At 38.3% G+C, this 72089-nt stretch overlaps 2 protein-coding genes across 2 annotated transcripts; one reads left to right on the top strand and one right to left on the bottom strand.

Annotated features, from left to right (window-relative positions):
- Positions 1 to 3226: 3226 nt before the first annotated feature.
- LOC121733743 (cuticle protein 64) lies at positions 3227 to 4826 on the top strand. The gene is made up of 3 exons (XM_042124093.1): positions 3227 to 3252; positions 3815 to 3902; positions 4492 to 4826. Exons 1-3 carry the CDS (start codon positions 3235 to 3237, stop codon positions 4764 to 4766), a joined length of 381 nt encoding a protein of 126 aa, XP_041980027.1. The 5' UTR covers positions 3227 to 3234; the 3' UTR covers positions 4767 to 4826.
- Positions 4827 to 17308: 12482 nt separating this feature from the next.
- On the bottom strand, positions 17309 to 64980 carry LOC121733680 (muscarinic acetylcholine receptor DM1). The gene is made up of 4 exons (XM_042124014.1): positions 64200 to 64980; positions 36260 to 36365; positions 20291 to 20463; positions 17309 to 19175 (listed from the first exon to the last, which is right to left on the bottom strand). The coding sequence occupies exons 1-4, from the start codon at positions 64925 to 64927 to the stop codon at positions 18395 to 18397; spliced, it is 1788 nt and encodes a 595-aa protein (XP_041979948.1). The 5' UTR covers positions 64928 to 64980; the 3' UTR covers positions 17309 to 18394.
- Between the last annotated feature and the right edge of the window lie 7109 nt (positions 64981 to 72089).

The following is a 72089-nucleotide window of genomic DNA, read 5'->3' as shown; positions in this document are numbered from 1 at the left end:
TGTGGTTTCCATTTACTCTTTCATGTAGTAAATTATTTAAGGCCCCTAAGTTTCTTTTAATAAATTATTTAAGATCCCTTCTATGGATTTTTTTTCGATTTTCTAGTAATTTAATTTGGATATGTTAAAATTATATACTGTAGCAAGAGGTATAAGTAGGTAAAAAAATACAGTTTTGTATCTGTGAGTTTCTAAGAGTTCTATTTTGGCCTAGGCCCTAGCACAGAGCACGATAATATTGTACTAATATATATAAACTGTAGGCAGTATTATCCTATTGACTGTCGTGCAGCAATATATTTCATGTAATCGTTAACATTTTTAATTATGAAGGAAATTTGGGAATAAATAGTCAATATTATAATGTTACCCTTTTGGCCGAGAAAAAATTCTAGTAATATGGCAAATACAAGCTAATTCTCGACATACCACACCAGTTATAGGTACAATGTTTTGTAGTTGTTTCTTAAATTATTTTTCTAACACATTACACAAGGACAAAACATTGTATAACTATAGCATCTCTAAAAAATAATGTGAATCTTATCCATACTAGTCCATACTTAAAGGTACCTATATAAATAGTATGTTTGTCTGTCTGTTACCTCTTCGCGCCCAAACCGCTAAACCGATTATGATAGGTATACTTTGCTTTTTGCTACTTTGAGAAAAGAGAGGACATAGGATACTTTTTATCCCGGAAAAATGTACGGTTCCGCCGCGATAAACTAATTTTGACGCAACGGAGTTGCGGGCGTCATCTAGTCTATATCTTCTTCTTATATATAAAAATGGATTTTCAAATGTGTTAGTCGCGCTAAAACTCGAAAACGGCTGAACGGATTGCGCTGATTTTAGTCTTAAAATATTCGTAGAAGTCCTGGGAAGGTTTTAAAGTGACACGAAGTTCACCGGGACAACTAGTCTTATATATAAAAATGGTTTTTCAAATGTGTTAGTCGCGCTAAAACTCGAAAACGGCTGAACGGATTGGGCTGATTTTAGTCTTAAAATATTTGTAGAAGTCCAGGGAAGGTTTTAAAGTAACACGAAGTTCACCGGGACAGCTAGTAATATTATAAATGCGAAAGAGTGTCCGTCTGTCTGACTTCGTCACGCCCAAACCACTGAACCGATTTTGCTGAAATTTGGTATGAGATGAGTTGAGATGACTTGAGTCCCGGGAAAGAACATAGGCTACTTCTTCCCGCGGAAAAATGTACGGTTCCCACGTGATAAACGAATTTTGTCGCAACGGAAGGCGGGCGTCATCTACCTATTAATAAGGAGGTAAATCATAACACTTTTCATTACATTTTTTCAACCCCCATCGGCAAGATCTACAGTTCCCAGTGGGTTGATACAAACAAAAAACAAAGGTATCAAACAATGAATATTAATTAGCGAACCCGTTTCCTGCGCGGTGCTGACTACTGAATGAGTTTTCACGCGCCAACACACACGGAATCACTACAGTGTAATACAGTAGTGTAACACATACGTGCTCTGGGAATCCTGTAATACAGTGACTAGTTTTAAGCATGGGCGACGTCGATTGTTTTTTGCAACATTTCAGATTTCGTAAAACGGCTACTATTAGTCGGATAAAAATTAGGAACATCCATTTTTTCAGCCTTCTATGATAGCTTTTATAATAATCTATACTCTATAAATTGATAATCTATTGTTAGTTAGGAGTAACTTTTTTAAAATGCTTTTAAATAAATGTATATTTCACTCAATATCGCCATTTTGCCTGTAACTCTCTAATTTATGTAAAATCACACTTACAGATCGACAAGGCTTTATATGAACGTCGCGAAAAAAGGAACTAAACGCTGCTATCATACAAAAACGTCATTTTTGACATGTGTTTGACAGTTCCCCTTTACCAGCAGTGCTCCCGTCAATGTCACCCACGTTCAAATAAAGCCTTGTCAAACTGTACGTGTGACGTATGTGCACGCCAATTCGGCTGGTCTAGTATGATATAAAGTGATCTACTGTATACAATTTGTACTATGTAATTACAGAACTTGGCCTAGTAGCCTTACTGATTTCATATAAGGAAAATAATTATGTTTCGTAAACATAGTTTCATGTTTTGGGAATGTTTTGTATGACGTTTCAGATGTTTTACAGGCTTGCTGAAATATTGGGTAAGTTCCGAAATACAAACCATCACAACAATCGACGTCATTACTGTTGATCACTTCCATAATATTCTGGCAGTGCATTGACGTCTAATATGCCTTTGTCAGGACATCATTATTGCAAATATGACATAAACTACTAAAACGTGACACTTGTCTTAATACAATAATATGACGTCAGATACAAGAGCCACAGACCTGTACACTGGGTTAAGTTTCGGAACTTTGACAAAATAATGAGATGGTGGCTCCATTGTATACTGAATTTCCTTTAATTTTGAAACAGAATAACAAAACAAGCTGTTTCCAGGTTTGGATAAAATAAAGCAAGCAAAGCCAATTATTTTCTGGTGAAAATTTTCTTGCGATCGATGGATTGAGAGATGCTATTCCGTATGTAATATGCACTTGGATATTTTTAAAACGTAGCTGATCAAACCCCTAGCCAAAATTCATTCGCCAGTTTCGATAGCCAAGTTAGATGTCAAAAATGTATGGGATTTGACATATCGCATCGCAAGCGCCTTTACATTTTGCCATCTAGCTTGAACATTTTGACTAGGGGGCCTGATTTCAACGGAAATCATCTTCAAAATGATTCAACGTCATTTCGAAGGTAGGGTATGTTTAATAAACAGGTTATAAGTCAAATCCAGCCAATTAATTAAGTTTGATGAATGGCTACCAGATAATTATTATTAGGTTGATCCTGCCAGTTTTAGGTAATTTGCAATTATTGCTAATAATTACTATATTATTGTTTACAATGAAATTACTGTATGATTCAATACTATTGTTCAATTTCATCATTACCTAATGTTCCGTACTAACGAATTCAGATGAAGATTGAAGAAGATCACGCCCAGAAATATTTAAATCTTCACAACTACCGCAAGGAACAATAAATCATATTGTAATCATAATAGGAGCGATATTAGAAACTACAGCGGCGCCCTTAGCACGGTTTTCTATGTAAATTCAGTGAGGTTGCTGGCGGGTTGCGGGTCGTGCAGGATGTTGCTGCAGTATATAAGCCCCGTTGGCGATTGTTTCAGCACACTTCGTCTGAATAACAATCAATATGAACACCTACGTCACCGTGAGTATAGCGTTTCTTCATTCAACCACTTTTTTCGTAAATTCAGCAACTTTCATCGGTCGAAATTTCATTCAGCAACTTTTTTTCATAAACATTTTTGAGTGTTTCAATTTCTCCCGTTTTCAAAAATCATTATATTTGATTTTTATCAATTGTGTGTTTATAAAATATATTTTGTTCATCATCATTAAATTCAATTACCTACTTAAATTTTTAAATTAAATTTTGTTATAAATAATTGTGTATTTATCTTCTTCTTTACGAAATAGAATGAATTTTCTTGATAAGAATTTAACACAATAAGTAGCCACTAAAATATTTGAACTATTAGATATTATGAACATCATGGTTCATCATCATTTTTTATTAAGTTAATATGGTTCATATGTTAACGTGCTAATAGGGTAAATCCTATTCTTGATTCTATTCCTAGTCGCTTTTACCTTAATCTACTTTGATGTTTTCTTAAAATCTCCTACATCATCATCATCATCATCATTATCTCGTGTATCAATAAGAAGTGATGTGCCTCGTTTCACGTTTCCCGCCTCGTCTCTTCCAGCTCGCTTGCCTCCTGGCTGTAGCCTGCGCCGTGCAGGCCGATCCTTCCGGTCTCGGACTCGGATACGGAGGATATGGATTAGGATACGGTAATTATATTGTTTCATCGTTAATGGGCTAGCAAATAAAAGTAATACTTCCTGAGCTAGTGGAAATGTGTAATAGAAAATAGAATCCATTCGTTTGTATTGCTTACTAGCTGTCCCAGTGAACTTCGTGTCACTTTAAAACCTTCCCTGGACTTCTACGAATATTTTAAGACTAAAATTAGCCCAATCCGTTCAGCCGTTTTCGAGTTTGAGCGTTACTAACACAATTGAAAATCCATTTATATATATATAGATTAACAACTTTCTACTAACTTAGTACCTTAGTTGTAACGTTAGCTGAAAATGTGACTGCTAAAACAGACTATTGAAAGTAGTGAAATATCACCTTCTTAGTCAGTACTATCAATAATCATTTATGTCTAATTTTTCTCGTTCAGAATAAAAATATCTGATACCTGAATCTAGACAATAATATAATATTTTAATGCCAACTCAAATCCTAGTTTCCATTTTTGAACAAACACTAGTCCAAAACAACATTTTCTAAGTAATTCAAGTCTAAGCTAGAAGTCTACCATGAATTTGTTTTATGAATAGAATTATATTTTACCATCAAAATTGTCCCCAGGTCTAGGAGCGCCGATCATCAAGGCCCCCATATTATATGGCCCCGCGATCTCCACCGCTAACCTCTACAAGGCGGCCCCCATCCCCATCGTGAAGAGCGTAGCAGTCGCCCCCATCATCAGCGCCCCCATCCTCAAGACCGTGCCCATCGTGTCCTCCGTCCCCATCGGCCTGGGCGGCCTCTACGGTAAGGGCCTCGGCCTCGGAGGCTACGGGCTGTACGGCAAGGGCCTCGGCCTTGGAGGCTACGGGCTGTACGGCAAGGGCCTCCTGTAAATTCAGACGAAGTTTCCCCTATAAACGCTGATGCACTAAAATAAAGCATTCACAACCTTATGATATCTTTTATTTTGTTAAATGTTATTTCTGATTAGCACGTATTATATAGACTTTACCACTTCCTGATAAAGTGGCGAATAGGCTATTCACAACTTTTTTGACAGATTCTCCATACTTTATCTGTCAAGATAAGTGGTGGATAGCCAATTCGTCACTTATCAGGAAGTGGTGAAGCAGGGCCTAAATATATGACACACGCAACTCTGTTGTGCCAAAATTTTTTATCGCGCGGGAACCGTACATTTTCCGGGATAGAAAGTATCCTAAAAATAAAAAAAAAAAATATCCTATGTACATTTTTTTGCGGCCCTATAGTAAGTAAGTTTTGCTATACCTAACTACTTAACTAGTAATCGATAAAGACTAGCATAGATTATATTTGGGGGTGGATGCAAAGCAGTCAATAAAAATACCAACGTAAAATTTTCGGGCAAATGCAAAATGACACTTAGATAACATTGACAGGAGTGAGAATAAATCAGCTGTCACTCAAGTGCCAATCTTTAAAAGGTTTTGTGCCACGCGCCAAAACAGCCTTTCGTGTGTTATACAAAGTCTCAATCATCTTTATTGTGTTTCATAATAATCAACCTTATTTCGCAATAAACACCGATATTTTTAATATATTCTCAGTATAAACATATTTATTTAACTGGAGTGCCTTCTTATATTTACCTAACAGTAACATAAGTAATATTATTGCTATTCAGGATAGCTTCTCCTGAGCTTCACCTTTGCCTCTTCTGAGTTATAGGTAGAAAATGAGAAGGTATATAAGAATAAGTAATATTACACTGATGCAAGGTCTGGGATTTGAGGCAAAGAGTAGATATCGCGTAGAGGATCACATTCGAAGCACGTATGCCCCCGTTCCACGGTATTCCCTCATGTAAACCTGATGATAAAATTTTATTGATCCTATCGCAAAAATCTTACGTGAATTAAATGAATGAAGTACTAAGAACATTTTCATGGGGTGTAAATTTTCCTTGATTGCACAGTGCTTTAATCCTAATACTTACAAAATGTTTTTCTCTAAAAAGTTTTTTAAAGAAATATATATCTCCTTTGCACTTGAAATCATGGTTCACGGACGACATTTAAAACGAATTTATTGTATAGTTAAAAATGGTAACTACCATATCCTTTTGAGATTTGTTTATTAGGTACAAAGTGTGTTAATTACAAAGAGCGTTTGCATGAACCGTTTATGTGTTACACAGAGGAAACGAGCAATCGGACATGTTTATCGAACGTGCCTACTAACTGCCGATTTCTAACGGATATTGGATATAAATAATGTTCTAGTGTCATAATTTACTAGTCATAAGTATATTGTGCAACATTATTCTAGGATATACCTACGATAAATCGAAAATAACAGTATATTTCTATCGATATTTTACTTTTAAATAACTTTTTCAAGGCCGGTTCACGCTGTTTCGCTAGTTTTACAGGAATTCATATTTTCAGCGCATTTTTCATAAAAAATATTATGGTTTTACAGTATTTTTTTACGTTGCACATTGTTTAAATTAATAATTTAAACAATGTGCAACGTAAAAAAATACTTTGAAACTACTGAATTGATCTTAGTGAGCACAGAATATATAAAGTAGATCACGGTGAAAAAATAAACTCCCTTTGAGTACCGGAAAATGTACAGTTCCCACAATAATTTTTGCGAAACGCCTTCAACATAATCGCATTCGGTCCGGATTTCATTCCAGAAGCGAGTTGATAGTATTAGAACGAGCGGCGGATCGCCTGATAATCGAGTCTCGGGCCTTGTTTGTGCGTACTGTCGCATTGAGCGTCTGCACCAAATGACATTACCGGTTGTGCCGCCGAGATGCCATAGAGTAAGTTGCAGATACGACGATTATAATCACGGGCGTTTAAGTAGCTTTGATAAGGGGGGGGGGGGGTCCAAAGAGGCCAAGTGCGAGTTGGACTCGCCCATGAAGGGTTCTGCAGCAGCCTAAATACCTATTCTGCCTACGGACACGCTCCAAAATATAATAATTATTATTAAATCTATATATATAAAAGAAAGTCGTGTTTGTTACAACACTTATAACTCGAGAACGGCTGGACCGATTACCATGGTTTTTGATTTGTTGGATTTGTTTCCGTCCCGAATAGCAGAATACATCTTAAAAACAATGAAAACTCGATATGTGTAATGATTAATGAATACTTTATCATTTCAATAGATGCTGATTTGTTTATTACATGTCAAACATTTGTTGTCCAATCCTGTCAAATAGTGTAACAACTATTTTTTTTTGGAGCTGGCCTGGTTGCTGAGACCTTTAGCCCGGCCGCACATTGTCCGAAATTTCTGATACGAAACATTTGAACGTCGGCCGGACCGCCACACCGCACACTACGTCGGAAGCTGGCTGAACCGGCAAGACTAGACGATAAAGTACGAGACGTCATCTTGCAGGAGTCAAAGGGCGAAGAAGGTCATGACAAATTTACCGGCGAAAATTACCAGCAGAGTCACGGGAATTTTTATAATTTTGTAATTTAGAAGACAAGACTTATTTTATTACTTATTGATTATGTTTATTTTTATGAAGCATTTTTAAAATAGGTTTTGATGATTATTGCGCACATGTTGCCTCCCCCGGGAGTGTATTTATTTTTTGTAAAATGTCTACAAAGTTCAGGTACTGTTATATTTGTTTGTTTTAGACATTAATTTTCGAATTTTTTTATTAACCGAAAATAATACCTAAGATTGCCATTATTGGTTCCGCCACCAGAGCCATTGTGCTCCCTGCTTTATGGCGAAACACTAGAATCACGACATTTTCCTTCGGTTTTCCTTCCTGGCGCTATGACTCCAGAACGCACGAACCGACTTCCACGGTTTTGCATTCGTTGGAAAGGTCTCGGGCTCTGTGAGGTCTATAGAAAAAAATCAGAAAAACCTTCAAGAGAAAAGCAGGAAAATAGGGAAAATAATTTTATGGCAAAACAACGTTTGCCGGGACAGCTAGTTGTAAATAGAAAGAAAATACATGTACCTTGGCGATGAAAATCGGTGGGTACATAATATATTGTCTGGACCCCCAGGACCCCCGCCCTTATATACGCCCATAATTATAATGCTTTTTTAAATAGTAGCATAGAACTGCTTCGAGTAAAGTCCGCATAACCGAATCTTGCTACACCTTTTTAACATAAGCGGCACTGTATTATAGATGTCTAGACGGACCATTATTTATTATTATTTTTGCACATAAAACATGTAATAAAAATGTACTAATGTATTAAAAACCTTCATAAAATGCAACGTTTTTCAATCAACCGAATTGCAATTAACTGAAACTGTTAAAAATTGGTGTTGTAATTCGTGTGTACATAAAAACCAAGCATCTACAACCATTTCAAAGTTATAACATAAACAAATTTTGAGTAATCATTAAATGTCTCTGAGATGAGGCTCGCCAATAGGTATAAAATATTCCCAAAACCGCACGTAGAAAACCGCCACCATAATCTATGCACGGTCCATTACGATGCGAACTAAAGGATCGTTGAAGCGTTAATTGAAAAAGCAATTTGACCCCCCTATACCCCCTCTAGCGGGGGGTGCTAGGGGGGTTAAATTGTACACCCCTACTCCCAGGGGGACAGTCGATATATCAAACTGTAATTGCACTTGTTAGATGAAACTATGCGTGTAGTACTTCAATTGGTTTGACATTATACTATATAGTATAATTATGTCTGTTTTACTATGCCAGTACTATGTTGCCTACGGCTTTGTAAGCAACAGGACATCCCTCGGGAACTGTACTTTTTAACCATATACAATTAATATCAGACAATAGAGCTAAGGCATAATTACTAGATCCCTTATCCTCTCTCAATGCCTTATCAAAATATTAGTCGAGACGGAGCTGTTTAATACATATTATGTTACGCTCAAAGACCGAATACGCTCAGTGAGCGGAAAAATAGCTCACAACGCGTTGTGGTCACAGTGAAACAGCCACGACGCGAAATTCGCGTTATGGCTCTAATGAAAACGACCACGCTGCCTTCTGACAAATACAAAAAGACCACGAAATTGGTGTCGTAGCTGATATGCTATTCATTTTTCATCATTTTTTTATGATTGATTAATTGTCCATAGGTATGGAAGATTATATTTGAATTACCACGCGTACTACAAAATATGTTTTCTTTTACTAAATCACACCGCCATTATGAGCTATTTTTCGCTCACTGAGCGTTTTCGGTCTTTGAGCGTAACATAATATATATAAAATGGTTAATCTATATTATCGATATCTTCTTATTTATAAAAATAGATTTTCAAATGTGTTAGTCGCGCTAAAACTCGAAAATGGCTGAACGGATTAGGCTGATTTTAGTCTTAAAATATTCGTAGAAGTCCAGGGAAGGTTTTAAAGTGACACGAAGGTCACCGGGACAGCTAGTAATATTATAAAAATGGATATCCAATTATGTTAGTAACACTATAACTCGATAACGGCTGAACCGATTCTGCAAATTTTAGTCTTAAAATAATCCTTGAAGTCCAGAGAAAGTTTTTAAGTGACTCGAAGTTCACCGGGACAGCTAGTATTTCAATAAGTTTTTTAAGCATGAGTTTTAAGTATTAGTGTTAGAAATATATTTCTTTACTAAATCTACAAAAGCTCTTCTCTTTTCACACGACGTAGGTATCGCAAGTAACAGCTTAAGTAAATCCTTGTTAATAAAAACTTCGGCTTTAAAAGTCCTAAAAAGTTCACAAGTCACTCTTATAAGGTAATAACTATAAATTTATACGGATGGATGTTTACGGTCTAAGTTACGGGTAAGTTAGGGTAAACCGTTAGGGTAAATTACCCATTACCCAATTATTGGTGTATGGCGTTGAGTAAAATAGTTTCGGTTTCGGATAAGTGACATCGATGTTAAAAGTTTTGGGTGATAGATTCGGATGCGAGTACGGTTAAGAGGCTTTTTAGCCCACGAGTGAAAAGAGGAGTGTTCTAACTTAAGATGCTCCCCCTACGGAGATGCCGTAATTTACCGTTTTTAGAGCCTTATTTACTCATAATTTGAAGGCTACAAAATTATAATAATACAGCACTAATCTTCACTATATGAACGTTTCTTTCATAGTTATTAATTTCCTATTTTTGTTTTTATACTCATGTTATCAGCTTCCAAAGTAATACCAATTTATTATCATCAGCTCGTTCACTGCTGGAAAATTTCGGAAGTTTTTTTTAACTTTTTCGTTTCTAGTTATTCCATTGTCTATTTATTTGCGTCAAGCTCAAGAACTCTCGGGAGGCGTAAAAAGTTACGATCTGTCTCGAAAGATTAACTTTATCCCACGTCTTTACCACTAGAAAATAACACAATTTAGTTAAATTTTTATTGTCTTTGGTTATATAAAAACATGGAGTGATCTTTAAAATAATTTACAAAAACACATTTATTTATTTCGATAAATACACCGTGAAATACTAAACTTGTACACTGATTATAATAAAAACTACCTAATTTAATTATATCTAGTAACTATTTGACACTTCGTTTGAATATCCTTTAAAAATTATTACTCGTAAAACTTTAAATACAATATGGCAGACTAGGATGTCTTGTCCGCCCTTTAGCCACGACCTTTTTTTTATCGTTTCTTTATAGAATCGCCGATCAAAATGTATAGAATTGACATAAGCGTTCGTTAAAATGACGTTGACGTTCGACTCGCCTAATGTCAATTCCATACATTTTGCTCACCGATTCTATATGGAAGTGATAAAGAAAACGTATTAGGCCCCTGAGTAAAAACGCATTCGCTAGTTTCGATAGCGAAGTTCAATGTCGAAAATGCGCATGGCGCTTGCGATGCGATAACGCATCGCAAGCGCCATGACACAATGCGATGCGTTATGTCAAATTTCATACATTTTTACATTCAACTTCGCTATCAAAACTAGCGAATGTATTTTGAGTATGGGGCCATGTTTTATTTCATATAATTCGACTGAAACATCCTTAAGTCTGCTTACAAAATATATAATACATAGATATCATATTGATAATTTCAAAATAATATTGCAGGCCTATCAAATAAAGGAATCATTTTCTCACAAAAACCGGCCAAAAATACCTCGGAAAAGTCGGCCATTTTTGGAAGCTTTACTTTTACACTATCCATCACCTACTAGTCGACTCGACAGGTTGAGACTTCTAAATTGGCAGTAAACTATTGTTATTATTTTTTCTAGACAATACCACAGAAAATTGTGGAATTATCTACAAAGTCACAACAGTAATATATTAAACATTATACCCTTCGTTAATCGAGGGAAAAGATAAAAACTGTGACTCTCAAACATTGAAATATACTTAATATGAAATAAACACTTAGATTGAGTAAAATACAATATAACTACAATGTAAATATATACAGTAGTTTAGCTTTACACAGACTGAATCTGTTCACACTAGCCTCATTTCAGATAGCTAAGGAGAGCCATAAATGCAATAATTAAAGTCAAACTCTTTGAACATGGAGAAAAGTAATACTAGGCGTTTTAAGTCTTTATTTCTTTTATTTTTCTTGAGTCAATAATTTTATAATTTTAAGAGGATTCCACACCACCCTTTTTTCCATACAAAAGTTGTCCCCTGTTTCCTCCCTGGATAATGCTGGTAGAGTTATAATTTTTTTCCTGAATATCTACGGCCACTAATACAATGTCCCTATGTTTTCTTTTTTTTCATAATTTAATTATTAAATAAGATATGAACGTTCAAAAACCCAAAAAAAATGGTCAGATTTTCCGCTGTGTTCAAACGTCCAGAAAACAGATTTGGCTAGATTATACAAAAAAAGCAAAACATAGGAACACAGCTCAAGCCTTTTTTTAATCTTTAATGAAAAAAGTACTTAAATCGGTTCAGTTTTGGAGAAGGAATCAGGGGACAACGAATCGTTGATTTTCTGGATTTTCTGCAGTTGTCTCTATCGCGTTCTGCGGTATAGGCTTGAGGTAAGGGAGACGGCTATAGATATTACTCGTACTTTTTTTTCATTTCTCTAGCCCCTGGTGTATCCTCTTAATAGCGAAGTTAATAATATCAAGCTTATGAGATTTGACAAAACGCTTTGCTAAGTGACATGTCGTTTGCGCTTTGATTTGTGACTTTGCTGTTAAAATTATCGACTAAAAATTTTAAAACAAAGTTGAAGTATGAATTTCAGATTCGATTTAAGGACTGAGTTACATCTACTGTATACATTCATATTGTGGTATAACCTTATAATGTACAAGACACATTATTATATATGTCTTCGGATTCGCTAACTACATAAAGCGTATATTCTTTGTCGGTTCATTATAATGCTAAGGAAGGAGCACCAAGATCAAAAGCAAGAATCGCCGCTAAAATAAAGCAGCTCTTAAATCACTTGTAAGTGCACACAAGGCCATGTTATAGCCGTTTTAAGGTTTCAGCTCATATTCCTAGTAGTACTGAAAAAGTGTGCGTGAAAAAGTTGGATGACACTGCTATGGGGCGTGAATTCGAAACAGCTGTCACTAAAAAGACACCAGCGATAATGCATTACACTTGTCTGACATAACATTCACACCCTGTGAATGTAAAACTGATGTATTTGTGTTCTTGTAAAGCCGGGTCCAGACGAGTGTAACGTGTAATGTAAGATTACGTGTAATTCAGCGTCAACAGTGTGGACGGCACACGAACTCAAAGCGAATTGTCCAAACGAGCCGTGCTCGCGCGAAAACCAACAGCCGATGGATAAACCCCGAGCGTTACATGTAATGCTCGTAGTGCCGTCCACACGTAGAATTCGTGTTACATTACACGGTGAAGGTGAGTTACATTTCACGTTACACTCGTCTGGACCCAGCTTAAAATGAAAATGTTCTTTTGTTCTTATTATTAAAAGCATTATTATTGCAATTTTTTTAATTTGTATTGTAATTAAAATAACGAGACACAAAATGTCATACGAATAACATTTCATAGTACAAAGTCTCTCGTGTTTCAACAATTCGCCGTTTAGACTGTAGGTCATTAGATTTTTTTGTAATGATTTTTTTGTCTGGAATTTCTGTAATATTTTTATGCGTCCAAATAACGAACATGATGGAATTTTAAGTCCCTTAGTGCTCCCTCCCTTCACAAACTACTGAATCTAACTCCTTAATACATAACACTCACTTCACAGTCGGGTAGTTAAATATAAAATGTAATAAATACTTCAACATTCGTCTGTCGGACATACATTTTACATATAAATTCACAAAATAACTTTAATATAATATAAAATGTACGGGCATTACAAAAAAATGTATAAAAATAAAAGTATGGAATGGTATCACAGCCGCAACGCAAAAAAACACAAAAGTAACAAAATATCGTGTATTTTGGGTTTTTTTCTTTGGTGGTAAATGGTTTTTGTGACTTTTGTGATTATTATTTACATTTTTAATCTACTAAGTTGTAGCTGTAAAGGTATCTCATTCTTTCCGCTTCAAAATTTTAAGGGACCTATCAGACAGAGAGCGGTCACGCGTTCAAGCGTTCTGCGTTCACATTCTACGTTCGAGTGGTCAATCACACAAGAACAATAATTCTGACGCGGTCAGAACGCCCCCTGTGTGAGTATATTCTATGTAACTACGGACGTAAATTTACGTCCGTGTATGTAACGTAATAACAACCAAATAATGCAAAACTGGCCGCTTGAACGCTTGACCGCGTGACCGCTCTCTGTCTGATAGGCCCCTTAAATAAAAAAATCTACATTCAATATTTTTTTAATTAAAAATGTGATTTATAATTCAGACTGTTCTATTTATTTATTTTTGCTTTTCAGCTTCAATAATTTGAAAATGTGTGGTTAGATTTTTTATATACTTAAGACAAGACGAGGAAGACATTTTGACAAATAAAAAAGAAAGTTTAAATAACCTTTACGTCTACAACAAAATATAAACGATTCACTGAGGATATAACTTCATAAATAAAATAAATGTATATAAAAATAAAACATTGAACTCTGAATATAATGTGTGCGCATTTACAATACTAATAGGACTCTATATTTTCGTATTATTACAAATTTTTTATTCACCGATTGTTAAAAGCGAAAAGGTTCACTGATTTATAATCCAAAATATCTGACACATGCATTTCGTCAGATATTTTAAGTTTTATAATTAGCCTGATGTTACGTACAAGCTTGTATTTTTAGACAATAAATTCATGTAAATACCAACTGTTTAAATGGATTTAATTTTTTTTTTGTCAAAAAATAAGACACATTAGGTACTTATAATGTTTTCTTTCTTTTATATTACATTATGCAATATAGGGCTCCGAAGACGATCAAACGGTTTGATTCAAACCTTACGTGTTTGATGCAACCGTTTGATGTCGGTTTGAATGGTTTGTCAAACGACACTGCGCAGTTTCATTCAATACGCGCTGACGAGTACACGTCTTGTGATGCAGAAGATGATCTAGAGTCTAGACTCTAGAGTCTAGATTTTAGAACGAGGATCGCGATTTTCTTATCTTATGTTTATAACGTTAATGTCCTGCGTCAGAAGAGAAAAAAACAAGAAAACGACTTTGGTCCAAATTAATGGTATGGCGGTATGGCCTATCGACTAAAATAATATCGTTTTACCCACGAGCATCTACAGAAAGTGCTAGAAACTACAGCTTCTTTTTTTTCTTCTTCATAATCCAGCACTAAACTAAGCGGGTTTGATCAAATGCGTCGGAACACGATCAAACGGCGCGTCAAACACAACGAAAATATGAAATTTCATCAAACAAGCTTCAAACACGTAAATGTTTGACAAACCGTCAAAACTAGCTATGTAAACGATCAAATCGGTTTGAATCAAACCAAAATTTACGTGTTTGAGTCAAACCGTTTGATCGTCTTCGGGGCCCTTAAAGAGCCCCCGAGACGATCAAACGGTTTGATTCAAACCTTACGTGTTTGATGCAACCGTTTGATGTCGGTTTGAACGGTTTGTCAAACGACACTGCGCAGTTTCATTTAATACGCGCTGTCGAGTACACGTCTTGTGATGCAGAAGATGCTCTAGAGTCTAGACTCTAGAGTCTAGATTTTAGAACGAGGATCGCGATTTTCTTATCTTATGTTTATAACGTTAACGTCCTGCGTCAGAAGAGAAAAAAAAGAAAACGACTTTCTTCTTCGGGGCCCTTTAAGGTTGCTCCTTGTTTTTTTTTAATTAAAAATTATTAAAAGTGAAAGGTTATTGATAAAATTTGTAATAACACAAATAGGTAGGTACTGGTTTCGATTATTATTAAACAACGTATTATATCCATTTAAATAAAAAGAAGAAAAAAGATTTAAACCTTTTATGACAAGTTTTGTTAAAAATGTTGGGCAACAATCTTTATTTGAAAAAGTCGGATTTTCACGAAATACTTTGTGTTTTACTCAAAATTCACGTCACGAAGGGATAAAATCACTTTCTTTTTTTATTCTTCACAAAAATATGAAAATATCAAATGGAATATAATACGTTATTCTTTTCTGGATATTTTTTTAAATATAAAATAGTCTAACAACTATATGTCTAATGTCTACACACAGAATATAACCCCACTCGTAATTGAGGAACATCACGACATAGAATGTACATTATATATTACGTTTGTATATATGTTAAATACTTTATATGTCGATACAAATAACACACTTATCAAATATTTTATTTACAATCTTTCATTAAATTACATTATCTTTTAGAATTCTTTCATTGAAACTATACTTAACTAGTCGAGTTAATTTGTATTAGGGCTGGTCACACCAATGACAAAAACAATCATTCGATAAGGGAATAAACATCTTCAGCTATTTAAAAAATATACTAAAGAAGAACCTAAAAATTATCAAGTTGTGGATGAAAATAAAAATCCTAAATACTTTTTGAGCTTATATAAAAAAAAATACGCTCTAGACTTTTCTCTCCAAGGAGTAAAGAAGGTAAGAGAATAATTTTACCATTTATGTCACCAGCCGAAATAACTTTAATATTTACCTCACATTGAATTCGTTACTTGTATTTTATCACAAAAATTACAAAATCTGACCATTTTGATAGTCAGTATACAGATTCATCTGACTCTGAACTCGATCTAAACTAACCACCTCATATTGTGAAAACTATAACAGAAAGTTATAATTGAAACATATATATGGATATAATATTAATTATTTTATAATAATTTTATATTCATATAATATGTTTCATTATACGGGTTTTATTATTAATACTTTATTTGACATCTTAAAAAGAATAAATTGAAATATCTAACCTAAAGAATAATTTTTAAGCAATTAGAGCAGAAATCCAGAAATATGACTGACCCTCAAAATTGTCAGATTAAAATATATTATTTATTTGATAAATGGGTACCCACAAATCGTTTACATAGGAGATGATGACATATTATATTGTCACACATAATACTTCATTTTAATGTCTTCATTTTATTTAATATTGATATTCGAAACAATAATATTTTCCTAATTTTTGCTAACGTCTTTTTATTTGCTTCGAGCATTACGTTTTACTTATATATTATGCTTTATTTTTGTAAGTTTTTTTATATCGTTATATTTGTTGTCATATTTAATAAAATAGCAATGGTAACAACTAACTTAAGTATTTTGGCACAATATAAGTTACATATTTTATGTTTTTTTTATGAAATAAGGGGGCAAACGAGCAAACGGGTCACCTGATGGAAAGCAACTTCCGTCGCCCATGGACACTCGCAACATCAGAAGAGCTGCAGGTGCGTTGCCGGCCTTTTACAAGGGAATAGGGGAGGGTAGGGAAGGAAATAGGGGAGGGTAGGGAAGGAAATAGGGGAGGGTAGAGAAGGAAAAAGGGTAGGGTAGGGGATTGGGCCTCCGTTAAACTCACTGACTCGGCGAAACACAGCGCAAGCGCTGTTTCACGCCGGTTTTCTGTGAGAACGTGCCGAAGCATGGCTCTCCCACGTATATAATAAGTGCATCATCTCCTATGTAAAATAGTCTCAATGCGTCGTTGTATGAAGACTAAGGAACAACAACACAAAGACAGAAATCAGAATCGACGATTTATCCAAACATTCACTTATACCAAGAAATTTGTTCAAATATTGCTTAGATTTTCTATAATTATAAAACTTATTAAAATCTAACAATAAGATAATCGAATGCCAAAATATCAGATCGGTAAAGCATTCAATATTCACATACATTATAAGCACTTTGGTCTTAAGGATATATCTATACATTGAACCTAGACGAGATCTCTTAGCACAAACAGTGGCACAGCGAGAGATTAACCTAAAAGTAAATACATTCGTGATAAAAAATATCTACAAAAATATTTCATTTACATCCATGATGATAAAAACAACGAAAACATTAAAACAAAACGGCTTCCAGAAATTAAAACGAAACATCCTTAAGTACACTCCGAGGATGGTAGTTTCGAAAATAAAAGCGTACAAAAGACATCGTCGATGTACATTAACGGAAATGTAAGGAGACTGGCAGTTAAACGCGATACTGGGGAGGAAGTGCATGCTGAGCATTGCGAAGCGCTCTCTGAATCCATTAACATCGTTAAACTTCAGATCCGTGTTTCTAGAGGTTTCCACGGACATTCCCTGAGCGAGACTTTTTTGTCTACGCTGTTTTAGTGAGTTTAGACATGCAAAATGAGTATGGAAGAATTATTTTGTTTGTCTCATGAGACGTGCAAATTACAACGGGTCTTTTAACAAATTGGATGCTAAATTAGTGGTACCTTCCCGCTCCCATAAACACAAGTTCATCTGATAACAGATTACAAAAAGGAGAAATAAAGAAGGTAAGAAATATTAAACTCCTACTTATAAACATCCATTTGTACTAAAATATCTCAAGATATCCATCTTATCGATAGTCAATAAAACATCTTACAAGATGAAACTTTACGGATCCAGCTTTGTTATCCTACAAGCTCACATTTAAACGATACGAATGAAGACTTAAGAGTATAGAATACGGGTACACCACTACGACTCTACTCGTTCTTTACACTGGCTACTGTCTCGGCACTGATCTTCTTAAAACAGAAGACGAAATAAAAGCTACGATATAAAACATAATTAAACAAATGGACGGGGTTGAAACTCACAAAGTATAACTACTGAACTACCGCAGTACGAGAGAGGTACAATTAAAAATGAAGATTGCGCTTTAGGAAATTGAGCAGTGGGTCCTTTATATAAACCGTCACGCGACAAACCCGTTTGCGACCGACCGCATCCTCACATCACAAAGAGAATAAAACTTCTTAATCGCTAGTATTAATAAAAAATTAATTACAATATTATAAACGTGGTATAATATAAATAGTTGTCTTTGTTCAAACCGTACGCTCGGGTACCGAAACCGGGCAATCGGGTCACGGTACCGTCCCCGTCTTAGCCTACTAAACATGACTACGATACTAGTTATACACTCCCCTTGTCATCGCCTCCCTATTCCTGTTATGCCACTTACAAGACAGAATCCTTATGTACGTTCGTCGAAAACTCGCGTTGCAGAGCGCGTAGCAGACGGGGTTGATGGTGGAGTTGATGTAACACAGGTAGTAGAAAAAGGACCAAAGTTCGTCGGGGATACACTTGGTACATGCAGTCAAGGGTTTCAGTAGCACTAGGATATTGTAAGGAGTCCACGTTATGATGAACGATAGGAGGATGGCGGAGAGAGTTTTGGCGGCTTTCGTCTCCTGCTTCTTCTCCTGCGTCTTCTTCTTCTTGGGCTGCTTCGACGTGATCCCCTTCCCGGCCAGCTGCTTGGGGATGATTTTGGCGTTTAGCGGGATTCGCACGTCCTGTATATGGGACGTTCGTCTCGTTAACGCCGGATGTCCGGCCGGGTGAAGGTTCAATTCCGAGTCGCCTCGGGCCGGGGGCCTATAGTGCGTCCGCGCGTTGGGCGGGGACTCCTCCGAGATCATCTTGATGCTGGGCCTCTCGGCGTCAGTGTCCGGGAGCCGGATGAGGATGGTGTAGACGGAGTCGGCCGAGGCGGACTTTATTGCTGGTGAGGTAGCGGTGTTGATCTTGGTGTTGGGTGGCAGGGAGCGGCTGTCCCTGGCGGCGGGGACTGCGGGGGGCTCGTAGGTGCGTCTCAGGGGCGACGTGCCCCCGTCCGCCACGCTCGAGCCCCCGGACCCGCCCCGCCCCGCGTACGGGTCCCTGATCACGTTCAGAGATGTACACCTGTACAAAAATTATGTTATAATCACAAATTTTCTAGAAAGTTTGGATAACTATGGAATTTTCTTGTCCTTGCTTTGTGATGTACATTAATGAATTATTTACAAAACTAACAGTTTCTTTAAAAAGCTGTAAGGGCGTGTTCATATGACTACGCTCACAATCCGCGTACACGCAGCAACCGTCTTTTCACCGCGTACACGCAGCGACCGCGCAGCAACCGCGCAGAAACCACGCAGCGTCCACTCGGTTGCCAGGGTATCCATAAATTCAAGTATTTCTGTACTCAATGTTCATAATTTTGAAGTCGGTGTCAGTTCCAAAAGTTTCAAATGTAACCTATTTTGTCAGAGAACCATAAAGTTAATATACCTTGCGGAATAGAGCAGCAATCTCGAGCTGTCAAACGAAACCGAAATATGTTTACATCTGTGTGTAAAAATATGTGTACACAAGCATGATTGAACATCAAATCAAAAGAAATTGACCTTGTTTATTTTTTTCTGCATCTGGCATTGTCTCAAAGCCTTCTATTAATATAGTACATATTTCATGCCTCGCTTGCAAAGTTTTACGTTTGTCTTTGTATATTTCGAGAGTCTTGTCCACAAGACATCCCTTTCTTCTATTAACGAAATTAATAACTCTGACGACGTCTCAAAGGGAATGAGTAATGACAGACACACTAGCCGCGCGGGCGGTGATCGTAGACTGCTCTGTCGCTGCGCGTAGGCTGTGCGGTGGCTGAGCGTACGCTGCGCGGTCGCTGCACGTTCGCTGCGCGTACGCTTTATGTAATTAGCATAGAACCTCAAACTGCTTCAACGTTTGGGAAAACACACGACGCGCGCTAAATCCGCGCGCGCAGAAAACGCGCACGTGTGAATACAGCCTAATCATGCAAAGATAATATCTAGGGAGGTTTTTAGCCACCCTCAAAAATAGTAAATCTACTACATTCAACGCTGATCCATGAAGACGTATACTTCTTTTACACTATTTAGTTATGTCCGCAGTGCTAACAGGATATGATTTCTGCTTAGTGGGAATTACCCCCTGGTATTAATCCAGGTGAGACCTGGAGGGTTCCAAGTCTCACCTGGATTAACACTACTCGCCTGGACACGGAGCTCTGCAGCGGCGTCTCCACGGAGACGGGCGTGGCGTAACCCGGATCAGAGGGCTCCTCTTCGGGTTCCGTATCCTCCAGGTCTTCCCTGCCGGAGTGCCACCACGCCACACACCACGCGCGGATCGCTGCCCAGCCGCGCTTCTGCCGCCGAGAGGAACCCTGATGACGAGACGGTGTAAGAGCAAATGATTAGTAATTAAGGTTATTTAAGGTGATATATAAGGTGAAGCACATTCATCAGCACGCACGCGCCAAACGCGCCGCATTTTAAAATTCATTGTATGATGTGAAACCCCGCACTTTCGTTCGCACCGTACGCGCCGCATTTCGTGTACTTGTATGTTCTACGCGCATGGTGCTGACAAATGTGCGATCAGCTTTTAAATAATTAGTGAGTATGAGTAAGACTTTTCATTCATTAGGACCACATAATATGATACGACATTTGAGGTAATTGTTAATAGTTGTGGTATGCAAAATATCATGATTTTCCATTGTTAATGGATTACATTGCATGATCTGCGGCTAACTGGGGTATTACCCCATAAGCTCTTTAAGTACCCCATGGGGTACTTAAAGAGCCATTAGGCTCTTTAAGTTTTTCTATAACGCGATTACAAACCTGTAGAGAGGCTATCGACACTTACGATTTTTTTCGACATTTTTTTCGCGGTCACACATTTTTCGAGGTCGTGTTTATTCATCATTCTCCAACTTGAAGACTTTTAGCATAGCTAACCGAAAAGCATACTCATTTCAAATTAGTTCACACCACACCTAATATAATAGTAATTTCAAGTTTCAACAACCAACACTGCTAGCTCAATAATTGATGTTGTATATATGGAACTGTTAACACGTGGTGGATGAGGTCTGGCGTAATTACATCCAGCCGATCTGTTACATTACACGGTGACAGCTCTAATCGACCACAACTACATAGTGTACTTGCTGTTTACTATTATAAGCAATAGTAAGAGCTGGCGCGCACTACGACTTTGTGTCGCGCGATTATTTTACCGACCGACAAAAATTCAAATAATATGTTACTTTATGAAATAGGCTACAAATTTCATTTTCTACCGACATTTGTCTAGCGACCCATGCTGCCACTGCTTTTCAATGGCGTAGAGCAAAATGAAATCTATAGCCTCTGTCATAAAGTGGCATTTTATTTGAATTTGTGTAGATCGATAAAATAATCGCGCGACTAAAAGTCGTAGTGCGCGCCAGCTCTAAGGGAGATAGAGAACTATTAGAGCATCTTATCTTAATAGATAGGAGGATCTTCCTTACTAAACTTCAAATAATGAATCGAAACACAAAACTTCACATAATGTGTTAATTTTTATGAAATTCTGTGTCTCGTTTTTTAGGGTTCCGTAGCCAAATGGCAAAAAACGGAACCCTTATAGATTCGTCATTTTTATTATCCAAACCCTGAATGGATAATGGATATTGACCACTGCGTATCTCAATTCGTTACCGGCCATGGCAATTTTAAAGTCAAACTTTACGGATCTAAGTCACTAGCATCAGTCGAGCACATAGGTAGAAGTGGTAGAATATGTACGACCGAAGGTAGTATGTTTGAATTAACCTCTCATCATGTTCTCTGGGAGAGTTTTTTCTGCCAAGACGAAATAACTACAATGCTAGACAACCTACAGTGTAAATCTGATGTCGCATACTACGGTGATATCGTGGACAGAGCTATAAGAACTCAATCCGTGCCTTCAAGCGATTTTGTCACAATAATTATTTTTGGCAAATACAGTCCACAACAAATTCCAATATTAATTTAGCTATACCTACTGTGGCCCTCATCCCCTGTCCACGCCAAGCGGTCTTCAAAGAAAGGATTTTTCATATATATATATATATAGTGAGGGCCTTTTATACCTCAGATACTTATCGTTTTGAAAAATCCTTAATATACATTTATTTTATGAAATAAGGGGGCAAGCGAGTAAACGGGTCACCTGATGGAAAGCAACTTCCGTCGCCCATGGACACTCGCAGCATCAGAAGAGCTGCATGTGCGTTGCCGGTCTTTTAAGAGGGAATAGGGTAATAGGGGAGGGTAGGGAAGGGAAGGGAATAGGGGAGGGTAGGAAACGGAATAGGGTAGGGGATTGGGCCTCCGGTAATCTCACTCACTCGGCGAAACACAGCGCAAGCGCTGTTTCACGCCGGTTTTCTGTGAGAACGTGGTATTTATCCGGTCGAGCCGGCCCATTCGTGCCGAAGCATGGCTCTCCCACGTATAAGACGTACAAGGATTGCTCGTTTAAAGATATAAGATATGGAGTTAAATAATAAAAGGCCCTCAATAAACGAAACTATAAGTTTTTTCTAAACAATAATAATAATATGTTGTGTAAATATTCCAAATAATAATTTTTTAAGTCATATAAAGTATATAATAACGTCCGAAAATATAGCTTGATCTATCACGTTCCACAAAATATTCCACCTTGATATAAATAAAGCCCATACTCCCTTTGGTAATACTTTTAAGAGAAACACGTTGGCTAGCAAAGCCGGCTTTTACATGAAATGTAATACGACGTAGAGTTTTAATAAATTTTGATACTCGTAGCAAGTGCCGGCATCGTTGCTACGCGCCTTATCGCTACGTGCGAATTACCAAATCGAATCTTCTGGAAAATATAAGAAAATACTACATGCGTGTTGAGGGTTCTCTACCCGAAAGGATATGTTATAAGTGTCTGTTGATCAGTCTGTCATCAGGCTGTGTCTCAAAGACCGGGAAAGTTAATAATAATAATAAATATTTATTTTTCTCACCACAAAATTACACCACACAAGTTAGATAGCCGTTCACAATGGGTGTTTTCCAATAAGAGCATTATAGCGCATTATGCGGCATAATGCTTAACGTTTAATGTTTCAACAACAACAACGCTTCGCACAATCGAGCACTATCAAGTAGTGCATTAGCTTGATGCGTGCAATGGATACCAACTCTGACAGAAAAGTAGTTTCAGCATAATTCGACATTAAGCGCCACTGAGTCGCATTATGGTCTCTAATTGGAAAACTAGGATTATCATAAGGATTTAAATTTACTGCTGTGCAATAAAGCGTGGTTACTTGTGCTCATTTTGAGGTTACTGCATGATATTAACAGAGTAAACAGAACTAACCTGACCAGACAGAACCTTCGGGCCATGCCACAATACTGCGTTGCGGCGTCGCATCGTATAAATCTACGACGCCGCAGACCGCATCGTGAAAATTGCGACATTGAATAAGAATAAGAATGGATTTATTTTTTAACTTCACACAATACATCATAATATAAGTATACAATTCGACTATAATCAATGATATTAAATAAAAAACTCAAAGCAGATATGTTACTACCGCGCGCGTTGTGAGGACTCAAATACGACCCAATTGGGTCGTCTTTTATTTAGTCTGTCCTACGAATAATAAAAACTAAGGAAAAGTAACTCCGTCAAAAAACATGTTCCACAATACTTGTCAAAAAAGTGTACCTTAGGTACACATTTCAATACATTTGCAATATTTAGTTGACCTTGAGCGGTACTAGGCTGACGTTACATGACAGATTAAAAGGAACCAAATTTAAAACGGTAATTGTATGGAGTTATAATTCCTTAGTTTTTATTATTCGTAGAGTGTCTCTAAATCATTTCATCATTGCACATTGCATCGCATTTCTGCGCGATGTTGTTTTTGCGATACAACGCCGCCACTCAGTTTTGTGGCCAGCAGGGCTAAAATGGTCACTTTGAACAATCATGATATGAATCATAATATGATTCATTTTTCTAAAATCGCAAAATGCAACTGCTTGCAATTCATTTCTGTATTTTTGTACTGATTTGACACTTGTCAGTTTGACAGTTTTGCCAATTCATTTGCTGAATTGATTGAGAGGAATTGCTAAATGTGACCATTTTAGCCCCGCTGGCCCTTAGTTCTGTCTACTCTGACATCATAATATTAATACGCAAACGAAAAACTTTGTAACCCTTTTTACGAAAAATGGGGAAACGTAGGTGCATGAAATTTTGCACGGTTATAGTTTATATGGTGAAGGAGTACATTGAACTAATATTATTTTGAAATTATGCTTTTATCATACATTTTTTGAACAAATAAAACATTACACACACTACAACACACACACATGAGAAATGACAGATTTTTGAGTGACAAGCCTATACATACGAATTATACTCTTTTATTTATGGTTGAAGTCTGTTGACAACAAGTTGACAAATTGAAAATAGATTATAGTTTTTTTTTTTTATTGAATCTAAGATACTATTAGACAATGCTTACACGGCCAGGCTGAGATCAGCTAAGTCCCAGAGACAAGAGTTGAAAAAAAATGATAGGTAGTCAATATTTTTTACGAAATATAGGTAGTAGTCCTAAAATAGATAATGTGTAGTTGTTAAATTATATAAACTTAACAACCATACATTATCACGAATTTACGGCGACGTGACGCGCGCTTCATTCCGGAGTCTCCCCCGGAACCTTCGGTAAACCACATCAGTCGGCCAGAATTCCTCCGCTTCAAATGTCGGGAGAAGATGCGTCGGTACTCTCACCACAAAGGAACTGAAGTTGACCTTGTGGCGAGACTGCAGACGCTCGACCCTCAAGTGGAGGGATGTCTTCTTACTGATGTAGTCCACGACGTCTTCGACCTCCATGGACCAGTGCAGGCGGGATATGTACAGGGGCGTCGCGGGGATCTCGCTTTGCAGACGTAGCTCAGGTACATATGGCGCGTTGCCGCGATGGTTGCGGGCGGCGGGCTTCTTCTTCCTTCTCTCCACCCGTATGAAGCCCTCCTCATCGCACCTCCTGCTCTCGTCGTTGCCAGGTCGAGAAGACTTAGCCTTGCGGCTCTCCGTAGTCTTGCGACTCTCCGAAGCCTTACGGCTCTCATTTTCCCCATTTTTATGCGCCCGCGGGGGAGGCGCGGGGTGACCAACAACAGTCGCGTAGTTTTGCTGAGTCGCCTGTGGACTCGGCGTCGGCGCAACCGGGAGGGGAGCGCGGGCGGGGGTGGCAGCGACGGCGTTCGTTGACCCGTCCGATAATGCTGACGGGCTAAACGTGATCGCTTGTGCGCCTCGGCGATGAGTGACGAATGCGGCGTCAGCTGGTGACCTACATAATGAATTATTACTTTTTAGTTGTGATAATTCATTACATAGATCACTAATGATAGCTTCTGACGCCTGCAATCTACCCCGAACTCCGGTCAGCTCCTCCTTCAGGAACCTGATGTCCTTCAGTAGGCTGACGACGTCGACGTGGTCCAACGTGATGGGCGGCAGCTTTTGCAGCTCTTTAGCCACAAAAGCCGGTACCTCATCTGGATCAGTCTGCTTCAGCAGGGAGATGATGTCCTGCACGCTCCTTTCGGTTCCGTCTCTTCGTCGCGACGGCATGTTCGCGCTCTGGCCGAGCGTCTCATACAGCAGCTGCTTTCTCTTGCAAATCTCCTCACTGGTGAAGGAGGACTTGCAGATCTGCATGATGCTGACCTCGTCCATGGTGTCGATGGCGTGCTGGATAAACGTCAGCAACTCGTTGGCTACGAGCGCCATGGTCACGTGCAGCGGCAACGTGCCGCGCGATTACGAAAATATTAATTAAATAATATTTGCAGCGTGTGTAACGTGGAGCACGACCGTTCGCTAGCTCGACACATTATACATTTATATCAGGAAATTGGTACATAAGGTGTTAAGACTATTGTGTAGTGTGCGAGTGTAGAAAAATAGGTATTTGGAAAACCATTCTCTGTCGCCACAGCGCTCGGCCCCCGCGCAAACGTACGATAGAGAGAGTTGCAGCTCGGCTGTGATTCTGGGTATTTTTAGACAAAAATCGCGTTTCGGGGCATAACGTTTTGCATCCCCTACACTGTTCTAAAACTAATATTTTTTGGTATCAATCTTTTCAGCAGAATCTAATCTACGCTTGTACGTTTTGCTTTGTTTGAAATTTTACGTTGTTTTTCAAATACGGTTTGTATTTGAAAAACAACGTTTTATTTAGAATGAGAAAGATTTGAGCCTAAAAACCTAGATTTCAGAAGCTCGTAACTTTCAATCTAACAAAAAAATTGATAAAAAGAAAACGTAGAAGCATAGTTATCACTAGAGGCAATAACATAGTGAAAAATCGTTGAAATCGGATACGTTTTAGGGGTAGCAAAACGTTATGGCTTTTTGTATGGAGATGGACCCGGTAGTCGATTCTCTTAAGATTTATACATTGTGAAAGTAGCAGCGCTGAAAGAGCAATTTTTTATTTGTGATTTCATGGGTAAGCATTCCAGCGTCATGAATTTTCCCATATATTTTTTTAAGTTGTTCTTTCAACGCTGCTACTTTCACAGTGAACTCTATACAAGGGACACACGCACATCCTAAAGTATTATTACTAATTAGTTTTGTTACACCCTGTATATTAATTGAAATAAAACGAACAAACAATTAGTCTTTAAATTAATTGCCCAAAACACAGGCAGTCCAAAACACTCCAACATAAGATTTCCGGCAACAAATCAGATGTAATATTTGGACAGGGCGGAAATTGCTAAACAGTGGAGCTGGCGCCATGCCAACGACGGCCATTTGCCACCATACATGATACAGGGCGATTTCGTACTACGTCCGATCCGAATACTATGCGACTGATTCGCAGACGACAGAGTGAAGGTAACCGAAAACGGACGCAATGTGTAAACTAAACCGCGTTAAAGTAAAAAATCGTTTTGGATATGTTTAGATCCTTTGTTTTCTATGAGAGGCCGGGCCGGTCTCTCATAGAAAACAAGAAATGGAACAGCAAGAAATGAAAAGGACGTAAACGACAAAATGGTTTTTTTCGCGTAATTTAAAAACCATAAATATTAAATAATTTAAAAACCATAAATATTAAATAATTTAAAAACCATAAATATTAAATATATTTCATATAAGCTATGGGCAAATTAATGCTTGAACTAATCTATGTACAAATTTCGGAAGCTGAAATCACTCTCCTCTGTTAGCAAAATTAGAATCCCTGTTTTTACAGAGGTATTTTTGATTAATTATTCTGTGTTATAAAAGTTGACCAATCGTGTTATGCTATGGGTAATTCAAAAATAAAGACATGATGAATACTGACAATGAACTTTAATTTCTTATCTTTAGTCATTGTTGAGAATAATCGATATCGCTGCAGCCAAATTATCAAGGCGTCACCTTAAAAATATTTCTGCGTAGTGCGAAATCGTTTTAATAGTGAAGGTGAAGGGAACAGGGAACAAAATTAACGTGGGAGAGCCATGCTTCGGCACGAATGGGCCGGCTCGACCGGGGAGATACCACGTCCTCACAGAAAACCGGCGTGAAACAGCGCTTCCGCTGTGTTTCGCCGAGTAAGTGAGTTTACCGGAGGCCCAATCCCCTACCCTTTTCCTTTCCCTACCCTCCCCTATTTCCTTCCGTACCCTCCCCTATTCCCTTCCGTACCTACCCCTATTCCCTTCCGTACCCTCCCCTATTCCCTTCCCTACCCTCCCCTATTCCCTTCCCCACCCTCCCCTATTACCCCTTAGAAGGCCGGCAACGCACCTGCAGCTCTTCTGATGCTGCGAGTGTTCATGGGCGACGGAAGTTGCTTTCCATCGGGTGACCCGTTTGCTCGTTTGCCCCCTTATTTCATTAAAAAAAAAAAAATTAGCGAGCCAAGATTCGCCTAGAGTCTAGACCTTAGAAGCGTAACTTGGCTTGCTACATTTTGTTTAGTAACAAAATGTAGCAAGCCAATGTGCCTAGATTAAGGTTGTCAAAAAATGTTGTTTAGATTTATTAATCTCAAAACATTGATTTAAATATAATTACCTGTATTTAAAAAATATTGTTTTATTTCTCAATGGATTAGAATCATATACTCTCAGAACATATTATACTGCCTGCCACCGGTTCGCGAACTAACCCGGCGAGAAGAACAGGCGTAAGAAACTCGCACTTTACTTTAATTCAGCTATCCCAACCCACGGCTTTATCAGTGGTCCGTGTGACGTTAAACCATTTTGAAATTAACACCCACCCGCAAAATAATGTAAAATCGTCGTGAAAGTCGTGAAGTTTTTTCCGCTTTTAAATCATTTTAAAGAACGTCATTTTTTACACTTTGTGTTATGGCTCGTATGAAAAAAAGGTTGGGGACCTGCTTTAATTGATACACGTCTTGTCTATAACCAATGTCACTCGCACTGATGAGACGCTGCAAGCTTAATGCTCGCTAAAAAATTCAATGGCACTCGATGCACTTGACATAACGAAGCTCGCAATTAAGAATATCGAAATGAGTGATAACCCGAGCACGAGACTCAGTTAAATAAAAACTTATTAAATGGGTCAGACGAGCACGAGGACAGAGAGAGACAGAGAGAGAAAGAAAGAGAGATGAAACAGCTTCAATACAAGTTTACAATAACAGTGCTCCCAAAGTGATAATGCGCATAGAAATTTTCGTATTTTTTCGGCAACGGTCGTATTTCCCGAGACGTCTTTTTTTTAATTATAATTTCCTGCTGCTATTTAGTTGCAGCAACATTGTATCTTTTTCAAATTCCTGTTACTTTTAATTGCAAATTTGTCTCCATGTGTGTTATCGTTCTAATAGTTTCTTCTCTTATTTCGATACCAAGTCTTTGCTCACAGTCGAAGCGTTTCTGACTAAATCTTTGACATTCAGTAAGTATGTGGGTAATTGTTTGCGGGGTTTCTTCGTCGCAGGAGCAAAAAGGGTTATCATTATTTTAAATCTATTCAGATAGCTCTTTATACCACCATGGCCTGTATAAATTTGAGTTCTTACGTTGGAGGTGGCGTCTAACCGTAGAAGTCGGAAGACGTCGCTGCAAGCGCTGTTTTAAACTTAACTTTAAGAAAAACAGAGCTTTGCAGCGACGTAGAGGCGTCTGACGTTCCTTGGACGTTACCATGGTAACGCCGCGATGGCTTCCCGGTGAGTTATAGCACTTATTGACGGATCGGCGACAGCGGACAGCCACCGGCTATATGATATTTTCTGCTATTTCCTTTGAACAAGGTGCAAAATGCAAATGCAGTGTTTGGGGCTCTTACGTTTCATAGATTCGGGTGTTTTCGTGACTACGACACAATTGTCGTGCGAAGATTTCCATGCGCATTATTACATTGGGAGTACCGTAAATATAGCCTGCGTATTGCCTTAATGTCTAATTAACGTAACGTAATTGCCTTAATAAAGCATTATTTATTTATTTTAAGCTTGTTCGTTATTCTTAGGAACCTATCAGGCAGAAAGCGTCACGCGTTCTAGCATTCTGCGTTCGAGCGGTCAGTCACACAGGAGAAGTTCTGACGCCGTCAGAAAGCATCCTGTGTGAGTATATCTATGTAACGTAATACATCACAAATAACGCAAAACTGAACGCTTGACCGCGTGACCGCTCTCCGTTTTGATAGGTCTTTAATGTGTGCTTATCCCAATTTACACGAATTATTATAAAAGGCATAACGTTATCCCGTTCTTTACTATTTTATAAAATAACTGTGTGCTGAGGTTTTTATGTAATTGTCTTCTAAAAATCAGAATTTTTGAACTAATATAATGGAAATAATGTACATAACTTTAATGAATTGGATAAAACCAAATTTGAAAATGATAAACCTGCTAAGAATACTCTCGATCATGTCAGCTTTCAAATAAAAAACTTATCAAAATCGGTACACCCTTTTGGATGCTAAGATGCCACGGACATACACACTGACAGAGAGACAGAAAGGTAGACACCCTCTTTTCTGTCAGGGGTTGAAAAATAAGAAATCCACCGCAACGTAATTCAATACATGTTTCCGCTAATAGCTAAGTTGTGAGGAAAATGGATGAGCGCTGAGCCAACATCCATTACCGGCGTTGAGATCCATACAAATTTCCCCCGCCGTGTGAAATCCATACAAATTTCATCAAGTTCCCAACTAACTTGGACGTTACTGTGACTTCTGAATCGCTTTACGTTTGAGGATTTTTGCCAAACAAAAAGAAGAAGGGGTTATGATGTGCGTTTGTGACTACATTTTTTGTGTTTGTTCAAGGATAGCGATTGAACTATATAATCGGATTTTATTTTATTTTATTTACTTATTTATTTCATTATATGTAAAATTACAATTCTGACAAAATATTGTCTTTGGGAGAGCCATGCTTCGGCACGAATGGGCCGGCTCGACTGGAGAAATACCACGGGCTCACGGGAAACCGGCGTGAAACAGCGCTTGCGCTGTGTTTCGCCGAGTCAGTGAGTTTACCGGAGGCCCATCCCCTACCCTCCCCTATTTCCTTCCCTACCCTCCCCTATTTCCTTCCCTACCCTCCCCTATTGCCCTATTCCCTCTTAAAAGGCCGGCAACGCACCTGTAACTCTTCTGATGCTGCGAGTGTCCATGGGCGACGGAAGTTGCTTTCCATCAGGTGATCCGTTTGCTCGTTTGCCCCCTTATTTCATTAAAAAAAAACCCGTAGCCGAGTTGTGTAGACACTAGACAATATAAAAGAGGTTCTCTTATTTTAAAAGATAGACTACGGTACTGGTTACTGCGGCCCGATTTTCATACTTGAGGTATTCTAATCTGTCACTCTGGCACGCTTTCCCAGTTGCTAGTGAGATACATATCCTGCAATCGACATTCGAGTTATAAGAATCACTATCAGATATTAGGTATAAATAAATGTCCAAATTAAAATCTAACTACTTTTCCAGTCTTTGTTCTACTTAGTTGCGTGTTTGTCCACAATAGAACCTAAACTACTGATCCAATTTTTATAAAGTAAAAGCTTCATATTCTTGTGTCACAATGTTAGTTACCGTACTCCTCCGAAACGGCTTTACTGATTTTTACCAAATTTTATATGCATATTCAGTAGGACTGAGAATCGGCTACTGGCTACTTTTTTTATTGATAAGTGCATTTGTTGAATAAATAATATTCAATCATTACAACTCAAGACTGACGGCGACTATTGTTTGTGTGACGGGATAGCCATGGACGTTGCCATGGTGCCAAACTTATTTAATCACTTCAAGAAAATAATATGGGCGAAATACTTTGAGTAATTCTCCGAGTCCCCTCAAAATGTGGTCACACGCTCTTTACTACTACCCTAATAAACATACAGCATTAGGACCAAACACACGTTATTCCTCATTTATTTAAGTATCTGATTTCTTTATAAAAAACATCTATAATTATTTATAGTTTTTGTTTAATGGTTAATTAAATGTCGAAATCGGGGGCAAAATCGGTGTTCTCCGCGCGTCACACTCTGTTCGCGCTTACGGAAAGCTTTAATAACTTTTGTATTTTATACATTAGCATAGAGTGTGATACATCAAAATAATCTAGATTAACTGGGCTACCTAATTCCTAAAATAAAATAATGTTATACCTTAAGTTAAAAAAGTTAATAGGCATAACGTCTGTGTCACACGATTTTGCTAGTTTCACGAGCGGGTAATAAAACTGCACCTATCTTCCAAACGCGACGACTTGTGGTTACACGTTTTAGCTGCAACAACGCTCAGTATCTTTCCAGCATCAGTACAGGGGACTCAAACCCTCGTTGCTTCAAAACAAAGAAAATATAAGATAAGATATTCCTTAAAAATTTTGTGGTCGCTGTAGTCACGTAACTTTTGCGAGCATGTTTTGAATGATAATAATTTATAATTGTGACACTCAAATCAAATTAAGGAATAAGGTATATGATCGAGATTATTTCCTAGTACTTTGTTTGTTTATTTACCTATTACTTTAATCATAATTCTAAAAAATGTAAAATTTTCGTAACTTTCGTGGCACAACTTTCGTGGATTTTCACCCATGAAAGTTACCTAGTGACCTACAAAAGCTACGTAGGCTGTTTTTTACACGGTTTTCCTATGTGAATTGGCTATAGTATAGTATTTCCAGCTATGGTTTTGGTACCCAGAACTAATTTTTCACTCTACAAGCTTTTTTGAAAAACTAAACATATATGGCTTTATGCATCAATCTACCTTCTGATCTTTTCCCCAAATATATCGAATCTGCTTCTAATCTAGTGGATTTACCTGAATATCAGTATTTTACATGAACAACTGATATTATATCCTCAATCCAAATGCAATGCGATACGATACTCAGACGAGAGCGAGCGAAGCGAGCCCTCTTATATATCCCACAAACTGAATCGAAGAAAATATTATGATCTTGTGTCCTAAATCTCCATATTTAGTTGAAAACCTCTTTATATGACCTCCTAAATCACTTATTCTTCACGAACTTCAAATAAAATCACCTGAACCTCAAAAAATCACAGCATTTCAGGACCGGTTACTTGACAGATTAAGCAACAAATTAAAGCTCCATGATCTTTAGTATTGTTGATCTTAATAAAAACTGATTAAATAAATAATAATTAATTTTATTTTTTAAGGAAAAAAGATATCAAACCATATTTTGTTTCTAGAAAATGTAATCGTAACTTTCGTGGAGTTCGTCGCAACTTTCGTGGGGACCGAAATTTCAAATTTGATTATCTCAGTAGTTTGTGGACCGATTTACATGCCTTAAAGATCGTATTTATTATCTTTAGAGCACCTTAAAGGTATTTGCATTTATTTAAAGATAACTCGAAAATAAAAAAAATCCCGTAAGTAAAATCGAAAGTGACGCGGAGACTAATTTTTGAAGAATCACTTCTTTACCGAGACAGCTAGTATTTTCATAGATTCATAATATGTCCAGACTTCAGATATACTTACTTACTTGGGAGTTAAAAACTTTTGCTAAAATACGAATTCAATATCGTTGTAAGTTACACTTTATTCGTATTTTCGTGCAATAGAAAACAGAATTTGCAACTCGTATCAGACATGAGTGTAGCAGCAGACTGGGTAAACATTTGTCCATCCATCCACAAACACAAGTGGACTCTCACACTGTCAATACGATACCGAATTTCTGTTACGGCTATTTACGTTTCGGAATTCGGAATATTGGTAAAGTGTTACGTTAACATATTATACTTGAGGTACGCATATGGTGCAGCCATCTAGTTGAACTTAGGCCGTTTATTATTTAATTCCAATAATCCATACCTATTTTAGGGCGGGTAGCACCAACTCACTTTAACTATAACTGTAACTCCCTCCCCTATTCCCTTCCCTTCCCATCCCTACCCTCCCCTATTACCCTATTCCCTCTTACCCGTGGTGACCCGTTTGCTCGTTTGCCCCCTTATTTCATTAAAAAAAAAAAAACTTTAACCATGTCAAATGAACTGTTAAATCTCTAGTAAAAGTCCATAATGGACGCCATATTTGACGATAACCTTAACCTTAACTACAACTGCCTATCTGGTGCAACCCACCCTTAAATGCTACACTGTCTCCTGTGTGTATGTCTTTCTAATTGTTACCTTTTCAACCTTAAGGGGGCGACTAACCCTAAAGTTTCGATTTTATAATTCATTTTTATACTTGAAAATAAGCCCCGAATTGTTCCAAATTAGATACTACATTATATTTCCGAGAATTCGATCTGAGCAAAAACACGATACCTTAAAATTTTCTCGATAGAAAAAAGTCACAAAGATGCATCTAATTTTCACGATTTTTTCATGTATTGCCATTGCATTGCACCGTGCATTGAACTAAGTTAATATTTTAACACATTGTATACTTAATTCTATCATTGAGAGATCGACCTAGCGGATTTTTAAAATGTTGTATATTTATCGAGTTATTGAGAAAAAACTAATTTGGCGATGAATCCGCGTCGTTCTTTTTCACCTGGCATATGAAAGACGGGCGTGAGTGTGAAGAGAGAAGGACGATGTTTGATTTTTGGGGTTAGTCGCCCTCTTAAATCGCGGAGTAGATTTTAATTTCAAATAAAAATACTTTGAGGGCCTGTTTCACCACTTCCTGATAAGACTATCCACCAATTAACTTGACAGATCAAGTATGGAGAATCTGTCAAAATAGTTGTCTAAACAGCCTAAACAGCCTATTAGGCACTTTATCAGAAAGTGGTGAAACAAGCCAAGAGAGAGTGAGGTTAATAGCATAGGACAGTTTTTATCCTGGAAAAACATACGTTACGACTTACGAGCAACTTCTAGTATACTAAACAAGAAAATATATCTGTCTATATGTTACCTCTTTATTCTTAAACCGATTAATAGGAAATTCTACTTATATAAAGATTGTAGATACCTGAGTCTTTTTTTTATAGAATAGTTTTCATCGCTGCAATAAGTACTAAAAACTTTAACCGTGCATTGCTATGCAACTATATTGCGGGCAACTCAACAAATACCGCGGTCAAACAATACAAATCCCATAGTAATATTAAAGTTAGTTATAAGCGGCTCATATTAGCTTCAAACTACGGCTTGTGAGTTTTCATGCCGAGTTCAGTGGCAGATTCACACTAGGGGCAGTCGGGACTAGTGCTCAGGGCGGCTTTTCTAGGGCGGAAAAACTCGGAAAATGGAAAAAAATTAAATGTCATCTTAATTTAGATTTCCTTTTTTCAAATAAAAATTGTAAACCATAATTTTGACGCCTTAAGATCTTCGAAATAATAATTTAATTCATTCATTTATATCATCTTCTTAAGAGGAGTCCACGCCGCTGTTTTTCCATACTAATGCTGTCCCCTGTTTCCTCACTGGATAATGCCGGTAGAGTTATGATTTTTTTCCTGAATATCTATGGCCACTATTAGCATGTCCCTATGTTTTCTATTTTTTCATAATTTTATTATTAAAAAAGATAAAAACGTCCAAAAACCCAAAAAATGGCAAGATTTTTCTCTGTGTTCAAACACCCAGAAAACAAAACTGGCTAAAATATACAAAAAAAATAAAACATAGGAACACAGCTCAAGCCTTGCTTTAATTCTTAATGAAAAAAGTACTTAAATCGGTTAAGTTTTGGAGAAGGAATCAGCGGACAACGAATTGAAGATTTTCTGTTCTTTTATTAGAACTTTTGTCGTGTTGTCTCTATCGCGCTCTGCGGTGGGAGACTTGAGATTGGTGAGACAGTAATGCATTTTCAAATACCTATTTTCAATTTCTCTCGCCCCTGGTGTATCCTCTTAACATATCAAAACTGCATTACTTTAATGGTGGAATGGGTTTCTTAGTGCCCAAGGGTGCCGAAAGTTTAAATCCAGCCCTGGCCGAGTTCTACCGTAACTTGGTGTAATTACTGGACACTTTAGAACTTGGGTAAATCTACTTTGAACTAATTTTAGGACTTACAACATAATTTGACATTTTATGATGGGTTCGTGACATCCACATTCCACAATGTTTTCCGAAATCTTTGCCGATGCGTTTAGTTCATGTAGAGTTCATGGCATTCAGTTCGTGGGTTTGACAATGTTAAGACTCTACCAGACATACTACATCGCGTAGCAATTCAAAGCTATCTGAAGCGGCATCGCACTATATTTAGTTAATGCTGTTTCACTAGATAGATTGTCCCTATATTGGTATGGTACTGGGGTGCCCTTACGCATTTAAGTTCATACAATGTGAAACAAGAACTACCAGCAGGCTTAGAATAACAACATTAGAAACGGGAAAGATTGGACATATTCCGCCATTTTGTCACAAAAATCTGTCATTTTAGTGACAAAATAGCGGATTTCTTTTGTCTAACTGTCACTTTGTCTATTCTTCCGTAAAAAGAAACCGCTTCTATGGTGACCATGCTAAGCCTGCAGCTGAAGGCCTCAAGTTTTACAGAGGCTACCTGATTTCTCCACTTATCTCCTTTTATCTCAGTACCTGCTCGCTTCAACTACCAGGAGCGCATAACGTGTAAAGAGATTACCTGATCCCTCCACCTTGTGTCGTGCAGCGCGCCCCGCACGTGGTACACGGAGTCCGCGTCGCCCGACTCGGACCGCGCCCGCGCTTCCGCCTCCCGCGTCTCGTCGCTACAACATAATGTTATGTGGTTATGGTAGCCTGGTAATAATGGTAATAAACACAAGGCAATAATTAACATCCATACTATATTATAAATGCGAAAGTGTGTCTGTCTGTCTGTTACCTCTTCACGCCCAAACCGCTGAACCAATTTTGCTGAAATTTGGTATGGAGATATTATTACTTTTAGGTCCCGGAAAATGCAGGGTTGCCGCGCAATAAACGAATTTAGGCGCAACCGAGTTGCGGGCGTCATCTAGTAAGTAATAACACAAGGGAATAAATAACATAAATAAAATCGGCCAAGTACGGTTGGCTTCCCGCACTAAGGGTTTCGTACCGCTATCTAGAGCAAAAATAGCCCAAAAATGTGATTTTTGTATCGGAGCCCCCCGTAAATATTTTTTTTTTTATTTTTTTTATCAATTATAGTATTTGTTGTTATAGCGGCAACAGATATGTAACACATTCTGTGAAAATTTCAGAAGTCTAGCTATAGCCGTTCTTGAGATACAGCCTGGAGACAGACAGATATTGAAGTCTTAGTAATAGGGTCCCGTTTTTACCCTTTGGGTACGGAACCCTAAATAACTAAAAACCCAACTATGATGTAGCCAGTGCTCTGCCACGACCGTAATGCAAGGAAAACCAAATACAATACCTGTCAATTGAAAATCCAGCAAGTATATTATTGGAGTTTCAAAGAATAATGTACATTACATAAATGCAAACGTTACCGGACCCCCCCCTTATATACGCCCATGCATAGAGCTGTCGCTCTATCGTTGTTTCCTCAGATAATATAAGGACTAGGAGTCCATTGATACGACATTATTACTACATTCGAAGAATATTACTAAATTAAATGTATGTAATATATGTACTTACTAACAGGTACTAACCTACAAAGAACTCTAAAATTGTGAAAGTTCTAGAAAAAATTAAGAATTTGTTAACAAAAAACAGCAGCTGCTTAGGATTCAGCTAAATCTTGCGTGGGCTATCTTATTGTTCGTGAAGTTGGATTATAGTTTTTAATGGCAAAGCAATGTATTGCACAAAATACGTCGTGATATAAGCGATGGGGTTAATCAAAAGTACATAAAGGGTGATGAATGGCTGGCGCGGCGCCAGCATTACTCCTGCCGGCTACTGAGCTGCCCGGGTAGCTAATAGTAACGAGCACTAAGTTTCAAGTGAGCCGTCGGTGCTAATGCTGTGCTGAAGTAAACTAAATGGTTCTTAGAATAAGAGAGTTGAAAGTTTGAAATGAGTCGACATTGGAAATGTTTGACATGACTTTCAACATGACATAGTCAATTGCAACAACTTGCGCTAGCTTATCGTAGATTAGTGGTACATTTTAAAAAATTATCCTGTCCTTTGTCAGGACTCAAAGAAACGCTACGCTCATAAGTCATAACAAATTTCATGCCACACAGTATGGATTCCATATCTATATTTCCTCCTAAATGACCGGGTACTGGGTAGGGACTGATGAAATATGGATTTCATGTCTATATTTTATTAATATATGACTGGGGAGAGGCTGATGATGACAAACTCGAAATGTACAAAAACTAATAGACCTGGATCCCAGAAGGATAAGACATAACTTACTCTTATTAGTAGTGCCTCGTGTACTTAGAATACCTGCGAATTTGTGTAGCTCTAAGTGTGACACCTGGTCAGGTACCAGGAACCAAAGTGGACTAAAAATGAGTCTTACTTTACTTATTTTAAATTATATATAAATATTAGCCATTTGAAAATAAGTAAAGTAAGACTCATTTTTAGTCCACTTTGGTTCCTGGTACCTGACCGTGTCACACTTAGAGCTACACAAATTCGCAGGTATTCTAAGTACACGAGGCACTACTAATAACCTATGATTTCATCCATCAGAGAGTAAGTTATGTCTTATCCTTCTGGGATCCAGGTCTATAAAAAGCAATGCGAAATAATTCGGTATTTAAATGTTTCAAGACGCGGCGAGTGCCGCGGGTGCTGCTATGTACAGTCAACAACGTCGTTTTCGATGATATAAATTAAAAAAGTGTAATTATTTATTATAGACATAGAATTCATTTTGACCCTAATATTAATAGAGAGTGGACAGCTATTATACTGCCAATTGAAATCTTACCAAATGAAAAATAACTGTTTTTACAGTAATGAAATTTAAAATAAGTAGAGTTCTGTACGATTCGATTGGTTCGATATGACTATCGACGATAGACCTTATAAGTTATATCACTTATGGGTATAATTTCATGTTAATGTAACTTTGGAACACACATAAACATCTTAACATGTAATATGAATACATACTTCTATTCAGAATTTATTTACAAATTGTAATGATGGTAAAATTTATTACAATCGTCAAAATGGATAAAGGAATTAAAATGCTTTAAATGCAGAGAGAACCAACTTCTTTCTAGCTGATCTTTAAAAAGAAACCATACAAGAACCAAGTTATTTCGACGTTTTTGTCGATTTCAAACTTTAAACTTTAGTTTTCACTTCACGTCGCGAACTTGGCTGCCGACCGTACACACAAAAAGTTTATAAGATCCCGTGGAGTTATTTTAATGGGGTTTGCTTTGGAGTTGAGATGAGTTTAAAATTCTGACGTTCTTTTATGTATTACGAGAAATAAAAGGTTTAGCAGCCTCTTAATTCTTAAACAATCTGTATAATACTGTCGTTACGATAATGAGTCGAGTTATTTCATTTTGTATTTATAAATCACACTTTGAAATAAATCCTGCTGCTACTAATAAACCAAAAAGGAAGGCTAATTTGCAACAAAATATAATTTTACTCATTAGATCAGTAATACTTATTTATTATTTAATTTTAGTTTATAGTATAATTTTTAACCTAATTTCAATAAAAATATAAAAGTGTTTTCTTTTATAAAAAATATTTTTAGAAGTTGATAGACAAACTGACAAAGGTTTACAAATAATCACCGACCTCCCGTACAAAAACGAAAAACAAATGTTTTCCGAGCGCTTTTCAACTTCAGTGTACTGAAAAATTCATCAACCCCTAAGTACAACGGACGTACACGCCAATCTCTACTCTAGCAAATTAGTATAAAACACAAAATCGCTCGCTCCACATCTGAGTTCCACAGCTCAACCATGTAATAAGTGCTTGAGAGTTTCTATTTCTAAGCTAAAATGAGCCTGGCGATTAGGTGCCTTATGACGAGGGTGTGAGGTTGATTTTCGAGTGGCTTTGCTCTCGGACCTCCGTGACCTTCGGGACGTGTTAGACAACAACAAGTTCTATGTGTACCACGTAGAGTTTAAATTAGTTTAATCGCGGTGGGAATAAAATTCATGGTCTGTAGTGGACAATAAACGATAGCTGTTTGGAAGTCCGAACATTCCTGTGATTAAGTACGTGGCGGCCATCTTTGTCATTGTAAAATGGGGGTACTTTGATAATTAAAGTGTTTATATCATATTCCGTACTTAGGTCAAGTTTCTGTTGTGATGATTATATTAAACAGTTTAGTTTAGATTATAATTGACGTGGATTTTGGTAGATAAGCGTTTTCTTTTGTTTATTAACTTTAGCAAAAACGTTTATATCAGAACTCAGAAGTTACAACACGCAGAATTTAAGATGTCACCTTCCTCTATGCAGTTAATTTAGAACGATTAGCCTATTTAAACTTTGCGTATTAAAGTATAATATTGCTTGTCATATTATTATGTTTGACTATTGGCGTTTTCGGCATCTGGAACTGCCCTGAGGCAGGGCAGGCAGGGCAGGCCGAATGGACACGGAAATTAACGAAGCACTTAAGACTAATGCTGCAGCTGCGCATGCGTGCACATGAACTCATAGCACGAAACTTCGTGAATTCAATCTTAATTGTGATCTGTCGGCTGGGTTCGCGACCAAATTACGTATATATATATTATATAGTTCGACCACTTCCAATCATCCAATTACAACTTTCAATTCAAATATAGAATTCGAACTACATCGAATTTCGAAACATCAAAGGGATTCCCTTCGCGGGTATATGTAAATATTTGGCAGAACCCCGGACACTGCCAATACTCGATACACTATTTTACTTTGAAGTTATATTTTGATCTTTATGTCGATCGTATTAAGGTTTATAGCCTATAGGTAACATAGCTTCGGACTGTATTGATCTTTCATAGCCAAAATACATAGAGTTTCAAATTCTTTTTAATTTGAATGTAAACAAAGTTATAAGGTTGAACTGTATTTAAATATTTATATAGGGTTAGCTACTATAGTTGCACATTATTCGTGTCAAATTATTATTTTTAAAAGCTTTTATTTAACTTGCTCTCTATGTATGTAAGTATGTATGTTACGGTGAAATTTTGGACCTCAATTTTGATTGAGCTGAAATTTTGCATACTCGTTTAGCTTGGATGACCATCCACGATAGTCGATATGGTATGTGAAATCACTGTAAATCCAATATGGTTGACCATCCAAGATGACGAAATAATTATTTTCGATGCAGTCCTACAATGTGGATATTAAATGAAAGGGCTCATTGAAAGTAACTCGAAAACGAATGTCATTCTACATCCAACATAGCGGCTCATTCAAGATACGGGAATAGTTATTTTTTATGCACTTCTGCAATATGGATATCAAATGAAAGGGCTTATTGAGAGTAACTCGGAAACGAATGTAATGTCCTTCTATATCAATTCTAATAATTATGGCAGTTATTTTAAAGCACTTTTGTAATATGGGTATCAAATAAAAGGGCTCATTGAGAGTAAATTGAAAAGTGATAGTCAAGTCGTGTCGTGTCGTGTCGTTTCGTTTCGTGACTGTATGTGACGTCACGTGACGTGACGTGAAATGACGTGACGTGTTCAAGTCAAATCCAGTCGGGTTTTAGCTGGTTGAATCCGGTCACTTTTGTTAAATGAAATTTAACTTTTTAGTCATGCAGAAATAAACGGAATATAACAACTCGCTAAATATGGATTTTTCTTAAGGACTTAAGTTAATCAGAATTTAACAAATTCTTGAAATAAAATATTTTTTTATTATCATGCAAATCGTATAAAATATTGAGGATTAAAACTTAATAGTTAAAATTTTTAAGGAGAAATTTATTTTCTTCTTTTTAGACTATTTAAATAAAAGCTTTTTTTTTTCAAAAAGTTTTTTGTTTATAATTTATTACAAGATGAACTTCGTATCACCTTCCAGTTCCCTCCTAATTAATATAAACCTTCCCTGGACTTCCGCAAAATTAGCCAAATCGGTTCAGCCTGTCTCGAATTTCAGCGAGATTAACACAATTTTAAAAATCATTTTTATTTATATAGATTCCAATATGTTTGTTGCTGTTTGTATTATTCAAATACAAACAGCAACAAACATATTGGAGTTTTTTTTTAAATAATATAAATTGCTGCCGCTGAAAAAGTTGGTTTTTAGAATAATTAATACACTCCTAAGTTCTGAGTACATATTCAGGACTTAGGAGTTAAATTCTGCAAAAAAGCAGTGAAAACCTAGGTCTTAAACTCACTTAAATTATAATTTTTACGTTTGGTTTGCAAGAGTTCGACCAGGGCCTAGAGACAAGTGTCAAGCGATTATCGTAAACGCCAACAAAATGTATGGGATTTGACATTAGTATTCGCTAGCGAAGCGATGACTTATGTCAAATCGCATAGGTATATTTTGTTGACGTTTACGATAATCGCTTGCCACTTGTCTAGTATGGCAAATGACTCTTGACTGCAACAACTGTTACAGACAACACATCGACGCGATATAATATTAAACCGTTGACACATCCAAACTACAGCTACAAGACACGATACACCAAAGTACTACAAACACATTATAAATAGTAGCATTTTTCGGCAAATCCCAAGAAAGCCAGCCAAACCATATTGAAAAGTGCTTATCTTTCCTTTTCCATTCCGGAACTAAATATTTGTTGAAACTATGTTCAACTGGGATAAAGGTAGCTTCCTGTGCATACAACTCGCGGCGGAACCGACTGACATATGTCTGTCCCGTTCGCACGCGTGACGAGGGTATAATGCTGTCTCAACTGACACGTCCTTCCGACGGTATCGACTGACTATGAATAGAAAACTCCACAATAGAACCGCTAAGATAATAGTGAATAGTAGACGTTGATGACTGTACTAGAATAGTAAAAACCATAGACACCAGAAAATTAAACAAAAAACATGTCAAATTATTGTCAAATTGAAATGATACGGGCACAACAGACATAACTACTAGTAGTTCGACTGCAAAGAAACGGACAGATTTCAATATCTGTCAAATTCGTCGGGTTTCACTAGGATTATGAACGGAATGTGCCTCGCGCTGGCTGATTTAATTTATTTTTAAATATTTAAAATAAAGATTTCAAAATTGGATTCTGACAATTTTAATCGCATGTGCCAAAACACAAACAACAAAACGACCAAAGAGGAACACGTCCATCGAATATGTCATAGTTTTAAATTCGTAGGTGACAATTTAACAACCCTAGCGACGATTTTCGTCATAATACGTCAAATTTAAAAATTTCAACATCAGTTCTAAGTCGGCATCATCATTATCATAATATTAATACGCGAACGAAAAACTTTGTAACCCTTTTTACGAAAAATGAGGAAACGTATCTAGGTGCATGAAATTTTGCACAAAAAAAATAAAAATAAAAATTGTTTTATTTCTGAATAAATTTGAATCAAATATTTTCAGAATGTTGAACTACATGTTGCCTACCACCGGTTCGGGAACTAACCCGGCGAGAAGAACCGGCGTAAGAAACTCGCACGGGGCCACTTTTTAGTAAAAAAGTGGAAAATTTGTCTTTTAAAAAAATAAAATTTACAATGTAAATAACTTAATCTATACAATATGAATACACAGTATAGTTTATATGGTAAAGGAGTGCATCGAACTAATATTATTTTGAAATTATGCTTTTATCATACATTTTTTTAATAAATAAAACACTACACACACTACAACACACACACATGAGAAATGACAGATTTTTGAGTGACAACCCTATACATACGAATTATACTCTTTTATTTATGGTTGAAGTCTGTTGACAACAAGTTGACAAATTGAAAATAGATTAAAAGTAGTTTTTTTATTGTATCAAAGATACTATTAAACAATGCTTACACGACTACGAATAATAAAAACTAAGGAAGAGTAACTCCGTCAAAAAACATGCTCCACAATACTTGTCAAAAAAGTGTACCTTAGGTACACATTTCAATACATTTGCAATATTTAGGTGACCTTGAGCGGTACTAGGCTGACGTTACATGACAGATCAAAAGGATCCAAATTTAAAACGGTAATAGTATGGGAGTTACGATTCCTTAGTTTTTATTATTCGTAGTTACACGGCCAGTCTGAGATCAGCTAAGTCCCAGAGACAAGAGTTGAAAAAAAAAAAAGATAAAGTCAATATTTTTTACAAAATATAGGTAATAGTCCTAATGTCGTTGAAACTATGGTTTTTAAATTACGTGACCAAAACCATTTTGTCGCTTACGCCCTTTCCATTTTTTGCTGTTCCATTGCTTGTTTTCTAGGAGAGACCGGGCCGGCTTCTCATAGAAAACAAGCAATCCAAAGCATATCCAACACGGTTTTTTACTTTAACGCTGCGTCACCTTAACCCTTTTCTTACTAGAAGCACTTTGTACTAAGCAAGTAAAAATAAAACTGGACCGAAAAACCACTGTACTGAATTTTATTTACTGTAACAGTACAGGCATTGTATCCGATCGCACTATAAGTACGCGCTTAAAAAGAATTCATTAAAAAGGTTTTATTGCTGGAACATGTCACTGCCATAATGTTATTTTCGCTTGAATTTCAGAGATAAAAGGGTGCTTTGAACCGAAAAAACAGTCGATCCCTTTTAATAAAATGTAGATACCTGTTTATATTAAAACACTTAAAAATTCGAACAGTTTCAGGAGCGCCGATTTTTTTGTGAATAATGACGCTGGGGCGCTTGGGGTCATGCATTTGCGCATACAAAAGTTTAAATCAATAGTTTAAAAACTAAAAAAACACGCTTTTAGTACTTACACACTAAACCAATCCGCCAAATTGGATGTCCGCCATGTTGGATTTTAGTCTACTAAAATTTTATACTATTTTTTTCGTATTCCTGACAGCAAACCCTTACATTTGATACACATACCTTGGGGGTGCATTTCCGCCATGTCCGTCATCTTAGGGAGGCCGCCATATTGGATTTGTAATGACGTTTCTTAGCTAGTCATGTATTGTCATCAGAACTCAGAGCGTGTGCACTGTGCAAGTTTCATCCTAATCGAAGACCGGGAAGTGGGTCAAATTAAGATTCCAAGATTTTCAAAAGTGAAGCGTGTTAATAATAGTAAGTATTTACTATTTTATAAAAAGATAAAACCGACTTCAAAATTGTACATAATTAAGAATTAAAATTCCCTATCTCAAAAACTACTGAACCGATTTTGATAAAACTTACAGTATTCCGTACTGTATTACATACTGTATACGCGTCGAATAGATAACCTCCTTTTTTTTAAGTCGGTTAAAAAAGGGACTGAGCTTTCAGGGCAGACTGACAGACTCATCAAACTTACAACACCCCTCTTTTTCTTCGGCTAATTTTATATCGTACCTCTTTTCTCTATCGTACCTCATTAATTCTACAGAAATTAAGACTTTATTTCTGTAGAATTAATACACAACTCATATTCTAAAATACTTGTAAGCCGAGAAAGTTATTCAAAATCCCAAACACTGTACAAATTACAAACATAAGAGTTGCCACGTAGACCTTTATTAAAATTTCTCTACAATATTAAAACCAACTCCACTTTACCGACGATCAAGCTCGCTAAAACTGCTAGCCGGTCCTTAATCGTCGGGTCTGATTACACCTGCCGAGTAGAGTGGCGAGACAGTAAAATATAGCTCGGCCGAGACAGTGGAGCAGCCGATTTTTTTTTAATATTGTGGCGACTGGCGACGTTTGAGGTGAAATCACATAACATTATTTACACCAACCGAGTAGAGTGGTGAGACAGTGCCCTCGGCTAAGACATCCATAATAAACATACCGAGTGCTTGGCCGAGAGCACTGTTTCGCCTGCAATCTACTCGGTACGTGCAATCTAGTTCACTAGGAACAATTTAGCCAGTTCTATAAATTCCATTGTAGTATTGAAATCTCATTTCCAAGACATTAATCATATTTTTATAACTTAAAAAAATCTCGGAGTGACGTGTACGTACCGAGTGGGGTCCGAGTGACTCGGCGAGCACTCGGTAATGTGTTTATACATATCGAGTGCTCGGCCGATTGCAATGTCTTGCGACTCCAGTCGGGCCCTTAGGGTACAACCAGGCGAGCAATACGAGTATTATTTAAAGGAGATAAATGACAAGAGTTCAGGTGTAGGGAAGGGTTTATCCCTTTACGAATTAAAAGGAATCCATTAGGCCTACGCCCTCGAAGAGAGGATCTATGTGAGAATTTTCCTCGAGCTTTCAAGTATGTACTGTATATGAAGATTTTTCTTGGTGATTCGATAATTGCAAAATAAATAAGCGTAATATTATTAACAGAAATTCTCTATGTATTTGTGATTCAATATGGATGAAAAAGTTGATGAAAGTTAAAAAATAATCTTTTGGAAGATTAGACGTTGATAAAAATTAAAAGGTAATAAGATAAAAGATGGCGGAAATGACCGTTTATAAAGGTTAAATATTATAAAGTGCATGAAAAGTGTATATTATTACTGTTAAATATTAGATTCCTTTTAACGTTGCCCATTATAGGCACAAATCAAAATATAGTAAGTAAAAATTCCTGTTGTCTTTGCTTTCTGCTTAAAGCCTTTAGGATGTTAATGAATTTAAATGCCGAAAGCCCATAATATTTTCGTGCCCATAAAAAAGAGATAAGCATCAAGCAGCTATAGATTTAGGGCGCGTTCGGACGTGCGCGTTTGCTGCATGTTTTCTGCGCGTTATAAACGAACCTCGAATAAGGGTGAAGCCAAACGAGCGTAAATTGTGAGTTGTTAGTCGCAGAATTTCTGCCGGGCAGAATTCTGCTGCATTCAGTTTCATACATAAGTCCTGTTTGATTCACAGGGCGACTCAAAATAATAAGTTGTCTGCCGGCTCACACGTATTATACCGACCGAATTTAGTTCGCGTGGAGCGCGGGCAGTATTCCCAACTATGGGGATTTCCTTCTAAATTTATTTGGAAAAAATAAAAACAGTGGGTTTTAGGGGGTAATTTGGGGATATTTTTGGGGATAAAATTTTTGTAGCGTAAATGTACTATGTATATTTATTTCGTTTTTATTACTATTATTATAATTTTTATTTCTTTTATACTTACTTAATTATTGAAGTAAGTACTTCATTACAATTTTTGTTATTATATAATCATATTTTATTATAATTTTTCAAATTGAAATGAACCACTAATTTTATCCTTATTAAGTGGATTTACCCAGCTTTTTTTTCTGACATTATTTTCTGTGCCTTCTAAATATGCTTCGTAAATGCACAAAGTTTTCAACGGTTCCATTGTACGACACAAACACCTGGTATAAACGTTGGACAGCAACTGAATAAAATGCACTCGTCTGGCAGCCCAACCTGCAACTGAAAACTCACAAGTCACAAAACTACGCTCGTGTGGCAGTCCAACAGAATTTCTGCCGGGCAGAATTCTGCCTGGCGGAAATTCTGCGACTCACAACTCACAAATTACGCTCGTTTGGCTTCACCCTTACTGTAGCGCTTAGGAAAACACACGGAAAAAGCCCACGTCTTAACGCGCCTTAAAGGCTTTCCATCTATCCAGCGACCAAACTCTTACAACCCACCTCAAAGACATTTTTATTACCACAAAAAACCCACTCAGCACTCCACATTAAGCAGTCAATTTGAGACCTCGCTCATGCGATATTCAGGGAGCTATCCATTTGTCCCCCTCCCCCCCTGTCACCCTGGTCTTCCCCCTCTGGCAGATGTTTCAGTGAATACGTTACGAGGGTTTTTCCTAAGCCTTTCAAATGTTTACTACAAGGTTATAGTAGCCTGGTAGTCGCGATGTGAAACATTATTATTGTCGGTTGAAAGTTTAAGCGATCGGGTGAATAACCTGTAATATGATGTAGGGTAAATGACTAGTGATTGGACAGTACCAGTCATTGGACAAAGCACAAAAACACAATATTAAAAAACTGCCTGTTTTTAAAGTAATAGAACGCTTGATTTTAAAGAAAAACAGGTAGTTCTTAGAGCAACCTTAATAATTAATAGATATTGTGTTTTTATATCACCCTACTAGAGACAAGCGCTTAATTTATCTTCTGATATTTTGATACCGATATGGGTCTTTTACTAATGGAATTCGACAATTTGAACCACGAACAAAATTTAAAAAATGTATTTGAATTAACAATAAACTGTATCGCAAGTGTCATGAGTCATGAGTCATGAGTCATGAGTCATGACGCTTGTGAATAAAAATTGTTGTAGGTAGATATGTGAAATGTTCCTGATAAATTCAGTGTTACCAGAACTACATCTAACAAGCTGATCTTATATCTGCAAAACTAGTAATTAAATCCATACTAATTTAATATTATAAATGCGAAAGTGTGTCTGTCTGTCTGTTACCTGTTCACGCTTAAACCAATGAACTGATTTTGATAAAATTTGGTACGGAGATACTTTGAGTCCCGGGAAAGAACATAGGATACTTTTTATCCCGTAAAGATGTACGGTTTCGCGCCCAACGGAGTTGCGGGCATCAACTAGTATCGTATATCTTCAAAACGTGGTAGAGCCATGATTCGGCACAAATGGCTTGACCGGAGAAATACTACGGGCTCACAGAAAACCGGCGTGAAGCAGCGCTGTGTTTAGCCGAGTGAGTGAGTTTACCGGAGGCCTAATTCCCTACCCTTCCCTTCCCTATTCCCTTCCTTACCTCCCCTACCCTGTAATCCTATTCCCTCTTAAAAGGCCGGCAACGCACCTCGAGTTCTTCTGATGTTGCGTGTGTCCATGGGCGACGGAAGTTGCTTTCCATCAGGTGACCCGTTTGCTCCCTTATTTCATATTAGAAAAACGATAATTTATTCGGATTGACATAACCCGACCAAATAACGTTAACTGATACAAATAAAACACACAACACTGTTGAATAATAGTACTGGCGCACTACTAGTTAAACCAGAAATACATTGTAGAGGATATTTTCAGGTTCATAAATTACGTACAAAGTAGAACAAGACCACATAAACTCCGTCTGTTACACCCTTAACACACGTTGAACAATCCAACCGCACACGTTAAACTGTGTTATATTTTGTTGAGTTGTTTAAGACGGTTGAGTGTTTGTGTTGAAGTGAAAACTTATTAAGGCGCTGTGGTTGTTGCAACTACGTAAAATGAGTTTTTGAAATAATGTTTTTTGTAAAGTAAATGTCATTATTTAAGTATAAAAAAGTACCGTTTTAAAATTGAGAAAATTTCCTATACGCAAAGGTATATCAGTACACAATTTGAAAAATTCTGCTCGATAGAAAAAAATCTCAAAGATGACTGTTATAACGCTGTTTTTCATAATTAAATCATTTTATGGCTAAATTACACACTTCCTAGTAAAAACAAAAAATGTTGTAAATTTGTCGTAACCTAACCTAAACGAGTTGAACGAAATATTTGATTTGTGTAATACTAAAAACAAAAGGTTTTTTCTCCTATTTCGAATTATCAAGACACGCGGCGAGCGCGTAACCGCCACTGTACAAGGCGCGCTGATATGAATGTTATTTTAATGTCCTTTACGTCGATATTCGTACTGACAGACATCGACCTGCTTATTTTAGGGACTACTGGGCCTTAAGGTCGTTGCTCACTTTTTTAGGATGGGTCACGGAGCTGATATAGATAGGAGGTGTCGTAATCAAGTTTCCTTATGAAACGACGCGTGACAATTTGCGGGGTGAAGGGGTGTCAAAATGATGGGTAAGTAAGGCCATCCTTATTTTTAGCTTTTATGAAATCAAGGTCACTATCACCGTAGTCATCAGCATATAATTCTTTGAGACAGTTCTCACAGTTGATTTTGGAATGTAAATATTTGACCACATACCCAGAAATATATGCTACTATTTGACGACGCAAATAGTCACCTGTAGTTGTATATGTCCTTTATTCATTATATTATATAATATAGGGAAACTGTAACGAGGCAGTCCTACGAAATTTGTTTAATCACCCCTCAGGTGTGTCTATTGTCCCCAGATAATTAGTAATTAGAAATTACGTATTCTTTGTGTATTTTCTAGTAACTACAAACATATCCGAAGAGGAACAAATTTATATCAATAGTTTGGCCTAAGACTCAATATATCACGACTAATTAAATGAAGAAATTTAAAGAAAAACCCCGCCAAATTTTTTTTAAAGTAATGAAATAATATTTACTATAAAATTCCTAAGATTAAAGTAATATTTCAGTCTATAAATGTTGTCACGGTGTGTCGGGGGACCGCCAAGTAAAGTATGACAGCAGAGACTTTTGCATTTTGTATCGCCATAATGACATAATAGTCGCTGATTCTCTCGATTCGGGTCGCTGTGAACTGACCCTTAAACTATAATGTTATGTGAAATCAAACATCAAACAGTAGCGGTCCCCCGACACACCTTGACAACATTTATGGACTAAAATTGTAAATAATAGCTTAGTTTTATTCCCTCCTTTTGTTTACACTTAGATTTAAGATTTCATATTAGTAATTCCTATTGGAAAATGTTTATCTTGTGTCTCATTTTTATAATATTGCTGTCCCTTTCGCACGGGAATGTAGTGTGTTTCACACAATTGTTATTGCTGTCTCTTTCTTGCATAGTTGCACTCGAACTATTGTTGTCTCTTTTTTACATGGCTTTGTTTTACATATTTTATTGTTTATTTATCTTATAAGAATGTTTGTTTACCATTGTATTAGCTTATAAGAATCCCATTTGATGTCATATTATGTGTAAAATGTTATATTTCAATAAACGGACTGCATTCGTTCGACAACAACCGATAGAACCCCACGGGCTCTAACGGTACAAATTTCATATATAAACACGCACTTTCTCGGTGCATACACATTCACTTCCGACAAGCCAAGCAGATGCATGCGTAAGCCCTGCTCCACCACCACCACACTCCGCTCCAAGCAGTACCAAGTTAACTCCTGTGTTTCCTTCTCGTCTCCTGCACCTCCTTCTCCAGGAATCTTCCATCCGGCATCCTTCACCCTTCAAGATACAGTCCACTGCTCTGCCACCCGGCGACCACGGCCCCGCCGAGTTTGTCGTGTCGCCAACAACTGGTCCTTCAGAAGCCGGATCACTGCGTCAGCTCGTGAAGAAAGAAGCTCGCCCTGAAGATTGCAGCCAGCCCTGGAGAAGAGAGAAGCTCGCCCTGAAGACGGCAGCCCAGTCCCGGAGAAGAGAAGATTGAAGAGAGAAAACACAGGAGAAGAGACGAAGCCCCTGCAGCCAAGGCCAGCGTCTACCTTCTGAAGAAAGAAGAAAGAAACAAGTACGCGCGAGTGTTGGTGGTTGGCTTTGCTTACCTCCACCGATTACTTGGAAGCAATCCTCATTAACGTGCGTGGCCACCTAGCGGTGTTAAACGGCCCCTGCAGAGCGCACGGAAGCATTGTGGACGACCTGACGCCTCCACACACCTACCCAGGTGAACAGTCAGACCCCGCCGGCACGGTACGGTAACGCTCTGGGGCCACAAGTTGGCACGCAACGACGGGTGCGGACATTCCTCCCGCACTCTGATGCACCCGTGAGCGCCCGCGCCCTCTACCGGGAGGTTCCTACCTTCCTGTTCCCTGCATTCCTATTCCCGGTTCGGCGTCACCGCGGTAGCAAGCTGACCGGGCTGTTAGTAGTAGGCTCGGTAGGTCGCGTTACGTATACTTAGGTAAAGACATTAAGTGAAGTGAAAGTGAAAAGTGTTAGTTTTAAGGTTAGGGCCCCTCGTGCGCAATGGAGAACGCGCGTGTGTTGCGCTCGGGCAAGTCCACGCCCTCGCGGGAAGAGACGCCATCGTCAGGGCAGACCACGACCCACGAGACCAACACATGGAGCAGAGGCACCGGCGTTGAAGACACGACGGAGAGCAGCACGCGTACCGACGCTAGGGCCAAACTGAATTCAGTACCCGCACAATTCGACAACGTAGTCGAAAATGTAGGAAGTGCGCCGGGCACTATAGTTAACGTCCCCGGGGACAGAGCAAGCAGCAAATTATCCGCGTTGCAGGCCGAATTAGAGTATCACAACTCCGAACTAGCACGGGCTAGGGCGGCGTCCGCAGCTGCCATGAGTCGGCTGGAAATAGCTAGGATAGAGCTAGGAGAATCCACCGACGCGGACCAGCCACCCAGATCGAATAAAACCCGAGTTGAAGGCTGGATCTCGGAGCAATGTGTTAGGCCGTCAACAAGCGCTCAAAACCCGGGACGAGACCCGCGTCCGACCGAAAACATCGAACCGCGCGCCGGTAACACGTCGCTTAGCGACATGACATTGCTAGCCAACGCGATAGTTCAAGCGGTCAATTCGAGTAGGTCGGAAGCGACGCCTAAATTCATTCATGAGTTGCCCCACTTCGACGGAACAATTACGGAGTGGATGGCGTTTAAATCCGTTTTTAATGACACCGCGGATATGTTCTCGGACATTCAAAATGTAGCTAGGTTAAGAAAAGCATTAAGAGGCGCGGCCCGCGAAACAGTTAGAGCTTTGCTATACACAGTATCGGACCCGTACGAAATAATAGATACGCTAGAACGGCGATACGGCAGGCCAGAACTACTTATTCTCTCCGAAATCGAAAACATAAAACGTTTACCCCGTATGACGGAAGACGGGCGCAATGTTAGTAGTTTCGCGAGTAAAATATCAAACACGGTAGCGGCCATAAAGTCACTTAACCAGCCACAATATTTGTATTCTCCCGAGTTAGTGGGTCGAATAGTCGACAAGTTAAATATTATTTTAAAATATAAGTGGTACGAGTTCAAATCTGAACGACCCGGAGCACCGGAGCTCGAATTAATGGCTAGATTTTTAAATATTATGGCGGATCAGTGCGGCGCGATGTTCGCGTACGAAACAGCTAGGGAGGAAAGGAGAGGCAAGATGAAACCTCGCGCGGTAAACACGACTCGCACACGGACTCATAGATCGACGCGTTATGATAGCGATAGTTCCTGTGATAGATCAGATTGCGAAGTCACGTACGAGCCGCGTAATACCGTAGCAGCCGCGTTCAAACCCTCAGCTAAAAAGACCGAACCATTCAGGCCGAAGCATCGCACGCCGCGCCCCGCGACAGAGGCGCCACGCTCCGCGACGGAAGCGCCGTCAAACTCGTCCAATAGAAATAATTGTCCCGTATGTTCAGGCTCCCATACGACTATTAATTGTGCAGATTTTATTAAACTTAGCGTATCGGAAAGATGGGACGCAGCTAAAAATAGTAAACTTTGCTTTAGATGTCTAAATAACTCGCACGGGCGAACTTTCAGATGTAAATATATTCCGTGCGGCATAAACGGTTGCGAAGCGTCTCATAATAAGCTATTACACGGTAGCGGCAGTGCAGCGCCGCCCGCAAGCGGCAATGTTAGCTCAATAAATCACGTTCGTGCGTCAAACACCTACCTCAAAGTAGTGCCGGTTGAGATAAGTGGCCCAGTGGGCACCACCGCTACATACGCCTTGCTGGACGAGGGCTCTACATTGACCCTAGTTGAGCGTACGGTAGCGGACAGTGTAGCACCCAGGGGTCGCAGCCAGCTACTTAAGTTGGAAGGGGTAGGCGGTAACCAAATTGACGACCCCGAATCGTGCAACATATCGCTAACAATCCGCGGCGCGTGTAGTCGAAATCTAGAAAAAATGAACGCGAGCACGATTAGTAATTTGAACCTTACGCCGCAGTCCGTAAGCAAGGACCTAGTTAGACAGTGCAGCCACCTAGCGGAATTAGAAGACGAACTGTGTTACGAGCAGGCTAAACCTACGATACTTATCGGCCAAGATAACTGGCACTTAATTACGTCTCGACAATTACGTATCGGAAATAAGGGCCAGCCAGTGGCGTCGTTAACTAAATTAGGATGGGTCCTGCACGGGCAGGACGCAAGCTCGCGTAATTTAAATAATATTCAGTTCATAAGTCACGTAAGAACGTCGCAGTCCAAGGATCCCGCGTTAGAATTGATAAGGAATTATTTTAGCATAGAATCGTTAGGTATAGAGCCGCGTAAACCTAAAGCGGATCCGGACGAGCGCGCGTTAACTGTTTTAAATAGAACTTGCAATAAAATGAACGATTGCGATCGGTATGAGTCAGGCTTATTGTGGAAAACCGACAATGAAGTAATGCCGGACAATAAGAAACAAGCTCTAAGCCGTCTGTACAATCTAGAGAACAAATTAGATAAAAACTTAAACTTAAAAATAGAGTATTCGAAACAAGTAAATAACCTGCTAAGTTCGGGTTACGCAGAACTAGTGAGCACCCCAGCCACATCACCTCGCACCTGGTACTTACCTCATTTTTCAGTGGTTCATCCCCAAAAAGGTAAGGTGCGACTGGTTTTTGACGCTGCGGCTAAATGTGGGGGAAAATGCTTGAATGATGCGCTACTAACCGGGCCCGACTTATTGCAGTCGCTTTTCGGCGTTTTAGTTAGGTTCCGCGAAGGAAAAATAGCAGTAGTAGCGGACATCAAAGAGATGTTCTTACAAATAAAAGTGATTGATTCGGATCGCGACAGCCTTCGTTTTCTGTGGCGAGGCGACGATAGAAACATCCCCCCGCGAGAATACCGTATGACCTCGCTTATTTTTGGGGCGGCCTCATCGCCGTGCGTGGCCATTCATGTTAAAAATAAAAACGCGCAAAACTTTAGTTCAGAGTACCCGAAGGTAGCTAAAGCTGCGGAACGGAACTTTTATATGGACGATTACTTAGACTCATTCGACGACGCGGACGAAGCCAGGCAAGCGGTCAATGCCATGTATAGGATTAACTTAGGCGCTTCGTTCGAGTTGCGCGGTTGGGCGTCGAATGTGCCCGAAGTAATAAAAGACGTTTCCGATAAGCGAATTAGCGGCGCGACGACTTTAGGAAAAAGCGATACAGAAAGGACTTTAGGTCTCATTTGGAACCACGCTCGCGACACTCTAGGATTTAACGTGAACCTCAGAAACACGCCATCTAGTGTAATTTCAGGGGAAATTTTACCCACCAAGAGGCAAGTCACTAGCGCCGTCATGTCGGTTTTCGACCCGTTAGGATTAGTTTCGCCGGTAACTATGGTAGGTAAGTGCCTCATTCAGGAAATATGGCGTAGTGGCGTAGGTTGGGACGATCCTATAACTAAGGAACACCACATTACGTGGATGTCGTTTATTAATAATTTAAACTTGCTGAGGACTTTCGAAATAGAAAGATACGTACCTGCCCCGCCCTCTGGCGAGGGGGAGTTACACATATTTTGCGATGCTAGCGAAAAAGTTTATTCGGCCGCAGTTTATTTCGTTAGCATGAATAATAACACAAAGACGGCTAGATTAGTTACGGGAAAGGCGAAAGTAGCGCCGTTGAAACCAATTTCGATACCGCGATTAGAGTTGCAAGCCGCGGTTCTTGGTTCCCGCTTAGCAGAGTCAGTAAAACGGGAATCTGACTACAAAATTACAAAGTCGTATTACTGGTCGGATTCAAAAACGGTATTAGCTTGGATTAGATCCGATCCGCGTACTTTCAAGTCGTTTGTCGCGCACCGGCTAGCCGAGATCGAAAGTACAACGACCCCGGCCGACTGGCGATGGGTGCCGAGCGCCGACAACGTCACGGACGACGCTACCAAGGGCATTCCGGTGAATTTTAGTTCGACACACAGATGGTTTACAGGACCTAGCTTTATTTTAGACGACCCCGCGACATGGCCGTGCGAAAAGCGGACCGCGGTTCCCTTACCCCCTTCAGGGGAGGAGAGAATAATTAAGCAGGTTCACGTCTGTGTAGACCATGTAAATAACGATTACTTGCCTAAAGTTGAAAGGTTTTCGAAGTATAAGCGCCTGGTACGCGCTGCTGCCACCGTCTTGCTCTCGGCTGAGGCATTTAAAGCCAAATTGCTCAAGAGAAAAGTAAATACGGAAATCTCTCCTGATCACATCAGACTAGCAGAATTACTGCTTATCAAGAGGAGTCAGAACATCTCGTTCGCGGACGATATAAAGACGATAGAGGCTGGGCAACGACCTCCGAAGAGGTCCCCCTTTCACAAACTTGCTGTGAAACTCGACCGCAGCGGGATATTATACCTCGATAGCAGAGTTAAGGAAGAATATAATCTGCCTGTCCTACATGCGAAGGAAGAATTTACCCGACTGTTAGTGCATCACACGCACGCAGTATTTAACCACGGCAATCACCAAACCATGATGAACGAGCTCCGACAGCGCTACCACATAATTGGACTACGCAGCATCCTTCGCTATATCTCGTCTGATTCTCGTAAGCAGCCAGGAATAAAACGTTTCGGTGCTTGCGCACGAGGGGGAGACTGTAAATAATAGCTTAGTTTTATTCCCTCCTTTTGTTTACACTTAGATTTAAGATTTCATATTAGTAATTCCTATTGGAAAATGTTTATCTTGTGTCTCATTTTTATAATATTGCTGTCCCTTTCGCACGGGAATGTAGTGTGTTTCACACAATTGTTATTGCTGTCTCTTTCTTGCATAGTTGCACTCGAACTATTGTTGTCTCTTTTTTACATGGCTTTGTTTTACATATTTTATTGTTTATTTATCTTATAAGAATGTTTGTTTACCATTGTATTAGCTTATAAGAATCCCATTTGATGTCATATTATGTGTAAAATGTTATATTTCAATAAACGGACTGCATTCGTTCGACAACAACCGATAGAACCCCACGGGCTCTAACGGTACAAATTTCATATATAAACACGCACTTTCTCGGTGCATACACATTCACTTCCGACAAGCCAAGCAGATGCATGCGTAAGCCCTGCTCCACCACCACACTCCGCTCCAAGCAGTACCAAGTTCACTCCTGTGTTTCCTTCTCGTCTCCTGCACCTCCTTCTCCAGGAATCTTCCATCCGGCATCCTTCACCCTTCAAGATACAGTCCACTGCTCTGCCACCCGGCGACCACGGCCCCGCCGAGTTTGTCGTGTCGCCAACAAAAATATTACTTTAATCTAAGGAATTATTTAAAATTAAAGTCAGTAAATATTATTTCATTACTTTTTAAAGTTTTTTGGCGGGGGTTTTTTAAAATTTCTTAATTTAATTTAATTTTATGCTTTTTAAAATTGTGCAAAATAATTCCTATTAACAGGATCATATCATATATAAAATATGTCCTCTTGTATGAGGCCGGCAATATGAGCCCAAACATGAAACCTCCACTTTGGGTTCATACGGATTTCGGCTCCTATAGAATCCAGGTGATCCAGCAGCAGCATGTAGCTAGTCTATGAGTGATTCTGTCTTGTCTGTGACTGTCTGTCTCCTGCTGGGTTTGTTGTTTGTTTTAGTTTGTTTGGTCGAGTGCGTAAAAGGCCTGACAGACGTACGAACTTAAATCACGCGGGTTTTAAGTTCGCGAACTTACTCAGCTCGCGTCGTCGGTGTGTGATGTGTGAGTGGTGATCCGTGACAAACGAGAATCGCTCACACTGGATTACCGTGCCCCCAGGCTCGCGGCTTGCGGCTCGCGGCTCTTTGCTGACACACAGGCGATTAAGATCGTCGAGCCATAAGTCCACGTACTTACTCGCACGTCTGTCACCCCCTTAAAAAATTATCTCTTCGGTCGAGCGAGCGACCCTATGTAATTATGTAAATAAAATAAATAAATAAAAAATGTTTTATTTCTGAGTAGATTTTAAGAAAATACTTTCAGAATGTTAATATTAGCTACGGTGCCTACCACCGGTTCGGGAACTATCCCGGCGAGAAGAACCGGCGTAAGAAACTCGCACGGGGCCCACTTTTTTTACCAAAAAAAAGTGAGGTAAAAAAATTAATCTTTTAAAATAAAATTTACAATGCTGTAACTTAAAATTATACAATGTCAACATACATACATAGTAAGTCATGTACAATAATGTAGAAGTAGCCTTGTAAGCAGCCATCCTACTCCCAAGATGTGCCATCATTTATGAAATCATTGACCTTATAATAGGCTTTGGCACACAAACGCTCTTTGACTACTTTCTTAAATTTATTAATGGAAAGATTTTTAACGTTTTCTGGGATTTTATTGAAAAGGCGTATACATTGACCTTTAAAAGATTTACTGACTTTACTAAGTCTGATCACTGGCAAATCTAGCTTGTACTTATTTCTGGTGTTTCTACAATGAATGTCACCTTTGGCTTTAAATTTACATATATTTTTTCTAACATGTATTACATTATCTAAAATGTATTGAGAAGCTACTGTCAGAATACCAATTTCTTTAAACTTTTCTCTCAAAGATTCAAATGTAGACATTTTGTAAATCGAACGTATAGCTCGCTTCTGCAGCACAAATATAGTATTAATATCGGCAGCGTTTCCCCATAAAAGGATACCATATGACATTCTACTGTGAAAATAGCTAAAGTATACTAATCGTGCAGTGTCTTCGTCAGAAATTTCCCTAATCTTTCTGACTGCATATGCTGCAGAACTGAGTCTATCTGCGAGTTTAGCAATATGAGGACCCCACTGTAATTTACTATCTAGTGTAATACCTAAAAATACAGTAGTGTCCACCAAATTCATTTTCTCATCATTCAATAGTACATTGGTTTGAACTTGCCGTACATTGGGCAAAGTAAACTTTAAACATTTAGTTTTCGTAGAATTCAAAAGTAAATTATTAACATTAAACCAATGTACTATTTTTGAAAGAGTACAGTTTACCTCGTCGTAATTAGACTGTTGTCTCTTCACTTTAAAAATAAGTGAAGTGTCATCAGCAAAAAGTACTATTTCATTATCATTATCCTTAACTAGATAAGGTAGGTCATTTATGTAGACGAGAAAAAGAAACGGGCCTAAAATAGATCCCTGTGGGACACCTAATTCTATTTTGGTTCCATTTGATCTCTTATTATTGATTTCAACCCTTTGAGTCCTATTTTTGAGGTAAGATGTCAAAAGGTTGAGTGCTGAGTCCCTTATGCCATAGTGGTGTAATTTCCTAATCAATGTAGCATGCTCGACACAGTCGAAGGCCTTAGAGAGGTCACAGAAGACACCTAAGGCATCCTGCGATCCCTCCCAAGCTTCAAATATATTACATAGAAGACCTATACCAGCATCCGTTGTGGAACGACCCTTAGTAAAACCGTATTGATTTTAGTGTAATAAATTATTTGAATTAAAGTGTACCAATAGCTGTTTTAAAATTATTTTTTCAAATATTTTGCTAAGAGTCGGTAAAATCGATATAGGTCTGTAATTTGTCGGATCAGACTTAATTCCCGCTTTAAATAAAGGTATAACCTTGCTGTGCTTCATTAAGTCAGGAAAAACACCATTCTCTATACAGTTATTAAAAATCATTGCTAGATGAGGAGCTATGATGTCAATTACTGATTTAATAATTTTTGTAGACAATCCCCAAAGATCGGTGGTATTCTTAATGTTTAATAATTTAAAAGTATCAATAATGTCTTTGGGGTCAATCTCTCTAAACTTAAAATTGACATTACATTCCTTTACATTATCTTTGAGTAGTTTTTCGGCAGCTGCAGGTGAGGAGTTTAAGTTTTTCGTAGTTGAAACCGGAATGTCAGCAAAGAATTTTTCAAAGGCTGTCGCAACTTCTAGGTCATTGGTAATTTCTTTATTTTCAAAATACAGTTGAAAATCCGAGCTACGACAGGTGACGTTTCCAGTCTCACCAGCTATTACCTTCCAAGTAGTTTTAATTTTATTTTTGGAATTTTTAATCTTTTTCTTTATGTACATAGCCTTAGCAGATTTGCAAACTTTTCTAAAAGTTTTAGAATAGTTTTTAACGTATTCTTTAAATGCTACACTATTATTAAAACATTTTTCTTCATACAGACTATACAATCTTTGCCTGCTTATTTTAATTCCTGCAGTCGCCCATTTAGTAAAATTATTTTTCATTTTTTTATTGTTTCTAACCGTTACTGAAGTAAACACACTGTTAAATTGGGTTCTTATTATCTTAAATAATTTATTAAAAGCTTCATCTGAGCTATTCGACCCATTCAATAATTGAATACTTGAACTTAGATTATTTCTAAACTTCTCAATGCGTTTAGTATTCACAGGAATAAATACAAGCTTTTCCTCTAAGTTATTATCACAATTTATATTAAAAGAAGCTAACTGTCCACAGTGATCAGAGCTAAGCTTATTTATTATTTCTTTTTTTTGTGGAGTAATGTCAGTAAAAATATTATCAATACAAGTGGCCGTTGTATCACATACTCTAGTTGGCTCATAAAATAGATTAAGAAGATTATATGATTTAAACAAAGATGTGAATCTAATAGTGGTGGGGGTCGAATCTAATAAATTTATATTGAAGTCACCACAGACTATAACTTTTTTATTAGATGCACATATTTTGTATAGAATTTGTTCCATGACTTGTTCGAATGAATCATATAATCCTGATGGAGGCCTGTATACGCTCACAATAATAAGATGACTCAACTCTATACAGGCTACCTCAATAATTCGTTCAGTGGAGAGACTAATAATGTCTTTACGTTCCTTGAATTTAATTTTTTTATTGATTAATATTAAAGAGCCACCTCTTATGGCCTCCTCTCTACTGAACGAACTGGCAATCTGGTGGTTACTGAAATTGAAAATGAGTTCATATTTTTTGAACCAATGTTCAGAAATACACAAAATATCAACGTCAAATTCCTTTAAAAATAACTCAGTTTCAAGTTCCTTACCTACCATTCCTTGTAGGTTTTGATGCACCAGATTGATTACATTACAATTATTATTACTTAAATCTTTGAAGTTTTTAAAATTTTTATTTAAACTTGAGTTATTATAACTGCCAGAGGCATTCTCTATTGTCTTATTCTCTAATTTAAATGGTTATTTGGAACATGTTCCAATTCGTTAATACTATGGTAAGTATCCTGCTCAATAAAAGCAGTAGTCGTAGAAGCCAAATTCTTGGCTTGTGAAAAAGTAAAACTATTAAATAGCATACCAGCTACATGTCGCTTACAGAAATTGGATAATAAATACTTATCCAAGTACATGTTACTTAATTTAAAACTTAAGTTATTTATATCCACAACCTGACATAAAACACCAAAATAATACGATTCTCCTTACGTGTGCACCTGGCAAACGCTGAAAGTGTACTGACTTAAGCCCCGCCCACAATGATGACGTCAGGACCTAGTTGAAAATCACAGTGCACAGTTGCTTAGGCCGTCTCCTCTCTACAGGGTGTAACAAAAATAAGTGATAATACTTTAGGGTGTGTACGTGTTCCTTGTAGAGAGTTCACTGTGAAAGTAGCAGCGCTGAAAGACCAATTTTTTTTTTTCACTTTTGTATGGGGAAACACTTGACGCTCGGGCCCTTGCCCATACAAAAGTGAAAAAAAGTGAAAAAAAAAAACACACTGTATATCAGCTTCGTGGGAAAAACATAAAACGTATGTTTTTCCCGCTGTTTCGTTTTTACTTCTGGCCTGTCGTTATTTTTCATTTACTACATGAAGTCTTAGTATAAAATTAATGACTATTATACTTTTAAACTTACGTCGTACGTGGAATGAAAGACGCCGAGTGTAAGAAAAAATGAAACAAATGTTAACATTTCAAAACCAAATTAATTTGAATTTAGTGTAAGTTTTAGTTAATAGACCATTTTTCTCCTAGCTAGTGACGAAATTAACAGACACTCTCGCGTCCTACATTAAAAACTACTTTCAGTTAAGTTCTAATATCCACATTTTCCCTACACAAGTTCGAACCGGCGCGCGGCCAATCAATTCGAACGTGAGTGGGGGGTATAATGCTCTTAAATCCTGTACCGTCGCACTCCTGCTAGATAGCACTACAGCCTGAGAGCTTTTAGTATTGACTTCGAGACCTAGATAGTAGATGTACGTTTAATATCCTTATTTATTCTAGTGCTATTTTTAAGGAATTTAGGTGCTTTCAAACGTTTTTGTCATAAATACTATTGGAAACAATCGAGAACAAGTTTGCCATTATAAATAAATGTAATTTTTATGAAGTAGGCGTTATTGTATTAAGTATATTTTTTCCCGTGGTGCTTCCCCCTCTTGTTCGGACATTAATTGTCATTACAATTTTGCTGTCTCCCTTCTCCTGCTTTGCTTGGGGAGGGAAATTGGATATCTTCTACTCCTCCTACCTTTCTTCTGATTAATTTCGTTGCGGGTTTCAAGACAGATTTAGCTTGTCCCTCGGGCATCCCTGAGATCATATCAAAGGGTATATTGCAGAAGTGCATAAAAAATAACTATTCCCCTATCTTGGATAAGCCGCCATGTTGGATGTAGAATAAAATTACATTCGTTTTCGACTTACTCTCAAAAACCCTTTCATTTAATATCAATATTGTAGAACTGCATAAAAAATAATTATTTCGCCATCTTGGATAGTCGGCCATATTGGGTTTAGAGTGATGTCACATACCATAATATCGTGTATGGTCATCCAAACTAAACGAGTATACAACATTTCAGCTCAATCGGTTAAATATATATACTTCAAAATTGAGGTCCAAAATTCCACCGTAACATAAATACCTACATACATACAGAGCTAGTTAAATAAAAGCTTTTAACTTTTAATAAAAAACGTTTTAGCTATAAATAGTACTTAAATGGGATTAAAAGCAATCAACTGAAAGATTTAGGAAGCTAAGCAATTCTGTGCCCTAAAATAGGTTCCTCTAAAAATACGTACAATCTTATCAACGATCTAATTTAAAATGTATCTATTTAGAGTACAGCTGTCGCCAATTTCAACCCTAAATCTATCAGTATAAGGTTTACTACTGGTAGATCCGCCTTTTACATCCGTTGTGGATGATTTGTATAGTACGAGCTTTTGCCCGCGGCTTCGCTCGCGTTAAGAAGTATTATTATATACAAACTTTCATCCCCTATTTGAACCCCTTGGGGTTGGAATTTATCAAAATCCTTTCTTAGCGGATGCCTACGTCATAACATCTACCTGCATGTCAAATTTCAGCCCGATCCGTCCAGTGGTTTGGGCTGTGCGTTGATAGATCACTATGTCAATCAGTCAGTCACCTTTGAGTTTTATATATATAGATTTTCAGAGCGAAGTAACCGGCACTCTTCAAATACTGTAGTGCCTGGGACAAGATTTAAATGTCCGTACGGTTGCCCAAGCACATACGGCATTCTCGCATCATAGTCGGCCTAGTCCAGAGGAAAGAACTAGTCAATACGTCTGGGACAAACTATGTGCGGGTTTCCTCGCGATGTTTTCCTTCACCGTACGAGCGTCCGTATTATGTACTTGAGATCAGAAAATATCTCATTGTTGCGAACCAAAGGTCTACCTAATGGGTACGAACGCTCTTTTGGTAGACATATTAAATAAGCTTAAGGCTTAAAAGTGATAGATTCTGTCGACTGTACAGTCGCAAAGATTTCCCTTTGTTAACAAAGTAAACGCTAAGTTCGTTAGCAGAATGGCATTTGATTACATTTCATTAGCTTCTAAAAGCAAATGGCGCGAGATGTAACATGAAACATGAGAAAATTGAGAGGTTTAGATTTAATACAAGGTAGAGATATTATTTTTGTGTTAATTATAATATAACTAGATCACGCCCGCAACTCCGTTGCGCCAAAATTCGTTTATCGCGCAGGAACCGTACATTTTTCCGGGATAAAAAGTATCCTATGTCCTTTCTCGGGTCTCAAAGTATCTCCATGCCAAATTTCAGCAAAATCGGTTCAGCCGTTTGAGCGTGAAGAGGTAACAGACAGACGGACGGACAGACAGACATACAGACAGACAGATACACTTTCGCATTTATAATATTAAGTATGGAAATATGGATAGTTTCTGAGAGGGTATACAGAGTTCAAAAGAAGAAAACATATTAGTATCTAGCAAATGCACGGTTACCGAACGAATTTCTGTCACCCCAAAACCTTAGTTTTATCATAGACTAAGGAAAATATACTCTCTGGTATTATATTAGACACAGATAGGGACTCAGCCCCGGATACGCGAACTACTAGGGCCCGTAGGGCAGCGTCCATACAGGCCCTACAGATAACAAACTTGGGCGGCGAAAATAAAGTGGCCTACTCTCATAAAAAATATAAATTCGGCACTAAAGGGACCACTCAGGGCTCCCACACAAAATTGCGAATTCGCATTGCATTTTTAGTATGAGTTTTGTTGCAAGTTTTTGCGATTCGATGCAAATTCGCAGTTTCGTGTGCGAGACCTTAATTGCTTGTATTTTAGGCTTTTGATTATTATTAAAGTACAAAATGACGTCAATTAACATAGGAACCTCTATGCTGTTGCGAGTGTCTAATTTCTATAAGCGGCGCAAACGCTAACCTACTTTTGAGTAAAGTTCAAAATAAAAAAACTATATAAATATCAAAACATACCTCGAATTCGACCGCTTCGACGAGTCGTGCTTCTTCCCGCCCTGCAGGTTGGGCAAGTCCTTCTGCCGCTTCTTGGTCTCGCGCCAGATCTTGTAGTACAGTATACACATCACAGTCACCGGCACATAGAACGCCGCTATCGCGGTCCCGAACGTAATGAACTGGTTCGTCTCTATGAACTGGATGTAGCACTCGTGAGGGGGCACCTTCCTCTCCCCGTCTATGTACGGCCAAGCGTAGATCCAGGGTGGCCATAGCACCAAACTGAAGCCCCAGGCCCCGCCTATCATGACTGTAGCGCGGCGCGTCGTCCGTTTAGCGCGATACGTCAACGGCCGCGTCACGCTGAAGTATCTATCGAAGCTGATGATCAAAAGGTTGAGCACCGACGCGTTCGAAGCGAGGTAGTCCAGAGCCAGCCAGGTGTCGCAAACTATCGCTCCGAGCGGCCAGTACCCGTATATAGTGAATAGAGTGAACAGCGGCATCGATATCAGTCCAACGGCGAAGTCGGCGACCGCGAGCGAGAACAGAAAGTAGTTGCTGATCGTCTGCAGCTGCTTGTCGATCTTGAAGCTGATCATGACCAGCGAGTTGCCGACGACGGTGAGCACGGCGAGGACGCTGGCGATGAGCGCGATGACGATCTTCTGGACGAGGCTGAAGGGGCTGGTGGGCAGGTCGAGTGCCAGCGTGAGGTTGTCTGTGGCGTTGGCAGCGCTGAGCATGTCGTCAACTCGGCGGGCCGTGCGCGCGCCCGTCACAACGCCCGTCCCCACGACACGAGTCTGCAACGAGGACGAATGGTTAGCATCAACATTACAAAATTGGTAAAAAAAAATCAACGAGAGATTCAGTACTCAGTATTTGTGGTTCAAAAATATGATTAAAAATGGTTACGGTATATGACTTATTCTATTATGTGACTCGTTAGACTTCAGAGTATATAGCTTACAGAATTCAGAAGAACTTAGTCAAAAATCTATATTTGCTCTAGCAAAAGATGCATAGTTTTGACGACCTTTGTGGCTCAGTTGGTGGGCTATTGGTAGCTCAAGCCGGGGATCGCGGGTACGAAATACGAATCCCGCCGACGGAACAAAAAAATTTTTCAAAGTTCCTGGGTCGTGGATGTGTATTAAAGGAGAACACCCAAACTCGATAGAAAATTACCCAAGGCCCGGCGCAGAAAAGATGTATCTCAGTTATTTGTGTATTTTATGTGTAACATTTTTTGATAGGCGTGTAGGATGAGGCTAAGATAGAAAAAAAATGCTTTTAGATTTTTTCAGGCGAAAATTGAAAATTACATTACGTTGAACATATCGACTCCAAAATGTTATAAAATAGTAATGAATTATGTTTCTTAAATACATAATTATAATATTAATAATAAATAATATATCATTATTTTTCAAAAAAATCAAATACAATATGAGGCATCCCCATTAAGCAAAAGATTACATGTGTTTTATTATCATATTATTATACCGACCTCTTTTATATAAGTACATAGGGAAAATAAACAGAATGACAAGATTTAGTGAAACTAAGTATACAGGCCACAGGGTGTAACAAAAATAAGTGATAATACTTTAGGGTGTATATGTTACGCTCAAAGACCGAAATCGCTCAATGAGCGAAAAAATGGCTCACAACGCGTTGTGGTCACAGTGAAACAGCCACGACGCGAAATTCGCGTCGTGGCTCTAATGAAAACGGCCACGACGCGTTCTGGAAATCACAAAAAGACCATAACGCGAAATTCGTGTCGTGGCTGATACGCTATTTTTATATTCGTTTTTCTTGATTTGTTCTTGATTGATTAATCGTCCATAGGTATGGAAGATTATATTTGAATTACCACGTGTACTACAAAATATTTTTTCTTTTACTAAAACACGTTATGCAGTGATTTAGTAAAAGGAAAAATATTTTGTAGTACGCGTGGTAATTTAAATATAATTTTCTATGTAATAGCTATGGACGATTAATCAATCAAGAACAAATCAAGAAAAACGAATAGCATATCAGCCACGACACGAATTTCGCGTTATGGTCTTTTTGTGATTGCCAGAACGCGTCGTGGCCGTTTTCATTAGAGCCACAACGCGAATTTCGCGTCGTGGCTGTTTCACTGTGACCACAACGCGTTGTGACCCATTTTTTCGCTCATTGAGCGATTTCGGTCTTTGAGCGTAACATATACAATGACGCTTATGACTCATGAATATTGGTTCCTGAAAATGCAAATGTTACAAATAGGTAAGCACTATTTTTAATTTAATTGTAAATTACTTTTAGCAGACAGAATTTGTAGTACCTATCTTTATTCTTGAAAGGAAAAAGTAAGTGTTTTTGTATGTTTAGTGATTGTTTCAAACATTTCATAAAAGTAATTTAAACTAAAATTGTTAGGTACGCCTGAAAATAATAAAATAGCAATTTTTTTACTTAAGCCACTTTTTAATGACACATATACCTTTATTTTACTAATTAAATATACTAAAAAATGAGATACCTTACTTTTGTGCCGGAGCTTGGGCTTTTTTGGGTGTTCGTCTTTGTGTATCATATAATAAAAATCTTAAATATATGTATAGTGAAATGGATTAAAATATAAACTATTTACAGACATCTGACAATTGGACATTAATTAAGAAATAACTAAGCTATAATACTCATAGCTTGTAACATCTTACAAAAATACAATCCTTACATTTAAATGACCTGTAGTCCATTCAAGGACCCACGCAATTCCTTTAACCTAAATTGTCAATTAATTCCTAAGACCAAGAATACCCTAATTCTCCTATTCTCCGATCATCTTACAAAATTGTCAATTAATTCCTAACCTAGCTAAACCTAGAATACCCCAATTCTCCTATTCTCCAATCATCTTATATCTCGACAATTCGCCGGTCGGAATGTGTTAATATCGAACGCCTTATCACTGAATACGCTCGATGAATAACTAACGTCGAGATGTATTGATGTAGATATTTATAGTAAGACTAGCCGACCCGGCAAATGTTGTTCTGCCTTATAAATTATTTCTAGTATTATAATTGCCATATAAATAAAAATTAGATAAAAATCTATTCTCAGGCCTAACGAATGTACATACAAAATTTCATTTAAAATCGGTAAGCCGTTTTGGAGGAGTTCGCGCACAAACACTGTGACACGAGAATTTTATATTCAAGATGTTAGTGTAAACACCGTTATCCTTGAAACCATCAAATGAGCCCGTCAAAATGAACAACTTTTTCTATGAGAACAATGCTGGGAACTAAAAAAAATCCCTCTTCATTCCCATACAAATTGCCGATCCGAGCATCCGTTTGAAGACGGCATTTTTTTAATTCCCAGCATTGTTCTCATAGAAAAAGTTGTTCATTTTGGCGGGCTCATTTGATGGTTTCAAGGATAACGGTGTTTACACTAACACACTGTATAAGATTTTGACTACAAGCTTAACTGAGTTTATCTGAAACGACACCAATCGCGCGCTTGTAACAGGAAAGCTATGCTTTGGTATTGATAAATAAATTCAAAATTATGGGTAATTAAACTCCAAAATCAGTTAATTAGTCAACTTACTAAGCTAAGGGTCGGCTGAGCCGCTCTAAATATATTTAAAACACTGTTTTAGTTTGTTTCAAAACTGTTCATTTCTCGCCATCTATATTTCAGATTTCGCCTTTGATACTCTGTATAACATGATCATTAAATATTGAAACTTTATGGCATTGTTTGTATATGCAGTATCGACCGCTTCACACGATGCAAGTGTAAATTGGACTTGCAATGTTAATGCGCGGCTTGCACACACACGGGACTAATACTATACCAGACTTGTACAGACTGCAACTTATTGTCATACATATCAATTATAATTTTAAATTAAGAAAATAAATAAGAACCCCCGGTGCAAAACGTAATACCTAAATACCTAAGAGCTGCAGTCCACACGGCGCGTTGCGTCGACGCAGCGCTGCCGTTTGACGCATAGCCAACACGGGCGCTGCATCATCGCAGCGTTTATATAACGAAGCAGTCTTAACGTCCTTCGCTTCGTCGCGGGGGTGCTGTCCGTCATGTGTGCGTTGCGCGCTGCTGTCACGACGCAGCCCGTCGTGTGAACACCTTGGTTATTTGTATGTAAAACAACGCAACGGCAGCGCTCCGTCGACACAACGCTGACACGACGCCGTGTGAACTGGCTCTAAGTGTCAGGAAAGAGAATGCAGAATATTGAATCGATCAAGTCACTGAAAGTTTTTTACAGTTCTTTCGTGAATATACTTGAAGCAAATTTTTCCAGGATGGAGTGGGCTGATGAAGATTTTTGCACGCTACACGTGGTGTCTTTGCTAAGCGTTGATCTTTAAAATTGCTTATCGTCGCCGAAATTAGCGTTAAAATCTATTTTTATTATATGCAGCTTATTACTAAGTCAAAGTACCATCAATTAATTAATTCATAGGAAACTGGCGGATATATAGTATTTGGTCGAGTCAATGCTAGCTATGATCTGCTTGGCTTTATATAATCTGACCAAATTACATAGGTTATCCGCTTATGAATTTTCTCTGACAGAACTGCCTATTATGCTGACCTTACCAGTGCATAAGACATAGTCGCGTAAATCCCGAACTTGGTCCCGAGTCCCGGCGCAACACGACGTCATTATATTGCCATCGCAGACGACAGATGTTGCCTGCTCATTGTTGAGGCATTTGGAAATCTTTGGACTCTTAGGGTATATTCACATGGCAACACGACGAAACAATGCGACTAGCATGTTGCCAGCTACTAGCATATTAGTCGAAGAAGCCTTTACATATCCTAACTTCCATACTAATATTATAAATGCGAAAGTGTGTCTGTCTGTCTGTTACCTCTTCACGCTCAAACCGCTGAACCGATTTTGCTGAAATTTGGCATGGAGATACTTTGAGTCCCGGGAAAGGACATAGGATACTTTTTATCCCGGAAAAATGTACGGTTCCTGCGCGATAAACGAATTTTGGCGCAATGGAGTTGCGGTCATCTAGTCGAGAATATGCCTTCCTTAGCGTATAAACAAAATTTTAACGATTCCAGCTCGAACAAAATATTAGCATCGTGTACTGTAAGCACACTTACGTGCCAGCTACTGGCATAAGCATCGAAGCATTTAAATATTGACTTTGTATCTCTCCAAGAATATAAACAAGTCCTTTACGATTTCAGCACGTCCGTATTACCCTGTACCTTATACTAGCATATACCAGCCACTTTATTGCTTGCCTTCTTTCTTTTCCAGTCGGTACTGTTGCGAATAAAAGACGATTTCCCGCGCCGTTAACATAAATATCAGAGTATGCGCGACTGTACCAGCTGCATACAACAGTTGGAGCTAAATTCGAGTTAAAAGAAAAAAACTTTTGCTACAGGTTCTAGTTGGAAAGAGAGTTTGAAATTAGGTTTCCTAACTGATTTTGACTGTTATTTTTACTAAAGTTATTGTACTGTAAAATATATTAATAATAGAAGTGTTGTACTAAGAAAAGTAACTTATTTAAGAACATTGGCGAATTTGTTTTAGTAAACTAGATGACGCCCGCAACTCCGTTGCGTCAAAATTCGTTTGTCGCGCGGAAGACGTCCATTTTCCGGCATAAAAAATATCCTATGACCTTTCTCGAGACTCAAAGTATACCTTTCAACAAAATTGGTTTAACGGTTTTTTTTTATGAAATAAGCGGCAAACGAGCAAACGGGTCACCTGATGGAAAGCAACTTCCGTCACCCATGGACACTCGCAGCATCAGAAGAGCTGCAAATGCGTTGCCGGCCTTTTAAGAGGGAATATGGTAATGGGGGAGGGTAGGGAAGGGAAGGGAATAGTTGAGGGTAGGGAAGGGAATAGGGTAGGGGTTAGGGGATTGGGCCTCCGGTAAACTCACTCACTTGGCGAAACACAGCGCAAGCGCTGTTTCACGCCGGTTTTCTGTGAGAACGCGGTATTTCGAGCCGGCCCATTCGTGCCGAAGCACGGCTCTCCCACTTATGAAAACGTGAACGGTTTGGACGTGAAGAGGTAACATACACGCTTTTGCATGTATAATTTAAGGATGTATAAAAAATCGGCCAAGTGCAGTCGGACTCGCGCACGAAGGGTTCCGTACTAATAAAGACCAAAATTAGGCCAAAAATTGTGTTTTTTGTATGAGAGCCCCCTTAATTTTTATTTTAATATTGTTATTAAATATTAAAGTACACATATAACTAAGGACTTTGAGGAAAATTCGAGTACTTACCTGTTGCCGTTAATATTGATATAGAGCAAAAAAGGTAAAAAAATCACGTTTATTATATGGGAGCCCCCTTAAATATTAATTTTATCTTGTTTTTAGCATGTGTTGTTATAGTGGCAACAGATATATGTCATCTGTGAAAATGTCAACTCTCTAGCTATTACCGTTTTTGAGTTACAGCCTGGAGACAGACAGACAGAGGGACAGACAACGAAGTCTCAGTAACTGGGTCCCATTTTTACCCTTTGGATACGGAACCCTAAAAACGGTCTAGTTGCTTCGAAGCTTACTTAATTAATTTACAAACAAATCTAACATCATTTTATATTATTATAATATACCAATACAACATCAGAGTATCTTCACACTTACTGTAACATGCTGAAACGAATAACGCCACCGTGGTCTAGTGGTTAGAGCGTCGCTCTCGACTCCGGAGGTCGTGGGTTCGAATCCCGCGTTGGAAACATGTTATTTCCAAGTTTGGTTAGGACAATGCAGGCTGATCACCTGATTGTCTGACAAGTAAGATGATCCATGCGTCGGATGGGCATGTAAAAAAGTCGGTCCTGCGCCTGATCTCTCGCCAGTCGTGTCGGTCTTCCGTCCCACTGGGCTATGAGAGTAAAAGGAATAGAGAGTGCTCTTGTGTACTGCGCACACACTTGGGCACTATAAAATTACTCCTGCGTACCTGGCCTGGTTTCAATGAAACCGGCCACCGTCACCGAAACCGGTGTGGGGAGTATTATTATTAACATGCTGAAATTTATAAGTTAACGAGCTTTTGCCCGCGGCTTCGCTCGCGTTAAGAAGTATTATTATATACAAACTTTCATCCCCTATTTGAACCCCTTGGGGTTGGAATTTATCAAAATCCTTTCTTAGCGGATGCCTACGTTATAACATCTACCTGCATGCCAAATTTCAGCCCGATCCCTCCAGTGGTTTGGGCTGTGCGTTGATAGATCACACCTTTGAGTTTTATATATATAGATTTTTTATAGTTATTTAAAAATTCGAGTAACCAAAAGTAAAAAAGTTTTAAAACCCCTTCAACAAAACCGGATTATTTACTCAAAGTGTTTAAAAGGAAGTGAAGTTTTTATTCCGTCATTTTGAGTTTAACTTGAAAACTTTTAAACCACTTCATAAACAAAGGGCGGAACAAACGAGGCCCAAACTAAAGCTAAAAATGCTCTGTCGATCAAAGCGGCGCCTTTCCACAAATAACCTGTACTCACTCCTGTATGAGCAGTCAATATTTTAAAAACTTGTTAGTGGAAATCCGGAATACAATACTTTTCGGTGTATAAATAACAATAAAAAATCGGTCAAATGCGTGTCGGGCCACGCGCGATATACGGTTCCTTAGTACCGCTAGTTATGATTATTTTTGTATGTTCAATGAAAATCATCGCCACTTGATGTGTCCCCTGCACAGCTGGAGGTGCCATAATCTTTTTTTTTTTAGATTTTATGTACCATTTTATCGGCATTATTAATATGTGCATTTATGCCAAATTACAGCTTTGTAGGTCATATAGTCTCTGAGCAAAACCTCGGACAGACAGACGGACGGACA

This window comes from Aricia agestis, chromosome 14, assembly GCF_905147365.1.
Source record: "Aricia agestis chromosome 14, ilAriAges1.1, whole genome shotgun sequence".
NCBI lineage: Eukaryota > Metazoa > Arthropoda > Insecta > Lepidoptera > Lycaenidae > Aricia > Aricia agestis.
This window is presented reverse-complemented; position numbering and strand designations above follow the sequence as displayed.

Bases quoted from the DNA above. Each gene is read 5' to 3' on its own strand.
- LOC121733743 (XM_042124093.1), top strand. The intron at 3,903-4,491 runs GTAATTATATTG...AATTGTCCCCAG, and splicing joins AGGATATGGATTAGGATACG to GTCTAGGAGCGCCGATCATC.
- LOC121733680 (XM_042124014.1), bottom strand. From the start codon at position 64,927: ATGCTCAGCGCTGCCAACGCCACAGACAACCTCACGCTGGCACTCGAC. The intron at 36,366-64,199 runs GTATGTTTTGAT...ATTATGTTGTAG, and splicing joins TCGAAGCGGTCGAATTCGAG to CGACGAGACGCGGGAGGCGG. The intron at 20,464-36,259 runs GTAATCTCTTTA...TCTCGTCATCAG, and splicing joins ACACAAGGTGGAGGGATCAG to GGTTCCTCTCGGCGGCAGAA.